The sequence below is a fragment of the Rosa chinensis genome, chromosome 4 (genome assembly GCF_002994745.2).
Source record: "Rosa chinensis cultivar Old Blush chromosome 4, RchiOBHm-V2, whole genome shotgun sequence".
Lineage (NCBI taxonomy): Eukaryota > Viridiplantae > Streptophyta > Magnoliopsida > Rosales > Rosaceae > Rosa > Rosa chinensis.
In genome coordinates this window covers 38,005,752-38,077,840 of record NC_037091.1, presented here as the reverse complement: position 1 = coordinate 38,077,840, position 72,089 = coordinate 38,005,752, and the positions used below count along the sequence as shown (strand labels likewise).

The following is a 72,089-nucleotide window of genomic DNA, read 5'->3' as shown; positions in this document are numbered from 1 at the left end:
GTCAACCGCCTGAAAAATGAACAGAGTTCTTCTGCAGCCGCCGCCGTTGAAGCGTTCAAGATGTCGGCGGAGTATAAAAAGACATTGACCGAAGCGGCGAAGTCTGGGGCCCGGGCAAATATAGACATGTTGACGCGGAAGGGCGCCATTGACTTTGTAAAGGCGTCACAGCCCGACGTGCCGGTGGTCGAGGGTGTCCCGCCGGAGACAGAAGTCGTGCCTCCCACTGCGGCAGGTACCCATTCGGGCAGCGGGGAAAGTGGCTCCCATCCGCCGGAAAGGTCCCGGCAGACTCCCCAGCAGACCCCGTCGGAGGTGTCACGTGCCGGATTTCTGGAGGCACACACCCGGGCGGATGGTACAATGGAGACTCCCAGTCCGACAGCTCGAGGGTCCGATCAGGCGAGCCGATCGGTCGTGCCGCCGCCAGTTGAAGCCGGAGAAGCCGAAGACAACCGCTGAAGCCAGCTGAGACTTCCATAGGGTTTTTTTTTTTTTACACTGTAATAATGAACTATTTTGGGTGGGGAGTCCCAGCCCTGAAATGAAATTTCAGAGTTTGACGTTTGTCATGATGTGTTTGTACCGCTAGAGTTTTGACGTAGAGATTTTTCTTTTGCCAAGCAATGAAACATTAAAGGAATTAAAATTGGTCCAAGTGCACCACGTAGCGGACGTGGTCCGCTGACGATTCCTGGCGTTGCCAGTTGCCCTCAGTGCTAGACTTGGTAACAATGGTTTGAATAATTCCTCGTTTCATTGATAGCTGACTGATCAGCGTTTACAAAAGAGGGGTAGTACCCGTTGGGTAGCTTCCCTTAGCTAAATATTGAACAAAAATTTAGCTAAGTCAAGATGCTCTTGGGTAGCGGCATGACTATTTGTAATAATACCGAAGGTGTTCGATATTCCAAGGGTGGGTCGTTGTGACGCCGTCCTTGTCCATTAAGTAGAAGGTGCCCGGGCTAACGACTTCCACAATTTTGTATGGACCTTCCCAAGTTGGGCGAAGCTTTGTTGGCGGTGGAATGACTTCCTTCATTACCCAGTCCCCCAGTTGGAGGTTCCGGGCCTTGACTCTGGCGTTGTAGAAACGCGATACCCGCTGCTTGTTTTGCAGGTTGCATAGGTGGGCCCTGTGTCGCTTTTCCTCCAGGAGGTCCTTGTCCAGGTTGATGCCGTCAGTGTTGGTCTCTGGGCGGTAGCCCTCGACTCTGGCGGTAGGTTGAGAGACCTCAATGGGCAGGACAGCCTCCGTTCCGAACATCATGCAGAAGGGAGTTTCACCTGTTGCGGAAGTTGGGGTTGTTCTGATGGCCCATAGAACTTCCGGGAGTTTCTCCGCCCATAGACCCTTTGCTTTGTCGAGTTTTTTCTTCAGCAGCCTTTTGATTATCTTGTTTGCTGCTTCGACCTGACCGTTGGTCTGGGGGTGGGCGACAGATGCAAAACTCATCTTAGTACCCAAGTTGGCGGTGAAAGAGATGAGCTCCTTGTTGTTGAATTGTGTGCCGTTGTCGGTGATTATCGTGTGTGGGACACCGTAACGGCAGTAGATGTTCTTCCAGAGGAAGTGAATTACCTTGGCGGTAGTTATTGCTGTTAGTGGTTCCGCCTCTATCCACTTGCTGTCGTAGTCGATAGCCACTATAATGTACTTGAACTGGCCCTTGGCGGTTTGAAATTTTCCCATCAGATCCAGGCCCCAAGTTGAGTGGATCCATGGGGCGACGATGACCGATAGTGGTTCCGCCGGTGCATGCGGGATGTCAGCAAATTGTTGGCACTTGTGGCATGATCTTGCTACCTGGCGGGCATCGTCGCCGAGAGTAGGCCAAAAATAGCCTTGTCGCATTGTGCGATTGGCTAAGGATCTGGCGCCCGAATGGTTTCCGCATTCTCCGCTATGAATTGCTGCCAGAACGACCTTTCCCTCCTCTGGGGTTAGGCAGCGGAGGTTGGGATGGGTGAATCCCTGGCGGTACAGCTTGCCGTTCTGGATGTTGTAGCGGGTTGCCCTCCGCTGGAGTTGTCGCGCCTTAACCTTGTCGTCCGGCAATGTGCCGTTGCGCTTGTACTCAATGACTTCGTCCATCCAGCTGGTATTGACCTCAATGTTGAAGATCTCCGCCAGGGTTTTTGTGATACTTGGCTTGTCAAGACATTCCACTCTTGTGTCCGCTGGACTCTGATGTGGCTGGGCGGTTGCTAGCCTTGCCAGTGAATCAGCCTTGGCGTTCTTTTCCCTGGGGATTTGTGTGATGTTATGAAATTTGAATTTCTTGAGGAGTGTCTTAACGTACCCCAAGTATGCCGCTAACTGTTGGTCCTTGGCCTGGAAGCTGTCATTGACCTGATTAACGACCAACTGGGAATCACTAAAGATGTTGACGCTGTCAGCCCCTGAATCGATGGCGAGGAGTAGGCCGGCAATGAGTGCTTCGTATTCCGCCATGTTGTTGGAGGCTTTGAAGTTGAATTTTAGTGCGTATTCCACATTCAGCCCCCCAGGGCCTGTGAGGATGACTCCTGCGCCGCTGGCCTTGGCGCTGGCGGAGCCGTCCACATGCAGGTTCCAATCTGATTGTAGGGGAGCTGGCTCCTTAGCGGTGACCATTTCCGTCCCGGGCTCATTCTCCGTGCTGGGACTGGGCTGGCGCTCAGTGAGCTCGGCGATGAAGTCCGCTACCGCCTGACCCTTCATGGCGGTTCTTGGCTTGTAGTCTATGTCAAATTCACTGAGCTCGATGGCCCACTTGCTGAGGCGCCCTGAATGTTCAGGGTTCTGCATTACCTGTCTCAGTGGTTGATTGGTCAGCACGTGGATTGTGTGCGCTTGAAAATACTGGCGGAGGCGCCTGGCGGCAACGATGAGTGCAAGAGCTAGCTGTTCTAAGGGTGGATACCTTGTTTCTGCCCCGTTCATGCCCCTGCCGGCGTAGAAAACTGGGAGCTCGTCCTGTCCCTCCCGCCGGACAATGGCGCAACTCACCGCTGATACCGATACCGCTAGGTATATGAACAGTGTCTCTCCTTGCACAGGGATAGAGAGTAGTGGGACTGCCGCCAGGTAATCCTTCAAGCCCTGAAACGCCGCCTGACATTCTGGGTTCCAGTTGATGACTTTCTTGTGAGTTGTTTTGAGGAGTTTGAAAAATGGGGCACACCTGTCAGTGAGCCTGGAGATGAATCGAGAGAGGGCGGTTAACTTGCCTTGGAGGCATTGGATGTGTACCTTATACTCAGGGTCTGCCAGGTCGAGTATGGCCTGCACCTTGTCCGGGTTAGCCTCGATGCCTCGTTCACTGACGATATAACCCAGAAATTTGCTGGCGGTGACGCCAAAGAAGCATTTTTCTGGGTTGAGGCGCATGCCATAGGCCAGGAGGATGGTAACTATGATCTTGAGGTTTGCCACGTGTCCGCTGGCTTTTATACTCTTGACCAACATGTCGTCCACGTAGACCTCGATTATCTTGCCCAAATGTTCAGCGAACATAGCATTCATCAGCCGCTGATAAGTTGCTCCGGCGTTCTTCAGACCGAAAGGCATAACATTGTAGCAATAGAGGCCCTTGTCGGTGGTGAAGGTGGTACACTCCTGATCGCTGGGATGCATCTTGATCTGATTGTAGCCGGAGAAAGCGTCCATCATGCTGAGGAGTTCATGCCCGGCGGTTGCGTCAACCAGCTGATCAATGCGTGGGAGAGGGAAACTGTCCTTTGGGCACGCCTTGTTGAGATTTTTGAAGTCGACACACATCCGCCACTTGCCGCTAGGCTTCTTGACCATGACCAGGTTGGAGATCCATTGGGGATAGATTACCTGGCGGATGAATCCAATGCCCTGGAGTTTGGCGACCTCTTCTCCTATGGCGCGGTATTTCTCCTCGTCGAAGGCCCTTCGCCTCTGCTTGATGGGATGGAAGGATGGCTTAATGGTTAGTTTGTGTGTGATGATTTCGGGAGAGATACCTGGCATGTCCGCATATGACCATGCGAAAACGGCGGCGTTGTCCCGCAGGAATTGAGTGAGTTCTGCGGCTACTTCTGGGTCTAGCTGAGCTCCTATGCGGACTGTCCGCTCTGGGTGCTCGTCAGAGATGCTGATGACCTTCAACGATGTTTCAGGATTGACCGGTTCCTTCCTTACGTATTTCTCCTCCTCATCCCTAGGATCCTCGAAGATATCCGGTGGCGGTGCCTGATTTCCTACCGTTAGGATTTCGTGGCGGCGGGTTGACCGCGCAATGGTGGTAGAGTAGCATTCTCGTGCCAGTTGCTGACTTCCCCTGACACAGCCTGTGCCGTTGGGTGTGGGGAACTTCATGAGAAGCATGTATCCGGCGATGATGCATTTGAGCTTGTTGAGTGCCGGCCGTCCTATGATGGCGTTATACGAACTGAAACAGTCCACAATTATAAATTCGGTATGTACCTCCGCCATACATGGACTGGAGCCGATGGTTAACCGCATGTAGTCAGAGCCCAGCGGCTGAGTGATATCGCCGGAGAAGCTAAGCAACGGCTCATGGTCTTGTAGTAGTTTCTTGTTCCGCTTAAGGTTGTTGTAACAACCGCTGAATATGACATTGACAGCAGATCCGCTATCCACCAAGATTCTTCCTACTGACCATCTGTCGAGAATGGCATCGATCAGGAATGGGTCGTCATGGGGTAGATGCACTCCTCGCTCCTCCTCCTCTGAGAAGGTGATGGGCTCCCAACCAGACTTTGGGAGTTTGGTGGATCTCTCGTAGCGGATGTTACAGACTTCCTTTGGGTGATTGGCGCGTGCGTAACGCTTTCTTGCCCTGTGAGACATGTTGGTGATTGGAGCCCCGCCGTCGATGGTGTTGATGCGGCCCAGTGGCTCAATGTTGGCAATCACAGGTGGCGGTTGGCGCACCTTGAATTGATCCATCTTGTCGTCCCGGTATAGGGTCTCAATGGTTGTTTTGAGAGCGTTGCAACTGTTGGTATTGTGACCGCTGTCCTCGTGGTACTTGCACCACATGCCGGTGTTTCTTGGCTTACCCTTTTTGGGGAATCTCGGCGAGGGTGGCGGTGGTATCTGATCCTTGCACTGATTGTAAATCTCCTCGTACGAGGCTGTGAGGACGGTGAACACTGCATACCGCTGAGAGGATTCCGTCTGCTTGCTGCGATTGTCCCCCTGGGATTGGCGGTTGCCCTTGTAGTGGTTGTCTTTCTGCCTCTTGCTTTGGTAACCGCCCTGCTGCCACTCCCTCTTCTTGTCAGCTGGCGGTGCAGTGGGGGCTTTGCTGGCGGTCTCTTGATGGCTGGAGGAGGGTTGAGATGACTTTGTTGGTGTTGCTGGTGGCGGTGGGGTTTCTCCATATGTGATAAACTCTGCCTGGGCATGAATGACCGCCTCACTCATAAGGTGATCATACGCCGCATTTGGATGATTGTAGTTGAGGTGATATAGGAATGGTCCCTTGAGGAGTCCCTGCTTGAAAGCCGCCGAAGCCATTGTTTTATCGAGATCGCGGCACTGAGATGCTGCCGCTCGCCATCTTGTGACGAATGCCTTCAATGATTCGTCCCCTCCCTGTCTGACGCCAAACAACTGGCTCGTGTTGTGATGACCGGCGGACAACAAGATGAATCGAGAGAGGAAAGCATGAGATAATGCGTGGAATGAGTCGATGGACCCTGGCGGACACTCGAAAAACCAACTCATTGCCTCACTATCCAGCGTTTCGCTGAACAAGTGGCACAGGGTGGCGTCATCAAATCCCTTGTTGTTGGTGACCTTCTTGAACGTGTCCATGTGGACGAAGGGATCGGTCTTACCGCTATAATGTGACATTTTTGGGGTCTTTGCAAACGCTGGTCTGACGGCTTGCAAAATTGTGGCGGTGAATGGGCCTGGCCTGGACGCGAAGAGTGGGTTTGGGGCTGGCGCCGGGGTGCCTGCCTCCGCCAGGATTAATCTCCGTTCTAACTGCTGCATCCTCTCCAAAATTTGGGTGGTTGCGTCGCCAGCGGGGCCCGCTCGGGCGTTCCGCGGAGCGAACACCCGCCCGGGAATGGGTAGATTACCCTCAGTCCTTGTTCTAGTCCTCGAGTGGTGGGTGCGCAGCGATGACTCCGCCTCCTGCTCCGGCAGTTGTGGGATAGGGGGTGGTCCCATTCCTACCAGCTCAGGTGGGCTTAGCGGTACCTGCATTTGCACGATGGGTCCTATACCAGCGGTAGGCCGGCTGTGTCTGGTGCTGTGTGACTGCTCACTTCGTGCAGGGTTGGCGTTTGCGTCCAGCGTTCGCCTTAGTTCGTCGAAACGTGTCATCAGCGTGGCCACTTGGTTTTGGGCCTCCGCCTTCTCCTTGCGTTCCTGCTCGCGCTCTCTGTTTGCTTTGTGGAGGTCCGCCAGCGCCAATTCATACAAGGCGGTGAGGTCCTGACCTGGGGGACGGCTGCTGCTTGGATTTGTTTCACCGCCTGGGTTGACCGGGGTGTTGAATAGTGCGCGGTTGATGCTTACCGCTGGGCGGGCGGGTTGGGGAACGGCGGACTGGTCTGCCTGCTCCCCGATATTTCCCCCGCTACCGTTAGTCATGGTAACTGTGATGGGATGACCTTCCGTTCAAGGATTCCCACAGACGGCGCCAATGTTAATGTCTAAAAGTCTAGCGGTAGCTGGACCTTAGTTAACGCTGATCCGGCAGGCGGATCGATACCTTTGTTGTGAATGGTTCCCGTTACCTGTCAAATAAAATACAATGGGCGTCAGAGGGAGACCGCGCCGGGCGGTCTTCAACTCTCCGATGCCTAAGTTAGTCAATGTATTTATGTTGACAAAGTAACAGTAGGTAAGTATTGAATGCGTAATAAATGAGGAGAGAGGAGAGGACCTTTTATAGGTGAGGAAGAGGATGATCTTCTCCTTGTTTTCGATGTGGGACTGATGGTGCTTCAGTTCCCAGTTTCAGTAGCTTCTGATGCCATCTTGACACGGCGCGTGGCGGCGCGTCGGCGGTGCTTTGGGGTTGATCCGGGGCTCAGGCGGTAACCCGGCTAACTGTCTTTACGTCAGTCACTCATATGGTGGGCGTTGGTACCCCCGGTGGTACCATGAGCGTGGCTCATTATAGCTAATTATGCTTGCAAATGGACATGCATGTACAGGGTGAAATGATGACACCCCAAACCTCAGGAGGGTAAACTGAAATTAATCCATAAAACAACTAGTTGTATCAGTTTACCTTCGGCTGTTCAGCTCTTCTCTTAGCTGTTTCTCTAAGCTCATTTTTGGTCTTTGGCTGCTTTTTGCTACCCTTGGCCTGTAGCAAGTAATGTGGTCAATGGCCACAACTATATCATTTGCAAGTTCCTCTAATAACCAAACTGTGAAAATACCTGAGTTTGAGTATGAGTTGATGATGCCTTTCCTGTGTTCAGTTTCCTCCTCTTAGCTGCCTTTTCCTTAGGTGGAAGGTGTCTATGACAGGTCTTCACATTATAACCCAGTATGCCACAGTTGCTACACTTCAAACTCTTTTGAACCCTACTAAGCTTTGGACCCTCATACTCCTTTTCAGATGCATCTTTGATCTTTTCGGTTCTTGGCCTACCAGGTTGCCTATTGTACTAAAGTGGGAGGATTTTAGGTTCATCACAAGGGATCCATAAGTGCATACCATTCACTAGCTTTACTGTGTTAGAGTAAACAGCCATGTAGGTTTTGGTGAGGTAGCAAGCATCCACATGGTCTTCTGGACTTTGTCTCATGAAGTTGTTAGCAGATATGGCATGCTTGCATGGTATGCCTGTGAGATCCCATCTCCTACATGCACATGTCCTCCTAGTTAGGTCAACCATATGCTTAGATTCTCCAAAGCTTTCTACCTTAATTTGGGGGCTGCAAGAGCCATATGGTATGCAATCTGTTGCAGATTTGACCTTGTTCTTCTCTAGGAGTTCTCTAGGTTTGGGACAAATAGGGTCCAAAACTTTGCTCATCTTGTCTCTTCTCATAGCAATCCTCTTCATCATCCTGACTTTAATATCTTCAAAGCATGAAATCACAGGCTTACTTTTAGCAGGTAAAATGAAAGCATTGAAACTTTCACACAAATTATTGAGAAGAACATCATATTTCAGGGTGGTGCCAAAATGAGCTCTACACCAGTGTTTAGGTGGTCTCAAAGGATCTACAAAATGAAATACAAGACCATAATTAAACTTAATTAGCATATTATCATCATAGACACAAGTACTAATACATGTGGCCTACAATAGATCATACCTGTTAACCAGTCATAAACTTTGGGTTCCATTTGCTTCATTAGAACCTGCTCTTTGGTGTAGTAGGCCATGGTTGTTGCTTTGGCAATTGCCCAGACTTGATCCTTGAAAACTTTCCTAGGAAACAGCTTATTGAAATTGGTCCTTAAGCGTCTAACACATAACCTATATTCTACAAGTGGCACCATAGCTTCACATGTAGGTAGCAGTCCCTTTTGTTTATCTGATATGAAAGTCCAACCATTGCCTTCTCCTGTAATATAAATCCTTCACTAATAACCTCAAAAACCAATCCCATGAATCCTTACTCTCCATCTCAACCATATCATAAGCTACCACCTAGGTTGTGTTGTTTGGATCCAATCTCACTACTGACAATAGCTGACCACCATAAGCGCTCTTCAAATGGCAAGAATCTAGCCCCAAAATAGTCTTGCATCTACCTCTGAACCTCATTTTCAAAGCTCCTAAACAAATGTACATTCTCTTAAGGACTAAATACTGTTTAGTCCTTGATCTTTTGACCATAAAACACTTCAGTCCCTGGCCTTCTAATTTCACACATTTTGTCCCTGTACTTCAAAATTTCAGACCAATAGGTCATTGCCGTCTAAAAGTCACTGCGAAATGTCTATTATGCCCTCAGTTCTTTTTTTAAAATAAATTTATTCATTTCTCTTTTTTTTATTTATTCTTTTTTCTTTATTTTATTTTATTTTATTTTTTCAAATAGAAAGAAAGAAAGGGGAAAAAAAATCCTTTTCCAAAAAAAAAAAATTTAATTAATTAAAAAAAAAGAACTGAGGGCATAATAGATATTTCGCCACGACTTTTAGACGGCAAGGACCTATTGGTTTGAAATTTTGAAGTACAGAGACTAGACGTGTGAAATTAGAAGGTTAGGGACTGAAGTATTTTATGGTCAAAAGCTCAAGGACTAAACAATATTTAGTCATTCTCTTAAACATAGGGAGCTGGAAATCATACTTGATATCAACTGTGGTGTTTGAATCAACCTTTTTCAGCTCCTGTGCATAATCTTGTACCCAGGCATATTGCTCCTTCATGCTCTTCTCAAGCAGACTCAATGCAGCGTTCTTGGTTCTATAAGCTTGTTGAAATGAGACTCTGGTTATGTGACAACAAAGAAGTACAAAAAGGAACACATTACAAACTATTAAATACAGGCAGTAGGCCAACAAAAATTTAAAAGAAAGGAGTTGCAGATATTATACATGTTGATATACCAGGATTGAGCTTGATTTGCTCAACAAACTTCTGTGTGAGGTATGGTGTTTTTACTATACTATTATCAAGAATCCTTGGACAATTATGTTCTCCATTGTAAGTCTTTATCATCAAGGTGTCCTCATGTTGCATCTTTGATGCAAACAGCTCAAAGGGACAGTTTGGAGCCTTGCAAATTTCTTTGCATTTTTATTAGTTGCTTTACATTACATTACTTTTTGTTATGTTAAAATCAACTCACAAACATTGAACTATTCCACTCATTTGTGCATATCCACCCCTAGGTTATTAGTTTTGATTAGATTTTGGTGAAAATTAAAGTCGAGCATTGCTAAGACTTGGTGCCTTAGATTAGTTTTATTTTATTTTATTTGTTTTATTTCCTTTATTTGCTTAGTGACTTTAGTTCCAACCACCCAAGGATTGTAGGTTAGCCACTAATCCCCGTGGTACGATAACTTTGGGCATTATACTTCCCTATCTTGACAATGATACGTACGCTTGCGTAAATGTGTATCAAGTCAATGGTGCCGTTGCCGGAGATTAGGGTTTAATAGCCTTAATCCCTTGGTAAATCGGTTCTAGGTCACTTTAGCATATTTTTTTTATTTCTTTGTTATTAAAAAAAAAATAGTTGTTGATCTAAATAGTTTATTATATTTTGTGTGCTTATTTTTCTATTTTCTTTGTAATTTTTGGTTACTAATCTCACTTGTGGAAACTCATAGGCATATATTTTTCTCACATTGAGCTATGGATCGATGGAGCTATGGATGGGATGACTCGAGGGGATATGAGCAAGAATGTTTCTATGGTGGATGTCATCATGAGTGGAACTCTCATGTGGTGGGTTCTATGTCCTTTTGCAATGAAACTTGTGCTTTGTGTAATTCTCCGTGGCATTCACGTTTTGAGTGCTCTATGAGATTTGAATGCCCAAATTTTATGCAAGAGCGTGAGTACATATATCAAGAGACATTTGTACCCAATGCATATTCACAAGATGAAGCTTATGAGCCTAGGAAGGAATTCGTTGAAGGACTACTAGCTCAATTGCAAGCCTCCCGAGATCTTTTACAAGCCTCTCAAGTTAGGATTTCACAAGAGACCATGGTGTCCGAAGCATATCCTCATGAGCAAGCATATGAGTCTAGGAGGCCTTCTCTTAAAGAAATGCTAGCTCAATTGCAAGCGTCCCAAGCTCTATTGCAAGCTTCTCAAGAAATGCTTATACATTCCAATGAGCAACTTGAGGTTAGTCTTGCACAAGAGTCACCATTCACCATTTATGAGCATGAATCTTTCTTTGACCAAGTGGAGCCTATTTCAAGAGAAAAAGTGTATGTCGAGCATCTTGAGCAAGAGTCCTTTATGCAAGTTCAAAATGATGATAATGATGTTGATGTACAAGAAAGTGAGCTTGGTTATGAAAGTTTCAATGCAAGTGGGGTGAGAAACTACACTTCGGAGGAATGGGTACAATATTGGAAATCTAAGCTTCCAAATGAAGGGGAGATACTTGAAGATGATTCCGAAGAGGAGGATGACTTATCTAGTGAGGAGGATACGGAGTTTGAAGTCATACACCATAATCCCTTGTTCATCGAGGAGGATGCGGAGCTTGAAGTCATACACCATAATCCCTTATTCATTGAGGTAGATATTCCTATGGAGGAAGAGAGTCCTTCAATACTTTGTGATGATGAAGAAATTGAAGAGCCAAGGACTTTCTCGCCTCCCAAATCCATGGAGATCCATCATGAGCTTCCTAAGGTGGAGAGTAGAACATTGAGCACTTATGTTTTTAATGAGAGGATTGGGATCAAGGTACTTTTACCTCCCAATCCACCATTAAGTGGTCAATGTTTCTACAATGAGGTGATGGATTGGAAAGCAAAACTTACACTCAACCCTTCTTGTCACACTCAAGAGCTTCCACCACATATTATTCCTATGAGCATCATTTATACACCACTTGAGAAGGAGAAGGCGATGATAGCTCCTAGAAGAAAAATTGAGAAGAACAAGAAGATTAAGAAGCTACACTTTTATTCACCAATTGGATTATTCATGGATAGCACTTGGTCTTGCCTCTATGACACATCGAGGAGTCCCTTAGCCCCAAACAATAGGGTGGTTATACTTGAGAAGTATCCACCTTGACAATATCATGTTCTATATGGACCGGCAATGAAGTCCTTAAACAAAGCGCTCGCTAGGGAGGCAACCCTAGCACATCATCGGTAGTATTTCTTCCTTTAGTAGTTTCTTTTTGTAGTAGTGAATAAGGCTTTCTAGTCATTTTTGGGTGGATGGGAGGTGTTCTATATGGACCGGAGTTGGAATTTGGGTGCATATAGCTTCCATTCTACATGCTATTTTGAGCTGAAATTTTCTGGAGCTATTTTTCTATATGTCTACTGTCTTGTGCCAAAATTTGAACCACTTTCAGTTACTGGAGCTCTATTTATTTAATGGTCAATGCATGAAGTTTAGAACAGAGACATCTAATGTAGAGTGACTTTGGGAAGCTACACCTTCTACATCCCAAGCAATTTGGAGCTAAAAATTTTCAGAGATGTATCTTCACATGTCCTCTATATGCAGAAGAAACAGTTTTTGATTTGAACCTTCTTAGCTTCAGATATAGTGTTCCAAGTAACAGAGGTCGGAAACAGGGCACAGCAAAAACTGTTGAACAGATCAGTGAGTTTGGAGGCCAACGATTTTTGACTCATAATTGATTTTCAAGTGAAATTTTAACTGAAGGTAGCTTCATGAGTCTAGTTTTATATCCCATTTGTCTCACCCTCTTTGCACCTCTGGAGCTTCAGATATTTCTGTTTTGGTGACTGAGGGTCAGCAGGAGTCTTCATGACAGATCGGCAATTTTGACCAGCTTTGGTTTCATCTTAGTTGGAGATAGGTGGCTCACTTTATATGGATAGAAAGCTCTCTGAGTCTACTTTCCAATCAGTCTCACTTACTTATCACTTTCTATTTTTGAGATATGGGCATTAAAAGACAGAAAGGTCATTGCTGGTAGTTTTCTGCACTCACTAGTTTTGTTCACTCGGGTTGGTTGGACTTCTTCGCACTTCATTTCATCTTTGGAGGATAATCTATGGGCAGTTTTGGGTGTATTGGAGGTGCCAAAGCCTATGAGTTTAATAGAGGACCCTTGTCCTTAATCCTTGCCTATTGTGTGACGCATTGCTCTAGGACATTCTATGTTCAAAATGGAGTCGATCTTTTCTTGAGCACTTTGAGCTATTATGGAGCATACATTGAGGAAGTCAAGGCCTTGTGCCTTGAAGTTGGTGTCTCATATTGGTCTTCTTCGAAGGTCGTGAGCAATGGAGGTGTCTACAAAGGGGGTTTCCGTAACTTTTCTCCGCATTTAGATATTCACTTTCTTAATTAGTTAATTTTTGTGCCTTCGCCCTAACTTCACTCTCATGCCTAAATTTGACATGGATTTTAGCTTTCGAACTCACTTTTCAACATTGAGGACAATGTTAGTTTTAAGTGTGGCGGTGAGGGCTCGGGCGCCTATGAAAAAAAAATTTAAAAAAAAAATTTCCATTTTTAGATTAGCTTTTGTAATTATATATAGTGGTTAATGTCTTTTTCCAACCCCAATGACGAGACATGGACTTAACTTATTATGATTGTGGATAGATTAAGCATGATCTATAGGGGCGGACCCACGTGTAGGCCTGCAGGGGTCCAGACCCCCCCAAACAAATAAACAAATTAGTTAAATAGTATTATGTTGTAGAGAAACTGAATTTGAGAGGAATTTGCTGTGTATTCTCATTGATAATAGGGGCATCTTTATATAGAGGATTACAACGCATAAAATCTCAATCATACAAGGAAAGTAATCGTACATTGATTATGAATCTAGATCCTCCTAATTTTACCCTATTATCACTAGAGCAAGTAACCTAGAGTTTGGGCCAAACACAAATTAGGGTTTACTTGAACACTCCCCCTTGTGTTGCCCAAACGTGGTGCTTCTCTCGTTGTCTTGTTAAAATCCTTGCCCAGTAACAAAAACCCGGTGGAACAAAAAAATAACCTTGGTCGAAGGGGAAAAAGAACACAAGACACCCTTCACGATCCGAGGCGAACATGTAGACATCTCCCCCTGATGTCTGCGCCTCCCCCTGATGACTACGATCATGGGAGTTCAGATAATTTCCGCGAGCCAATTCTTGCCACATGTTTCTCGAACGTGGATTTGGGCAATGATTTAGTAAACAAGTCTGTCACATTGTCCTCAGATCGAACCTGGTTCACTTTGATCTTGAGGAGCTTCTGTTGTTGCTGATTGTAGAAGAATTTAGGCGATATGTGCTTGGTGTTGTCGCCTTTGATGTAGCCTTGCTTCATTTGTTCAATGCAAGCAAAATTATCCTCATAAATGCTTGTTGGCTCATCTGTGGTAGACTTCAGACCACAATTGCTTCGAACATGCGTAACTATGGACCTAAGCCATATACATTCACAAACTGCTTCGTGAAGAGCAATAATCTCTGCATGATTCGAAGAGGTAGCGACTGAGGTCTGCTTTGTAAACCTCCAAGATATCGCGGTCTTTCCCATGGTGAAAACATAACCAGTTTGAGAGCGACCTTTGTGTGGGTCAGAGAGGTACCCAGCATCAGCAAAACCTTCCAAAACACTTATATCATTTTAGGGTGGGGAGAGGGAACGCGGTCCACCATATGTGGCGTCCCAGACACTAGATGGGTCCGAATCAATCTTCTCTCTGTAGGTATCGAAAGATATCTTTAACACCAGTCTAATGGCGCCGTGTTAGCGCAGAGCTATATCTAGCTAGCAAGTTCACAGCAAATGAGATATCCGGTCTTGTGCATTATGCTAAGTACAATAATGCGCCTATTGCACTTAGATAGGGCACTTCTGCCTCTAGCACTTCTTCGTCGTCATCTTTTGGACGGAATGGATCCTTCTTTGGATCAAGACTACGGACGACCATTGGGGTGCTTGAAGGCTTAATCTTGTCAGTGTTGAAACGCCTAAGCATCTTTTAGGTATAAGCTGATTGATGAATCAGGATACCATCTCTACGGTGCTCAAGTTCTAAACTGAGGCAAAACTGTGTTTTCCCAAGATCTTTCATCTCAAACTCGGATTTCAAGTGTTCAGCGGTTTCCTTTAACTCTTTAATGGTGCCAATTATGTTCATGTCATCGACATAAACCGCTACTATTGCAAATCCAGAACTTGTCCTTTTTATGAACACACATGGGTATAGTTCATTGTTGACATATCCCTTTCCAATCAAGTAGTCACTTAGACGGTTATACCACATCCGTCCGGATTGTTTCAATCCATATAGTGAGCGTTTCAATCTAATTGCAAAAGTGCTCCGTGGTTTGGAGCCACTTGATTTGGGTAGCTGAATTCCATCTGGAATTTTCATGTATATTTCCGTATCTAGATCCCCATATAGATACGCAGTAACCCCATCCATAAGCTGCATGTTCAATTTTTCAGAAACTACCAAACTGACAAGGTAGCGGAACGTAATGACATCCATTACGGGAGAATAGGTCTCCTCATAGTCGATTCCAGGGCGTTGTGAGAAGCCTTGCACCACAAGACGAGCTTTGTACCTTACAATCTCATTTTTCTCATTACGCTTTCTAACGAATACCCATTTGTGACCAACTGGTTTGGTGTTGGGCAGTATTGGTACAACATTGCCAAATACCTTTCTTTTCGCTAGAGAATCAAGTTCTGCCTCGATCGCATCTTTCCATTTTGGCCAGTTAGCTCTACTTTGGCATTCATCAACGGAGCGTGGTTCGATGTCATCGGTCTCAATAATCTCACGCGCCACTGAATACGCGAATACATCATCAATGATGATGGAGTTTCTTTCCCACGTCCCATGTACACTAGTGTAATTGACAGAGATCTCTACGTTCTCAGGGATAGGTTCTGACATTGAGGCGTCCCCCAACGATGTCTCTTGGACATAACCATAATCCGGAACATTCTCATAGGACGGATTTTGAGTATCGATGATCAAAGGATTTGTTTGTGCCTCATTCGCTCTTTTTCTAGGGCGAGTATCCCTCGAACCAATCGGTCTACCGCGCTTCCTTGCTGGACCTACGGCCATAGACGCCACATCATTGCCATTCTGGGCAATGACGCCATCTCCTGGTGTCACAGGAGTGGCATTATGTCCATTATTTGGGACATCAATCCTTGCAGGCACATTTGCAGCAAGTATGTGTGATCTCGTCACTTTGGCAACATCAGAAAACGCATCAGGCACATAAATGGCACACCAAAAAATGCATAAGTGCAAGACATCAGGCTTGTATCCAGTCACTAGCTGTAACGCAGAGAACGATTGGGTTGCAGTGGGTGGTAGACGAATTAGCGTCGCTGCATGCAATATTGCATGTCCCCAAGCAGAAACAGGGAGATTGGTGCGCATAATCAATGTCTGTGCTATCATCTGTAGTCGTTTGATAGCAGCTTCTGCGAGATCATTTTGGGTATGAACATGGGGAACTAGATGCTCTACATCAATCCCCAGTGACATGCAATAGTCATCGAACGTTTTTGATGTAAACTCCCCAGCATTATCAAGTCGAATCGACTTAATAGGATGATCTGGGTAGTGAGCCCGTAGACGGATAATCTGGGCGAGGAGTTTAGCATAAGCAGCATTTCGAGTGGACAACAGCGCGACATGTGACCAGCGTGTCGACGCATTAACCAATACCATAAAGTATTTAAAAGGTCCGCATGATGGTTGAATTGGTCCACAGATATCCCCTTGGATTCTTTATAAGAACGGAATGAGTATTTTAGGATCCTTTACGTAGGATGGTCTCGGTCCTAATTTTCCGAAGGAACAGGCTTTGCAAAATGAGCGAAGGGCCTTATAAGCAACCAATGAGGATTTTGGTTAGGCCTAAGCGTCCGTAGCGTTATTAGAAGCAAAATGTGTGACTACATCTCCCATCATGGCATTAGAGCCATGGAAATTGGTGTGTGTGGCGTCATGGCCACTAGGAGAGGCAACCATGGCGTCATGCTCATGGTTGGCGCCATTGATGGCGTCATCACATGGGACTTGGGCGGCCTTGTGGCGCCCCAAGACTGCTGTAGCGCCAGATGCTGCAATTGTTGCGGTCTTGCTAAGTCCAAGAATCAATTTTCAATTCTTGCTTCTTCTCACTCTGAAGAATGGATGTCCGTGTGAAGTCTTTAGTATACGGAGCATCATATCACGACCAGGGTGCCCTAGTCGGTCATGCCAAAGCCAGTATGTGTCAGAATCCAAGAGATCTTCTCTTATGACATTATTGGATTCAATTGGCCGAATTGTAGTGACACAAAGTCCACTAGATTGACACACAAGCTTCTCTAAGATGCGTTTTCTTTCGCAATCATTAGAGGTAATGCAAATGAACTCTTTTTCATTCTCGTTATGCGTTTTCGCATGGAATCTGTTGGCTCTTATATCTTTGAAGCTCAATAAGGTTCTATTTGCCTTAAGAACGCAGAGAGCTTCAGTGACTTTAATCAAGGTGCCATTTGGCAATAGGAATTAGGTCATTCCATGTCCTTGAACTAAACCTAATAGCCCAGCCATCGTAGTCATAGATGAATATGTAGGCAACATCTCCAAGAATAATTGCATATGTCGTAGAATGGTGTGCGTAGTCGCACTATCCGCAAGACATTGAAGTTCATCCATTCCTAAAAGAAAAGCTCGTAATTAAAAAGGAGTCATAAAGAAAAGAACTCAACTTTTATTAATAAGCCAAACGGAATTACATCATCGTTTCTTTGACCAAAGAAAATCTAATCCAATAAACTAGTTAATGCAAAACAATGGTAGTCGTCTAACTTCTTTTGGTAATTTCAATGCAAATGTGACTAGGTGAGTAGAGAGATGTCGCTGGAGCAAAGCTCACTTAAGTACCACTTATCTCAAAACCTTCCTAGACATCACACTTTCATTGAGTACGCCTCTATGAAGAAAGACTAGTACCATTGGCATTTACTATAATAATATGGCAATTGCCTACATCTCTTGGAAAATAAAAAAAGACTTAATCAAAATCGCCAGTTTCTGGGTCTTGATCCTTGTAGTCTTCCACCCTTAGATCAAGATCGCCATCTTGATCTTCTTGTTTCATGTAATTTGTCTCCCTTGCTTCACGATACATCTTGTATGCGTTTGCAACGTTCTGGGATGCTTTACACGCCCTTGCCCAATGTCCAGGTAGTCCACATCTGAGACAAGCATCATTATGGTCAGGTTCCCTTGATCGAGGCACTTTGGGAGCGCTATGAAAACGGTTATTGCCTTTGGTGGCGTCACCACCAAAACCGGAGGCTTGGCCTCTCTCTCTCTCTCTCTCTCTCTCTCTCTCTCTCTCTCTCTCTCTCTCTCTTCACACCGTTACCTCCACGGTTCCGTGCACGCCTATCTTGGCGGTTTCCTTCCTCTTTAGGGCGAGAATATGGACTAGAACGCCCAGGATTATTCCTACTCTTAGGGTTTCGCTCCTTGCGTCCTCCCTTGGAAGCGCGACTATAATTAGACTCCGGATTTGGCTTGGTTCCCACTGGTCTAGAGTTATAGTTATTCACAAGTATGTTGTCGTGCTTTTCAGCTACGTTCATGGCACCAATCAGCTCATGAAATCTTGTGATGCGTCTAGCATTGACATCAATCCGATAGTTCTTGGCTATCATCAATGCAGAGACGGGGAAGGTGGAGAGAGTCTTCTCGATCAACATCGTATCAGTGATTTTATGTCCACAGAATTCCATCATACACTTGATACGAAGTGCTTCTGAATTGTAGTCAAGTACAGACTTGAAATCACAGAAGCGGAGGATATGCCACCTCACTTCTAAGTCTAGAAGCAGGGAATCACGGACGTTGCCAAAACGCTGCTCGAGTTCTACCCATAGTTTTATTGGGTCTTCATCATTGAAGTACTCATTTTGGAGCGCGTCATTCATGTGCCTTGTCATAAGAATGATGGCTTTAGCTTCATTTGCCTCTCTCTTAGCTCTATTTGCTTCAAAAGCAGTAGCTTATTGAGGAGTAAGCACGTCCTGACTTGGCTCTTGGATTGTACTCAGGATCCCATCAGCCTTAAGATGTTGGCGCACATCACGGACCCACTTGTGGTATCCTGCTCCTGTTGTCTCTAGTGGAGCGAAGCTCAACTTGTTCAGGTTGCTCATCCTGAACAAGAAAATATGGTTAGTTTCGGAGCAAAGAGGGCTACCACAAAAAATTATAAAATTTCTGAGCGTAGTCACTTCCAAGAAATTAGGGATTTTCTTTGCGTAGTTGCTTCCAAGAAAATCCGATTCCAAGAGGGGTTTTGGATTAGATCGAAACAACGATGTATGTGGTCGATCATTTTTCTTCTCAACAAACTCTAAGTTTGGAGGACTGTACAAGCTCCAAGCTTGGAGTGAGCACGAACCCCCACAGTTCGGCTTTTTGGTCTCCCCTATGAAGAAGAAAGGGGGGTAGAAGAAGGGATGTTGGAAGTCCCCGAGAAAAAGAAAAGATATTGAAATTACGGAAGAAAAAGAAATTAAATAAAAAATAACTCAAATGTGGGCGTGGGCTTCCTCTCCTTTTTTTTTTTCCTTTCTCTTCTTCTTCTTTTTTTCTTTCTTCTTTCCGGCCCACCACTTTCTTTCCTTTTTCTTTCTTCTTTCCAGCCCACTTCTTTCTTTCCTTTTCTTTCCTTTTTTTTTCCAGGCAGGTGCACGTGGGTAGGCGGCTTGGCTGCTGTAAGTGGGCTAGGCAGTGGGCTGCTGCACGTGGGCTGCTCAAGGTTCCCCTTTTTTTTTCTCTGCCGGTTCGAGTCAGGTAGACCCCTATGGCCGGTTCGGTTGCATTTAGGCCTGTTCCGGTGGTGATTTTTCAGGTTTCGGAGTCTGGGGATGAGGTGCAGCTCCTGACAAAAGGTTGCAATGAAGGGTGGATGGGAAGATGGCGAACCACGCAGGAGATCTTCATATTCTTCTTGGGAAGCCGGTTTGAACACTTCCGTTGGCCGGTTCAGGTTGATTCCGACCGGTTTTAGGGGTGGCGCCGCCGGTTCTGGGTTCCTGGGATTAAGAGCTTCAAGGTAGGTGGCGGTGGTTTCTGAGATTTGAAGGTTACGAATTTAGGGTTTCAGGGTTAGGGCTTCGTGCTGATAACGTGTTGTAGAGAAACTGAATTTGAGAGGAATTTGCTGTGTATTCTCATTGATGATAGGGGCCTCTTTATATAGAGGATTACAATGCATAGAATCTCAATCATACAAGGAAAATAATCGTACATTGATTAGGAATCTAGATCCTCCTAATTTAACCCTATTACCACTAGAGCAAGTAATCTAGAGTTTGGGCCAAACACAAATTAGGGTTTACTTGAACATATTAGAGTTTGTACAAAAAAAATTTAGTTTAGGTTTTTTAACCGATTGGACCCCCTCCCCAGATTGCATATATACTATTAATGTAGTCATAAATAATATATTTTATTATAAAAGTTAGTAGTTTGTTTAAGGAAAAGACAAGATAATAATGAAATCACAAAAAATTAAAAAAGAAAAACGAACCTCTCATTAAATATTTACTAAAATGATTAAGAATTCATTTAATGACAGTCATTTATATGCAAGGGAAAAATAAATAATTTAAGGAGATTGATGTATAAGGCTGTAGATTCGCTCGGAAAGTTTAAGATATTTATATATTGATTGATATATATTTTTTTTTACATATCTCATTTATTTTTAGAGCTCTTTTACATTTTGAGATTCAGCAACTCTAAATTGAAATAATTTATAAAAATGAATTGCTTGCTATGTGTAATGTTTACAGAAAATTTTTTGTAAATTTTATTGGTAACAGTTTTGTATTTTGTATGGACCCCCCCTGATTATAAATCCTGGTTCCGCCCCTGATGATCTAGGACTTTGAATTTGTTTTGTGATTGATTGTATATGTGATCTATGATTGATTATATGTGTGCACATAGCCTATGTTAAGTTTGTTCATCATAGTTAGAGAAGCATATAGATTATTCGATTAACTTGCATGCCTTATTTGTGAGCTTTTGTGCCTATATGTATAGTATATGCATCGTTCATTCACTTTTTCTTTCATGTGTGTACAATTTCATGACATTGCGTATCTAGAACTTGCTTGAGACCTCTTGAGGCTACTTTTAGCTTATGACGGGATAGAAAGGATTGAGGCAATTAGGTCAATACCACCATGGCCAAAGAAGTATGTGCCCAAAGATATTTACCACTAGATTGCCACTTTGAGCCTATGTATATAGTTAGCCTTTTTGTTAATTCGCACCACAAATTCTTACCTAGCCTATACACTTTTATCCTACCCTTCCATGGTAGTTGGCGAAGCGATTCGAGAGAATGATTTTATGTTTGAGTGCTTCAAAAGAAAAGAAAAGTCAAAAGTGTGAGGTTATAAAAGAATAAATGTGGGGGTGAGTGATTAGTATAGAAAAGAAAGTTCTCAAAAAATAAAAAAAATTGTGAAAATAGAAAGAAAGTTCTAGGAAAAGAAAAGTAGAAAAGGAAAAAAATAAAGAAAAGAAAGTATTACTAAATTTAGTTTGTGGGTTGTACATTGGGTTTAGAGTAAGTGAGTTAGCATTCGAAAGCAAAGTCTAAGATCTCTACAAGAGAGAGTTGATTCACCGATTTCTACGGACTTTGTATTTCCTTATCCTTCATTTCTATTTGCCACTTACCCTTAACCCCATTACAACCAAATAAAAGGCCTCTTGATCTTGAATGTTGTGAGCTATCTAGTGGCGATGAGATCGAAAAGCAATCATATGGCGCCGCATGTTGTGAAATTGTTTTGAGTGAAACACATATAGCCCCTAAACACTTGAGCGGTAATATTTAGTGAACCTATACATGTGAGTTTAGTGGGTTATATCGGGTCTTCTATGTGCCTATTTGATTATGGAGGATTGATTTGACAAATGGATATCACATGCATATACTTGAGCATTTCCCTCATGTGCATCTTAATTGCCTTACAAATTCAAAAATTATATGTTGTGCTTACATCTACTTCATGGTCATCTACATAATTAGTTCTCCGAGGGCTATGGTTGGAAATGCTAATACCTTATTTTACTTATGTTTGTGAGTTAGTGGATTTTCAGATTTTGTTTCAATTAGTTTGCTTGAGGACATGCAAAGTTCAAGTGTGGGGGTGTGATTACACGCATTTATATGCATGTTATTGTGTCTAAAACATTAGAAATAAGTTAATTCTCAAGTCAATTTTTATGTAATTAATTCACTTTTATTTATTGTGTAGAAAATAAGAGGAATTGCGGAAATCAAGGGAAAATTGGAGCAAATTGAGTTTCCGACAAAATGACGAAATAGTCAATGCGGATCAACCATGGTCAATGCCAATTAACGGAACGGAATCTAATTGCCTCCGATAGTATTTGCGGAAATGAATTGAGAAGGGAGAAAAAAGAAGAAAAGAGAAGAAAAAATTAAAGGAAAAGGATAATAATAGCCTTTGCTGACGTCATGATGACGTCAGCATCAGCATAATTTCCCCTCCCCACGTGCACTCTTCATCCTTTCTTCCCTTTTCTTTTTATTTTCTTTCTTTTTCCTTTGTTCCTATCACAAGCTGCCACGTGTCATATTATCTCCCCCATGCACCACCCGAGAACCCTACATTTAATTGTATATATATATCCTCTCCTTCATCAGCTACAAGAGCCGCACCAGGCACCAGACCAAAAACAAAGGCAGCCCTTTTGGGCTGCTCTCTCTCCTCATTTTCCTCCATTTTTCCTCTTTTCTTTCTATTTTATTTTGAGATTTGAAGAACTACTCACACAAAGCTTCAAGGATCTATCAAAGGCTCAATCTCTACAAGATTCAATATTTGGGTATTTTGTCGTAGTTGTAATTCAAAGCTAGTCATGCTAGCTTTTTAGCTATTTGTGACTATCTTTGTTTTCTCCCACACTTCTCTACTCTTTGCTATTTGAATTTTAAAATCTTGATGTCTATGCTTATGGGTTTTGAGTAATTTTTTTGTTAGGGGTTAGAGTTGTGTCCCTAACCCAAATCTTGTGTAAAAGATGTTTAATTTAATGTAATGATGCAATTTTCATATGATGGATGCTTATATCTATTTTTGTTGGGTTAAAATGCATGTCTAGGAGCCTATCAACTCTAGGGTGTGTATTTTGAGCATATCTAGGACGGAGTTAGAGGCTTGACCCCCTTTAATTCCTAAGCTAGAAACCTTCAATTTTGTATTCGAGGGGTTATGTCACGCCCCGAATTTTGAATAAATAAATTCAAATCCGAAACGCGATAATTTAACAAGCACAAGAAAAACACATAGAAAATTTTTCATTTAAATTAAGCAATTAAACAAACTGAACTCACAATGTCAATACCGACTCGTTCTTTAGAGTCACGTATTACATTACAGATAGTTTACAAATCAAACTGAATGACAATTCAATAAGTAAACACACCCACCACAACTCACTACACAACGGAAGACTTAAAACTAAGAGTACCATTCGACGTCCACGCTACCCAACGTACACCTCAGCTTCGACGACGATTAATCGATATTCTAACCTGCACAAAAACCCCTACACCATAGAATAGTGCACCGGGATTGAACAAAACAAACCCAGTAAGCTTTTTAAGCCCGTATGAGTAAACTCAAATAAAGTGACTCACGTCACGCATGCTTATAATTTCTCAACTCATGAGATGAATTAAAGCAACATTATTTAATTTCACAAAACACAACCAAACATCAAGTTCATATCAAATCATATCATCTCAACGACAAATCACACTCACTTCCCCTCAACATAAAGCATTTGTCAAAATGATGACCTCACAACTCATTCACCACTCACTACAAGTCTCAAACCACAACCGCACTTACAATTAAATTAAGTAAAATCAGTAATCCCTGCATGGAAACATAGTTCAGGAGATCACATTAAAAACAACAATAGAAATCATATAAATCTCTGCATAGAGTTTAGTTCAGGAATTTATATTAAACAAACAATTCAAAAAGTGGTAATCCCTGCATATAATTTAGTTCAGGAGATTACATTAAAACAAACAATTCAAACGGCAGTAATCCCTGCACATAACTTAGTTCAGGAGATTACTTAAGATTCAACAATTAGAAGGGAAAGGAAAATCAATGAAGAAGTCAAACAACCCACAATAAAGTCAATGATCGCCCATTAACTCCAAACTAAAGTCGATAGTCGATGTTCACCCATCGACTTTTACTAAAGTAGATGATCACCCATCAACAATCTCAAACCTCAATCACTCAACATTAATTCATATCCTCTTCAAAACAATCAACACATCAATTATCACCACTTTGGTCACCACTTTGGTACTACTGTATAAACTATCGCCACTTTGGTCGCCACTTTGGTATTACAATATATTTAATTACATTCTCTAACACAACTTTTCCAATGTCACACCATCCAATATTCCAATATATATATTCCATGTAAATATATATATATATATATATATATACGTAGTCATTCACGCAGGAATGACCACTAATACCAATTATAGTTTTATAAATTATTCCTCTCGAAAATCATTTTATATCAAAACATTGTTTTAACTTACCCATGAACCGTCGTCGATCAAGTTCATATATTTTAAAACAAATAATTTGTTTCAAAAATGATTTAACAATTAAACAAGTAATTCCGAGTAATAAATAATTCCGTTCGTAAATGAACCACGTGAGATTTACTCACCTCTAAATCCAGCTGCATCTTCTCTAACAGCCAAGATAAATTATTGGACATACTGCCAATCACCTAAAGCAAGTACAACCCCGATTCAATACACGAATTAACAAAAAACCATTTAATTCTGAAACTCCCGAAACACACTAAGAATCCGAAAATGACGCCAATCGAGGCGAAACTTCATCCAAGACCACCCGAGGTCTCTGGAATACTTATACGATCAATATACCAAAACTACAAGTCACTCGGACGATCGAATCCTCACTGATTGCAAACCGAAGATAACGCGAAACCGAAACCCTAGCATGCATCAACTTTCTCCAAAATGACCTTATGATATATCAAAACGACCATATCGATGCGTAGATGAATAAACTGAAAACAGAACACAAAAATAAGGCCAAACGCGCCTCCACAAGCAGCGGGTCAGCCGGTGGTCAACGGCGGCGGTCAACGCCAGATCAACCACCTCCGATGCAAAAGTCATCAACTACAAACTTGTTCAAATTGAAGAGCTGAGCAACCTTCATACCTGGAGCTAAGTCTGGTTCGGCCTAGATCGTCCTAGATCAAGCTTGGAAGTTGGATAAATCTCGGCCGTTTGATCACGTTTCCAGATCCAACCAGAACCGTCGAAAGCTTCAAACCTTGATCTTTCGCTCCACGGGTAAAATCGTCCTACAAGGTAGGTATGAGGATGATCAGGAGGAAGAGACGATTCCAAAACCAGGATAGATTGAACAAGGGGATACCGGAATCGGTGAAATTCGGCCGGATCAGTTTTTGGGTCTGTGGTTGCTCCGATCTCCAAGTTCCGGTGGCTTCTGCCGTGATCGAGCACCAAGGGGACGACGGCGAGGGGGAGACGAAGCCGTCTGCGGTGGTCTCGTCGTTGCCTGACGTCGGACGGAGGAGATCGAACCGGGTCGGGTCACCGGGTAAGGTAGGGTCGCGCTCGGGTGATTAGAGAGAACGGAGCGTTTCTGGGGGAGGAAAATGGGAATTTCTGAAGTTTTGGGATTTCTGAATAAATCCGGAAATTTTCCTATATTTATAGAATTTTCCCAAAACTTCAATCCCTCATAACTTCTTCATACGAACTCCGATTTCCATATTCCACATATGCACGAACTCGTATTGATGCGCTCTACAACTTTTGTGAAGGAAGTTCTCACAGAATCTAAACGTATAAAAAGTCAAACTTCGTAACCCCCTAAAACGTGCACTTCGAATAATTATTCGTCCAAAAATAATTCCACTCCACTCTCGAACCACGAAATCATACAAACAAACACTTTATTAATCCCAGGAAACATTTAGAAATTAATAACAAATTTCCGAGGTCTTACAGGTTATATGCATGGTGATTTACACCCATTGCATGATTGCGCCGGCGGATCGCTTAGTAGTCTAATTCCTCGATCTCTATGCCTCTTAATGTGAATTAGTGACCCTTGAACCGGCTCTAAGTTATGTCAAGTGAGTTCCTACGACCCTTGAACCGGAGTAGGAATACCATAAAAGGGAATTTCGGTCCTTGAGCCTTGAACCGTCTTGGATACGACTACCGCCAAAATAGGAAATATGCATCTACATTAGATTAGCTTCCGACACATGAGATTTGGTGAAGGATCCTCCCCAGCACCCGACATTCCCATTTATATTGTTTACACTTTTATTAATTTCTTTGCATTTTTATTAGTTGCTTTACATTTCATTACTTTTTGTTATGTTAAAATCAACTCACAAACATTGAACTATTCCACTCATTTGTGCATATCCACCACTAGGTTCTTAGTTTTGGTGAAAATTAAAGCCGAGCATTGCTAAGGCTTGGTGCCTTAGATTAGTTTTATTTTATTTTATTTGTTTTATTTCCTTTATTTGCTTAGTGACTTTAGTTCCGACCACCCAAGGATTGTGGGTTAGCCACTAATCCCCGTGGTACGATAACTTTGGGCATTATACTTCCCTATCTTGACAATGATACATACGCGCTTGCGTAAATGTGTATCAAGTCAGTGTGCTTTCATCCTCATTGCCCTGTATAGCAGTAGACCTTTACCCCAACTAGGTTTGAAAACATCTTAAAACACAGGTGTCGGCATGTGGTGAGAAGATTTTATATAAAATCCATTTCGTATAAAATCAATGCATCAAGGGTACACATTATTTGATGGCCTAGTTTCGTAGTATCAATTATGACTTTACCTCGATAAGAGTCATTAGAGCTATCAAACATGTAACTAGCTACACACTATAGACTACATCGAGTATTAGACAATTTTCCACCAATATAGTAGACGACTAAGCACTTAGGAACCCAACTCACAACCCATCACGAGCCAACTAACATAAACCAAATCTATGGCCCAAACTACTCAAGTCCCAAAACTAGACTGAGATACAAGCCCAAGATCTGCCCTTGCTTGTAGTAAGGACACCATAGTGACCACCACTTCTACAACAAACGTCCCACCATTCTTGCATCCAACAACCCAATATCTATAGTCTTTGGCATCGATCCACTAACAAAATCAAACCACCACACCTTCTCCAATGACCCTCCATGCGCCACCATACAAGCCACTGTCACCCTAAACTCATGTGATGCCACGAACACTAGCCTTACTAATACCCACATATTGTTGTAGTGCAAAGCCACCAACTCGATTGAAGCACAGAAGCCTATGATCCATCAGCTTCCCATCTCTATCACCTATTTTATCATAAACTAATCGCACTAAGCCACAAATCATAACATCCTCGCTAGCCGCCTAAAAATAAAAAAGATTGAGAAGCCTCCTCTTCCAGTTAGAGTCTTGGAAGGAAAAGTCGTTCATTGACATGAATGAAGTGCAAGATTAGAAACCAAGGTTTCTACCCAACCCTAGCAAAGCAGGTGCTAGGTTTTGGATATTTGTCTCACCAAGTTCAAAAGAAAAGTGTGAGTCATTATGTATGATTTTATCTCTTAATATACCATTATTAACCTTCAAAAATGTTACCATTATCCATTCTCACTCCCAACTCTTATCTCCATTTATTGAATTTCTCACTTTCATGACAAGTAGATATCACAGATATGAAGGTTGAGTAAAAAAGCCTAAACTAATTTTAACTATGGAATAAATTCAAAGATTAAAATAGTAATCAGATTCATGGTAAGAAATAATTGTTTTACTCTAGTGCTTTTATATTATTGTTGAATATTACCTCTTTTATTGTGAAAGGATAAAGGGTGCTTCTATTCAGACATTCAATATGTACTTGGATCTCCTCTAATTTTTTGTAAAAATTTAATTCTCATTATTTTTTTGAAAAGTAATTTCATTGAATCAGATAACGATTACATCATTTCAAATGACATCCCTTATAAAGTTGGGAGCTAGTACAAACCACACTTGACTATCACTATTTTTGAGAGCATGAGAAGCCAATGTATGAGCAACTACATTAGCTTCCCGTCTAACATGACTAACCAAAGCCAGAATGGTCTTGCAACAATAGCCTGACTTCCTCAATCAGCACATTCATAGTAGACAAATCTTGAGAAGGAGAATTAATAGCTTGAACTAAAAGTGAGCAATCACTTTCGAATATTACCTCTTCATGCTGTAGAGACTGGGCTAGCAAAATGCCATCTCAAAGTGCCATCAGTTCGACATGAAATGGTGACGTAAGTAACGCATAAGGCAGCATCTACCCAGCTACGAAGCTACCCTCAGAGTTGCGAAGCACACATCCCATTCCTCCCCATCTGGAAACCGCTTGGTAAGCACCATCACAATTCATCGTATACCAACCTGTTGCTGGAGCCTTCCAGTGTACATATTGCCAACTTTGCCTGTGAGAATTTGCATTACATTTTTTAAGTTCTCATACCATCTAATAGTAGCAGCAAAGTCTCAGAGGCGTGTTTTCCCTTTCTGCTCAACACTTGGGCTTTCTGTTCTTCCATATCCCCCAAAGTAACATCAAAGCCTTAGTAAGCTCTTCCTTAGATAGATTCAGGATTATAGCCAAGAACCAGTCTTGAATTGAAGCAATGTCCTTGCCAAGTCAAGTTTGCACTACTCCAAACTTCACATACATATGGGCAATTAACAAATAGGTGCAAGCTGTCCTCATAAATATGGTTACATAAATTGCACCCCAAATTTCCATTGTAACCCTTAGTACTAAGACTGAGCCGTGTAGGTAGGATATTACTTACCATTCTCCATGCATGCAAAGCCACTTTGCCTGGGACTTGGGCATTCCAAATAGCCTTCCACACCACCCTCAATGGATCAATAGGTGGTTTAGGAGCAAGAACCAACCCAAGTGCCATATCCTTAAGCTTTCTTGTTAAAATGCTTGTTAGTTGTAAAGAAGCCTTAAGCTTTCTTGTTAAAATGCCAAAAATGCTTGTCTTCACAAGTAACCCAACTCAATGGTAAGCTAAGTATCAACTTGATGTCAGCTTGAGTGAAGTACCTTTGAATAACATTTAAATCCCAGGTCCTAGTAATGGGATCGATAAGCTCCTCAACAAATCTAGGAGCATCTTGACTAGGTGGAGAAGATGGGCATTAGGGATACACAGCAGGTATCCAGTTATGCTTCCATATCTCAATCCGAAAGCCATCACCAACCTGCCATCTAAGTCCACGAAGAAGAACTTGGCGTGCTTCGATTCCTGTATACTACGCTAAGAAAACGAAGGTACAACTCCCAATTCTGCATTCTCATACTCAACATTGGGAAAATAAATAGCCTTGTACAGCCGTGCTATAAGGGAGCTAGGATTTTTAATTAATCTCCAACTCTGCTTCGCTAACATAGCTAAATTAAACCAGTGTAGGTTTTTCAACCCCATACCACCATCTTGCTTGGGAACACACAAACGCTTCGAAGACCTCCAGTGAACTTTATTTTTTTCCTCTGAGTCTCCCCACCAAAATCCCGCACATAACTGATGCAAATCATCACATAACCCCCACCGACAGCTTATAGCAGTTCATCACATACATTGGAACAGATTGCCCCACTGCTTTGATTAGATTTTTTTTACTAGCACCACTTAATAACTTTGCTCTCCAACTCACCATGCACCTTCTTTGTAAGTTTCTCTTTCAAGTAACTAAAGGCAGCTGATTTGTTTCTGCCAACATTTGTCGGTAATCCCAAATATCTATCATGTTTGTCCACACGCTTTACTCCCAACATACTAGCTAGAAATTCCTGTCTATGCATATCCATTTCCCGACTGAAGGCAACTTCACTCTTTTGTAGATTAACATGCTGTCCTAAAGCAATTTCATACGTATACAAGATATTCCGAAATTGTTGGCAATATTCCTCCTCATATGTAGTCCCAAATAAAAAACTATCATCCGCAAAGAGCAGACCATGTATACCGGTGCCTGAGAATTAATTTGAATACCTTGCAGTCATTGGTTACGCACAAAATGCTCAATCAAAGAAGTCAGACCCTTCCCACACAAAATAAATAAATAGGCGACAACGAATCTCTTTATCTGATGCCCCTGGTTGGCTTCACATACCCTCGAACCTCCCCATTTAACAAAAAAGAATAACTTAATGTTCTAATGCTTGTCATTACTAACTCCACCCAATCCTCCGCAAAACCTAATTTCAGTAGCATACTTTTCACAAAACTCCACTCCAGTCTATCATAGGCCTTAATAATATCCAACTTTAAAGAAAAGTGTTCTCCTTATCCCCTTCTCTCATTATGTAAGAAATGAGCTACCTCTGTTGCAACAAGTGCATTATCTAAAATTAACCGGTCTGGTACAAAAGCACTCTGCAATAGGAAAATCACCTTTCCCAACAAGACCTTCCAACCTATTTGCCAAAACTTTGGAACAAATACGGTAAAGCACATTACAAAGAGCTATAGGGCGTAAATCTATCATATCCTTGGGCTCTTTCACTTTTGGAATCAAAGTAATATGAGTGAAATTTACCTTATAGAGAAGATTATCCGAGGCCAAAAAAGATCGGACTGCATTGCAAACATCATTTCCCACAGTACTCCAATACTTCTTAAAAAAGAAGAGGGACATTCCATCAGGGCCAGGTGACTTGGAGGGATGCATTTGGAAAGCAGCTGTTTTGATTTTGTCATCAGTATATGGAGCTAGCAACTCTTGGTTCCCTCTGTTGAGAACATCTTACAATAATATCTACTAACAACATTCTTAACTTGACTAGCCTCTGTCACCTATTGACCATTTTCATCAAATAACCCTTTAATAGTATTACCCTGTCTCTGATTTGACGCTCTCATGTGGAAGTATGCACTGTTCCTATCACCAAACTTCAACTACATTTCTTTTGATCGTTGACCCCAAATGGTCTCCTCTTGATTCAATAACTCCTGGAGACGAATACTCAAAGCTTGCTTTTCCTGATTCATAGCAGAGTCAAAAGGGGCCTCCAATGACTCATTCAAAAGTGCCCTAACTTCCCACATTTCGGTTTGCCAAAACTGAAAAGTATCACGCTGCCATGTCTTAAGACTAGCTCCAGTGTTTCGAATCTTCTGACAAACCTTGCTCATAGGGTCTCCCTCTGCTTCTCCTTGCCAACCATTCTTAAGAATCTCTTCACATGTAGCATGTTTTGCCAAAACTGCTCAAACCAGAACAATCTCTTCTTTCGATCAACCTGCGTGCTTGGAGACACATAGACCTAAACTAAAAGTGGGCTGTGATTCGAGGAACTGGGATGTAGATGCGTTGTCGTTGAGTAGCTAAACAAACGCCACATTTCATCAATCCAGAAGCTGCGATCAAGTCGTTCTTTAGTTTGATAGTCTAACCACGTAAAAGGACTACCTCTGTACCCCATACCGATCAGAGAACACTCCATCACACATTCACAGAAAGCTTGCATTTGGAGTGGTCTTCTCTCCCCTCTTCCAATCTTCTCTGAACGCTCAAGAATCTCGTTAAAATCCCCACAAATCAGCCATGGCAAAGACGACTGACTTGCAAGATGCCTCATTAGCGCCTAGGTCTCACTTTGATCCCCCGTCTATGCATACCATTTATCCCCGTCAACCTTCACTCGTTTGCCGACCTTCTTGCTCCAAACGACACATCCACATGCATGGTCGAATAGTTGTGCACGTGTAGCGAAACATCATTCATCCATAACATGGCTATCCCCCTTGAGTTATCACCCTTTGGCTCACATAGACAATTGTCGAAACCCACCTTAGCTCTCAAAGTCTCCATCTGTTGTGCATCACAAAGAGTCTTAGACAGAAATAGGATCCATGGCTTCTCCTGTCTGACGATATCGATCAGAGCCCTACGCTTGTAGTTCCATACAATTCCAGGCCAAAACCCGAAAAGCCATGCCGCCTCAGGCCGCCGTGTGTGAGCCACTAATTTGAATTCTCAGAACTGGCCTCTGCTAGGGTTTAAGGTAGGAAAAATTATCACACCTTTTAATTCTCATTATGCTCTCTGAACAAAAAAATATATCCTTCTAAGAGCAAGTCCACCGGTATGACTTTGCCCGGGCAAAGTGAGGGAATGATGATGTGTTGACCGGGCATGGAGAGAAACAACCTTCCACCGGGCTTTGTTTGACCAGCCAAACTTTGGCTTTGCATGACTGAGGTCAAAAAAAGGGGCAAGCCGATGACTATTTTCTTGCCCAAGGTCATGGAGCTGCCAGCTCGGCCAACCACAGAACGTGGGTGACATCAGGAAGCTGCGAAGAGACAGACGCGGCTAAATCCAAGGGTGGAAGACACGGACCAATCCAGAAGCGCCACGTGGCCGACCTGCAGCAGGATTTTGTCGTCCAGTCGCCGAGAGGATGCCGGAAAACTGGACTTCCGACTGGGTCATGTCGCACGGCTGTGGGAGGCCTTCGATCTCCTTCTAGCCTGAGTGATGAGGTGAGGCACCACTGTGGGGAGGACGAGCGGGCTGAGGCGAGCCCGTATGGCCCGGGTCCGCTGCCGGAGGAAGCACGACGGCGCCGGAAAACTCGGGTCGGGTCGGTCGGGACTCGATGGGTCTGAGGAGACGCGGAGGAGAGAGAAGAGAGAGTTTCAGGGGTGAAAGTGAAGAAAAGAAGAAAAATCTGTCCTTATAAAAAAGGACCAGAAATTTTTGTTATTTATAGAAAATTTTCAAATTTTCAAAAATTTATAACTAATTCATACGAACTCCGATTTTTGCATTCCACATATGCACGAACTCGTATCGATGATCTCTATAACTTTCATGAAGGAAGTTTTCCCAAATTATGTATGTATGAAAAGTCGATTTTCGAGACCCCCCTAAAATTTTTCCTAACATCTCAAAAAAATTATTTTCAATGAACAGTTAAAAAATATAATAATGAACAGTGTTGACCGGGCAAGAAAAACAACGGGCGTAAACCCATGTCCAGTGGCAGTGAATAGTAACTTGACCGGTCGAATTCTTGACTTCTCGACTTTGCCTTTTCTTGACTACGGGTGAACTTGCTCTAAGCAGTACTACTATTCTTTGACATCGATGTCGTCCTTTCATGTGTTGTACATTCGCGCCCAACACCTTTTTCCATCAATTTCCTTTTGGTTATAAGCCCCATACCACATGTAAATCTAAGAAGATTTTTTATGCTCGTACTTTATTTTTTCCCTCTTTGCCAAAAAAAAGAAGAAGATAGAGATCGAAATACTAGTGGTGATCTTAGAACGTCAGTAGAAGTGGCTGACAACAAAAGGTTAAGTTCAGAAGTTTGATGTAAAATCTTGTGAAGGGAGTCCAAATAATTAAATAAGAGGTTTGAATAGAAGTACTTTAGGAATAAAAAAAGGAATAAATAGCTTCTATGTAACACCAAAAAAAAAATAAAAAAATAAAAAGCTTGTAAACGAGGAAAAAAAGGGTTAAAAGGGTTTGCAAAAGAGGTCTGCGAATCTGGTGCCTCTCCCATTCGGAAATATCCCACCTCATCGCGAACCCAAATTCTACGCCGTCCGGAAGTAACACCATAGGTACGTCCTCCGGCCACCCCTAATTCCTAACATCATATTCTCCTCTCTCTCTCTCTCTCTCTCTCTTCAGATTACTCTAAATTTTATCATACCGGTAACTCTGAATCTTTGATAACTAAGAGAAAAGCTTCCCAAGTTATAGGATTAGGGTTTTTTTTTTTTTTTTTGTTATTTTACATTTTTGGTAATGGGCTTTGTTTATTTTGGTTGATTCTAGCCTTCTAGGGCTTTGAAGAGGAGTGTGAATGAAGGCGTTGGGTGTTTGATATAGTTTTGCACTTAATTGAATTGAAGAAAGGTGTAGTGAGATTTGAGGGTTTGGTATTTGGTGCGAACTAGGGGCATTGATGGCTGATCGAAACCTGGCTGTAGTGAAGCCAATATGGATGAAGCAAGCGGAGGAGGCTAGGGTGAAGAGTGAGGCTGAGAAAGCCGCTGCGGCAAAAGCTGCTTTTGAAGCCACATTCAAGGATGTGGACAAAAGCAAAGAGAAAGAGGTTGCGGCCGGGGCCGGATCTGATAGTGAATCGGAAGAAGCTGAGGACTTGGCCAACAAGCCAATTGGACCCGTGGACTCTACAAAGTGCACTGCGGCAGGGGCCGGCATTGCAGGCGGTACGGCCTGTGCGCCGTCTTCGTTTATGGTGGTGACGAAGGACTCTGATGGGAGGAAGGTTCCGAATGGCGGTGCGCAGATTAAGGTGAAGGTTATGCCTGGAGTGGGGGTTGGCGGTTCAGAGCAAGAAGGAATGGTGAAGGATATGGGCGATGGGACGTATACAGTAACTTATGTGGTTCCGAAACGAGGGAATTACATGGTGACAATTGAGTGTAATGGGAGACCTATCATGGGTAGCCCTTTCCCTGTGTTCTTCAGTGCAGGTAATTGCAATTTCTGAGCTTTTACATATCCATGTTACTGCATCTAGTCAGGTATTAATTGATGTGTTGCAGGCTAATTGTTAGTTGGAGTTTTTAGGTTTTCGTAGTCAATATGGGCTCTGTCTGGTTTTGCTTCTAAGACCTAAATATCATAAGAGCTTTTCAGCATTTGTCAAAAATGGTTGCAAGTGTTTTTGGAGTTATAGAAGCACTTTTTGGAGGTTTTTCAAAAACCAGTTTGTGTTTTCTTCTTACAAACTTAAAAAGTTTTGTAAAAGCTATATGTGCATCTGCTTTAGTGGAACCACTACATCACTACATAACTAAAGCTCTTATAGAGAACTGATCCCGAACGGAGCCAATTTTTGTGTGCATTCAGTGTGTATTCATTGTGAGCATATCAAATGCTCTGACTTATATGTGGCTTTGGCTCTCTTTTTAGGAAAATCCAGTAAATAACAGGCAAATACAATTTGAAATTGGAAAAGAAAAAAAATTAAAATTATGTTTATATGTGTAATTCTTTTGCAGAAAGAATATTGTTTGTTTTCTTTCTTTTTCTTATTATTAAGAAGTACTGATGATAGGGTAAACTGCACATTCACGAGTTGCTAATAATCTTCATGACGGAAATTGCTTTATTGCCATGCAGGTAGTACTAGTACTGGAGGACTACTGGGATTGGCTCCTGCATCCTCATTTCCAAATCTAGTCAACCAAACGATGCCTAACATGCCAAATTATTCAGGTTCTGTCTCAGGGGCATTTCCCGGATTACTGGGAATGATTCCCGGCATTGTTCCTGGTGCTTTAGGTGGGGCTATTTTGCCCGGAATTGGAGCATCTCTTGGGGAAGTTTGTAGAGAATACCTTAATGGTCGGTGTGCCAAAGCCGATTGTAAGTTGAATCACCCACCTCACCAGCTGCTAATGACTGCATTGGCTGCAACAACCAATATGGGAAATGTTAGTCAAGTGCCTATGGCACCTTCTGCAGCTGCAATGGCTGCTGCTCAGGCAATTGTCGCTGCCCAGGCTCTTCAAGCCCATGCAAATCAGGTGCATGCACAAGCTCAGTCAAACAAAGACTCCTCTGGTATACCTCTATAATTGTATCTGGTGATAAATACTATGTGATGTTATGTTTGCTAGTTTCTTATGTCTACTTTGGCTTCTCTTTTACTCTTGTTTAAAGATGTGCTGGCCCCCTTTGTGGTTCTTATGGTTGCTCTGGTATACCTCTATAATTGTATCTGGTGATAAATACTATGTGATGTTATGTTTGCTAGTTTCTTATGTCTAGTTTGGCTTCTCTTTTACTCTTGTTTAAAGATGTGCTGGCCCCTTTTGTGGTTCTTATGGTTGCTATATTTTTATATGTAAATATGTTGGAACTGAATATGATTCTTCTACTTAGGTTCACCTGACAAAGCTGGGAAGGCTGATGTGTTAAAGAGAACACTTCAAGTTAGCAATCTTAGCCCACTTCTCACTGTGGAACAGCTGAAACAACTTTTTAGCTTTTGTGGTACGGTTGTTGAATGTACCATCACTGATTCAAAGCATTTTGCTTATATAGAATACTCAAAACCTGAAGAAGCAACTGCTGCCCTGGCATTGAATAATATGGATGTTGGAGGCCGTCCTTTGAATGTTGAGATGGCAAAATCAGTACCTCAGAAATCTGCTATGAATTCTCAAATGACTTCTTCATCTTTGCCCATGGTGATGCAGCAAGCTGTTGCAATGCAACAGATGCAGTTCCAGCAGGCTTTGCTTATGCAGCAAACTATGACTGCTCAACAGGCAGCTAACCGAGCTGCAACCATGAAGACGGCAACAGAGTTAGCTGCAGCCAGAGCAGCAGAAATAAGTAAGAAATTAAAAGCTGATGGAGTGGAAATTGAAGAGACTGAAACAAAAGAGAAATCTAGGTATGCTACATTGATATGAAATGATGACTTCTACATTGCGTTTACATGTCTTGCTCCTCAATTAAGAAATATTTATATATTGTAGGAACCTTTCACCATCTAGAGTCTGACTTGAACCGCGTGATGCATTTTTTTCTTTTTGTTTCAAGTTTATAAACTGTGCAAGGCTGAAAATCCTACATTTGGAATTTTACATAGTATTGTTCACTCATGCTTTTAGGAAGGGATAGTTAAAAACGTTCTGCAGGAATTTGTATGTTATGATATAAAGTTAAAAACAAAATTCTTGCTGAAGTTGAAATTGTGATTGAATATGTCCTTTTGTTGGAAGGTTAAAAGATTTTTCATTTTTTATTGTTTCTAAATTTTTTGTGAAAGGTAAAAGAGCTAAAACTTATGCTAGCAGAAACATTCTATCCACAAATACTAATTAAAGATCAATGAAAATAAAATGGTAGAGAGAGATTAAAATGCCTAAGCAGCAGTGGCTTGTCCAGATTTTGGGGAAAGCTGTAGTCGTGGGCATGAATCTTGGGTTTTAGAGCAATGGTTTGCATATTCTATGACTTTCTCCTTTTTAATTTTTTTTTAACTTTCTTTGTTGAGAACTGTAGATATCAACTGTGGATATAATTTTATTACATAGATAGGGAAGCAGATAATTGTATGCGGTTGTATTGAACATGCTATTTTTCACCTTCATTGGTATATGTTAAAAGTGCTTCTTTTGTTTAATTAAGTTACTTGTTTCACTAATCAAATTACTCTTTTTGTAGGTCTCCATCACCTCGTGCAAGGTCGAAATCCAGATCGAGATCACCTATCAACTATCGCCGAAGGTGGAAGTCTCCTTCTTACTCTCCTCCACCCCGCTATACAAGAGGTCGTAGATCCAGATCCCCATTCAGGTCACGCCACCATTCAATCTATGACAATGGCCGACGGTCATATAGAGATGTTAGGAATGGCAGTGAAAGAAGTAGAAGGCGGGATTCAGATAGATCAGATGATCATCAGTCATATGCCTCAAGGAGAAATAGGAGTAGGAGTGTTTCTCCTCGAACAAGAAAATCACATCGAGTTGATTCGTTATCACCCAAACATCGACGAGAACGTTCTCCACGTAGAGCAACTCGTGCTGTGTCTAGATCACCAGGTCATCATACGGGGAGTAGGTTATCTCCAAGAGGTGATGAAGACAAATCCAAGCACAAAAAAAGTTCTAGGTCCAATTCTCCAGAGGATAAACATCTCTTAAATGACAAAAAAGATGAAACCCACTACGAAACATCAAAGCATCGAGAAAGAAGGCGATCCAGGTCAGTTTCAGCGGAAGGTAAGCATCACAGAAGGCGGTCATCTCCAAGAAGTCTGGATGAAAACAAATCCAAACACAAGAGGCGGTCTAGGTCAAAATCTGTGGAAGTAAAGCTGCGGTCAGCGGATGAAACTAGGGATCGTAAACTAAAACACCGTAGTGGAAGGCGGTCCAGGTCAAAATCTTTGGAAGGTAAGCATCTCTCTGATGAGAAAACTAATGAAATGAGAGATGAAAAATCAAAACATCGTGATAGAAGACGTTCAAGGTCAAAATCTGTGGAAGGGAGGCGTCACTCGAAGGAGGTGGATGGAGGTAGAGATAAAAAATCCAAGCGTCGTGATAGAAGGCAATCAAGGTCAAGGTCCAGATCATCATCTCCAGATCCTAAGCTTGCCAGAGGAGGGGAGTCATCTCCAAGAAGACTTGATGAACACAAATTGAAGCACAGAAGGAGGTCAAGGTCAAGATCTGCTGAAGGAAAGCAGCGCCTCAATGATAGAGCTGATAAAAGTAGAGATGAAAAAGCAAAGAGGCATAGGAGAAGAAGGTCCAGATCAGTATCACTAGAACGTGAGAGTCAGAGAGGAAGTATGTTATCCCCAAGAAGTTCAGTTGAAAATGATTTAAAGCCCAGGAGGCGGCGCTCTAGGTCAGAATCTTCTGAAGGCAAAAATCAAAGGTCTAAAAGAGATAAGAATGGTGATGATGAACTAAAGCATTATGAAGATGGCAATGAGGAATCAGGTTCGCTGATGAACTATTCAACCAAGAAAAGTAATGATCAGATGGTCACTTCAAGTAAAGAGGACTTTTCCTCAAAGGGATCGCTGGGAAATATGGAAACACAGGACAGTCGAGGTATCGGTGATCTTGACAGTGAAGGATTGAGCAGACAGGATGATCTTTGGAAAGCTGGTAATTTTAACAAATGTGATAGATACTGATTCTTAAGTTCTGATTATTGGGAGTGGCTGAATATTGATTTTTGCTTGCCTACAGGTCCAGAATATCAAAGTGATTATGAAAAGTCACCTAATGGGGATGATGTTTCCAGAGCAGGCTCTGGGAAGGATTACAACATGCTGAAGGCTCAGAATAGAAGCTCTCTGGCATCTAAGGCGGATATGTTTTCTGATGACGCTAGTGCAGAAGAGTAAAACTTGTGAAAGTATGAATGGAGACCATGGGGCTTTAGATCAAGACTATCTCTCACTGTAGGTGTTGATGAGTTTGGTTGCAATGATACAGACTCCAGCATAATACGAGGGACTATTCGAGGAGCTCAAACAGTCTGGGGAATGGGCTGCTACTTCTCATAAGACGGGCGCTTTTTCTTGGAAGATTGCTTAGTGTTTCTATTGTTGTGTGCCTCTTCATAAGTACTCTCTTTCTTTGTTTATCTTGTTGCAGGTCCTCGTGTCGGTCTCTGAGCTGATCTGGATATGGTTTATGTATTTCAAGAGTGTTCTGATATCATCTGCAATCATCCATCCAGTGTTTGTAGTGAGCTTCTTTAACAGATTGATGTATGTTGGATCATTACCTCTATTTTTGCATTCTGAATTACTCAACTATTTGTTTAATAATTATTGCTACAATTTATGTTTTTTGCTCTTGTTAAGTTGGTGCGTAGTTGTTTTTTCAACAAGATATTCTTTGTCTTTAGTATCGTTTCCAAATTTTTTTGTTGGATTGGGGTTGTCTCCGATTCTACATTTTTCTTTTTCTTTGAGAAGTCCGTCCTTGGTGTGTATTGATATGGTTGGTCAGAGGTCCATTTTCTTTTATCTATGTTTGATGGTATGGTGGGCCTATTATGTCTCAAACACATGCAGGTTACTCATGGTGATTTTGGTTGGAGCTTTCTGAGATTCAATTTGGCAGGGTGATTTTCACTGACGAAGGTATGGAGAGCTTATGCTGTGAAGCGTCTGTCCAAGTTCTGAAAGTTTTGGGATTCTTGGTTGAGATTATATTAAATGAACTGAAGTAACTTGCCTCAATGTTATAAATTGGTGTCTTACTCCTTCCGCATCTTTTCTTCTTCTTTTTTTCTCTCTTTTTTTTTTTTGTTCTTTTCCTCTTCCCCCTAGGACTGGTTCTGGTTAGGTAAAGCTACTTCTAAGTTCGAGTGATATCGGACGTTGCTGGGATGAATTGTGTCAAACTTGCACATTATTTGGGTATGAGCAGATCACCTGATTTACAATCTTGACTTAAATTCGTGGTGATTTGAAAATGTTGTTTTTTAGCAGGTAATTGATAAAACTTCAGGGTTGAGTTCCATTTCTTGATATAACATCTGGTTTATACGTTCAGATATAGTTGTATCATTGGTGTTGGAAATTTCACTAAACCAAACAAACAAATGTTGGTATGTGGCCAGCCTTTGATAGTTGGATTCAACAATGGAATGATTTGTCTGTTTGATCTGTTCCATATTATCTGTCATAGCTGCTTTTATGCTTGGAGTTCTAGCTACTATTGCTTGCTAGAAAACATAAAGTCCTATTTTAAGTTGTCTAAAAGTGGCCTTTGTTGATAGCTGAACCATTTTCAATTTTTTTTTTTGTTGGTTGCGCTTCTTTTCCTTCTCCCAATTTCTTTAGGATGAGCTCTGGATGGTCTGACTGCTGCTGCCCTTTTGGTCTCAACTGAGTATGCTCGACTGAGTATCCGTGTTTTAGCTTCGACTGTGTTCTTCTCCCTTCTATATTTGATTACTTTTTTTTTTTTCAAGAATAATTCATAGTTAGAGAGGGATCTTTAGGAGGGAACAGGTTTCAAGTTGGAAATGCATTTTGTTCTTGTTTGGCCTCTTTTGTAAGACGGTCACCAATGGAGGATTTCATACTTCCTCAGCTTCTGTACTTCCAACTTATCATGGTAAACATGTCCTTAGTGTTTGGGAAATGTGTCTACACTTCCTTTGAGATGTAGATCATTTCTGGTTGATCAAAAAGAATAGAGGGTTCAAATCAATTTTATTTTTCTTCATTGTTGTCAATCTTTGTCATGGGTGCAAGATTTGTTGTTGAGTTGCTGTAACACTGCACATCGGCTGCAAACGTAGCAACTCTCTTTGGTTAGAACCTAACTAGTGAACATAACGTTAGAACCTACAACTCTAGTGTGACCACTGCCTGCAATATCATCAAAGGGTGTCAACTATATGAGGTGACCACTGCCAGCAATATCATCGAGGAGAGTCTGAACCGTACGAGGGCTGACCACCTGGCATATCATCTAGGAAAGGCTGAACTGCATGAGAACCCAGAAAATAGTTCCCGCTACGAAGTTTCGTTACAGAATAGGGATAAAAATTACGTTTAAATTTTTTCGTTTTGCTACCGAGAAGTTCCTCCTCAGTGTGTTTGGATGTGGGAAAAAATGATGGAATTTAATTGAAAGTGAGAATTTTATAATTTTTAAAAACCAGTTCCCTCGTTTGACATTGTTAGATTGAAAATTTTAAATTTATCTGTGGAAAAAAAAACGAAGGAATTCGTTATTTAAATTCCTCACTTCAATTTTCATCAAAATAGGTGTTATTTACGAATTCTTTTGCAGTATTCAATTTTTATTTTCAAAACAAGATTTTTTTCTATTTGATTTTTTTATTTGTTTTAAATTTTCTTAATTTATTACACATTTCAAATCCTAAATAGATGAAACAAATAATAGAAATTGTAATTAATGAAATTTTAAATTGATAGAGTTAAAGATTTCATCATTACTTATAACAGATTTTATAATTTTCTCATCTAACGCACCATTAAGAGCTGATCTAAAGGAATTGGAATTCGATAAAATTTTACGGGTGCTATCTTGACACAGATGTCAATATGTGCCATTGAAAATCTTAACTATGATCTGGATAGTTCGAGTAGGTCCCTGGGATTGTGTGCCAACCCCATGGTGCGCACTGGTTGGCCCAAATTCGGCAAACTGCTGTGTGCAGTTGAGAAACTATGGGCTCGTCTGAGATCTACAGCGGCAGAGTGCAGAGGTGCGCGCCTAAGAGGTGGCGGCGCCCACAACATAGACTCTACCAGACGGTTGAGAGTTAAGTATAATGTAGCCAAGTAGCCAAAAAAGACCGCCAATATTTGAACAAACTCCCCCTGTGCCACTCTCTTTTGGTAACATGTATTCTCTGCTTGACATCTGTATTACAAATGTATATTCTCCTTGTCACTGTTTCTGAGCAAAAATAAAATTAAGTTACAATAGAAATGTATATAGGGCTTATCGTTAATTAAAAATAGCAAACAATTTTATGTGATAGCAAACAATTTTATCGTTAATTTTAAAAATAGCCTACACACAATTTTATGTGTGGGTGCAAATATCCCCAGTATGGGGTCTACAACTACTCAAAAGTCCCACATCGGGCACAAGCAAAAGGAAACATAAACTTTCCTTATTAATGGTATGTATTTATTACTCACTGCCTATACTCTTTTAACATTATTACACGCATTGACTTTGGCATCAAAGGGATGTAGACCGGCCGGTCCCAATCTACCTCTTGACGCCCGTGTATCACATTTTACATTTGTCATCCACTGGCCACTACTTCATTAGATCGATCAAGTATCTGTTTTGGATATTCACTTTAATAAAATAAGAATAGTTTTGAAACACACTTAAAATTTTCTAGATTTTAATAGGTCAGTCCCACCGTCAGGTGATACATTTGTCCTATGTAAGAATCTGTCATGATGATGAACACTCAACAAACCTAAAATGTAAGAGGCTACTTGACAGCGGTTGAATACTTAACGACCAATGTTCACTTCCTTGAACCTTCACAGTGAAAAACAAAGAAGCTGACAGAGTCCGAGGGACATCGGCTTGGAAAACGATTAGAGGGAGAGCCACTGCGGTCGGAGGGCCTAAAAAAGATACCACAGTCCCAATTGTTGCACCTACAACAATAATTTCCGAGGCAAATTTTTTTGTTATTGACGAGATTAACTAAAAGTTAATTATTGGTAAAACCAAACCAGTTAAACTTCAAAATAAGAGCAAATTATAATTCAGTAACTTGTATTACACCGATAAATAAATTTTATTCTCGTAATTTGATGAATTATTTTTGAAAAGTAAATGATTTCATTCAACTAGCGATTGGCATCGCTCAAAATGACATCCCTTATAAACTTGAGAGCATACAAAAACCAAGAATGAGATACATTTGAAGAGCTATCTGAGCAAGAGTATGAGCTACAGTATTTGCTTGACGGTTTACATGAGAGAGAGACGTGAGGATAATTTAATGAATATTTTAAATTTGTCTTATTAAACTTTTTTTTTTTAATTAACAATAATTTTCACCAAAAGTGCCGCATCACACCCCCCCCCCCCCCCCCCCCAATTATCACGAGTAGTGAACCGTTTAAATTGACAAAATTAGGGTTGCACACGGATTGGGTTGGATCGGTCTTGACTCCAAATCGTCTCTATGCCAAAGTGAGCGGTTTAGGCATTTTGGAAAACCGGTCATAAAAAAAAAAACTCAATCCGACCCAATCCAATTAAAGATGGTTTGGTTTGGTCGGTTAGGCGGTTTTCACCTATATAATATTAACATACTATTTATGAAAAAATTCATAGTAAAAATTCAATCTCAAGAATTGAAATTATGTTAAATTATCTAAATTTAAAATTCAATAATTAAAATCCAAAACATATAGTCCAAAACTAAAATCTAAATTAATTAGATTTAAAATGATTCACTTATTTAACAACTTAGCCATCAATACTAGCTTAATATGATAGTATTAAAGGTAAAAGAATGAAAGATTGAGAGATCAGAGATGTGATATGAAAGGATAAAAAAAATTGTAGCGATTATATATTAAGGTTTTAGGCCTTTGAGCCTTGAATTCAATATGATAGTATATCATTTGAGAATAAAGTTATAACTGGAGATTTAGAACTTACTTAGAACAAACCGGACAAATGAATATATATATTTACTATTTGTATATATATATAAAAAAAACTTTTTCTCTTATGTTTCAAACATATCGGTTAGTTCGGGTTCTGCGGTTTAAGTACAAGAGAAACCAAACCAACCCAGTTCATAAATGGTTTGGTTCGGTATTGAACCAATTTTCAATTTTCAAAGTTAAAAAACCTTAACCAAACCATATTTATCGGTCGGTTTTGGCCATGTTTGTACCATGTTTTGCACACCCCTAGACAAAATGGGTATAAGTTTGTATCTTTGTATTCGGGCGTAAACTATATGGTTGCTAAATCAAAATTGAGTGCGGCTATTTCCACTCTACTATTTACTTTATTCATCTTATATTCTCTTCTCACCCTACATATAGTTTTTTAATTTCAAGTTTACTTCGTTCACCCATTTGCAGTACTAAAAATACCCTTTTACAATATAGAGTTAACTCGAATTCTTTTTCTATTTGGCTTCCTCTACGTCTCTCTCAATTCTTGAGAAGGAACTTCCTCCTCGTCTCTTTCAGTCAATTAGTCTTATAAAGTCTCAATCTTTTAAGGGGTAAAGCTATGGTATGTTAACATTTCTCATACATCAACTATTTTTATCACTCTAAGGACTCATGTTATCTCTTTGATGACTAATATTACTATTTTCAGGACTCATATGGTAAACTAAGAAAATTTACCACTTTAAGGACTCATGTTACCACTTTGAGGACTAATATTACTATTTTGAGGACTCATGTGGTAACTAAGAAAATTTACCACTTTAAGGACTCATGTTACTACTTTGAGGACTAATATTACTATTTTGAGGACTCATTTTACCACTTTTAAGGCAATTGTATGCATGTCATACGTTAACACATTATAACATTATTAATACAAGATACAACAATTTGTTTAAGAACACAAGCCGTAACATTTTCTATCAAAAAAACTGTAACCCTTGATTATCAATCTTATATACCCTAAATTTGAGTTTTAACTACTACAATGAGTACACCTTGTCTTGATATATATTATTGGGACTTTTGGGACTACATTTACAAGTTCCAGTGAAGTTGGATTTTAGTTGTTTAAATAATTGAGACAAGAAGATTAGCCAAGACTATTGCAACTATATATGTGAGTTAATTGGTAATGGCTAATCATGGTAGACGTTAGATGATCTGATGTAGTTAGGGGAGTTGTGTTTGAGGCCTTATAAAATGAAGTTTAGGGTTTAACAATGAATGAAAAAATTGAGAATGAAGTTTAAATACTTGTTTTGCATGGTGTAGTAAGACAAATAATTATAATTTTTAGTAAGATATTGTCATTTATTGTAATTTTATATTAGAGTATTATAGTCTTTTAATAAATTATAAATTTGTAGGGTAAACAAAGTAATTAATAAGATGACAATAGCCGCACCCATCAAAATTTGTTCCAAAAAGAAATATTTTTTTTGGAAATAAACTTCTAGAACTTTTTCTAGTAAAAAGTTTTGGAAATATCTTGATCCCCCATCTATCAAATATCTTTTCTATAAAGAAAATGTGTCCGTACTTCTGCCAACGCATATACAATGATATCATTATAAAGTAGGTATGAAACTATTGTTGGAGATATTGATTGCTCTTGTTTTGCACATGAACAAAAGAAATGGAAGAGGGTGAGGCAGAAGGAAATGTAGGTAGGTGCCTTCCATATAGCTATACTATTATTATTATCAAGAAATCATGCTTCTTGAGACTAATATATATAATCAGAAGACTTCTATGGAACAATTTTTAGTGATTTCATATTTATCATTTGATTTGCATATGGAATTGGCATGGGTCGTTTAGAAGAATTGGCTTTTTTGGAATTTAGTTTTAATGATTTCTATTAACTATTGTAAAACATATAAACTAAGAACAAGTAGTAAGTGTTTGCCGGCCTTTTCATGAACAAAAGGGTTGTCACTAATTATTTCATGATATTGATGACGGTATTTGGTTGACAACTTGTGCAAGTTTCAATTAGTGTTCCATTTAAAAGTTAAAACTCACATCATTTTCAAGATTATTTGCTGATCATCCTTGCCGAACAAGATATTTTAGTTTAAGTTTCTAATTAATATGAAACATTTATGCAGCTGTCATTAGTCTAAGATTATCCAGGTGTTTCAATCTAGTGCTTGATGGATGTGACATTCTAAAATAGTTAATTGCCTCAGTTTTTCACCCTTTCTTTAATAATTAATTAATCAAATTCAGATAGTAATTTCAGACCCAAAAAAAAAAAAGTTCAGATAGCTACTTTCCTTTTTATATTCATAATTATTCTATACACATCTTGCCAGAAAGTTCAGATAGCAAATAAGTTAATTTTGAAAATTTAGATAAGATATTAATTTGGAAAACATGCGTAAGTAAATTGGCTAAATTTAAAAATCTAAGACAGTAAATTAACTGAAATAAAACTTTAATAGTAAATTAACTAATTTTAAAAATTTAGGGGAGCAAACTGAGATAAAACATAGGACAATAAATTAACTACATAAAACCTGGGGCATCAAATTAATTGATTTGAAAATTCAAGATTGCAAATTGACTTAAATACATTGACACTAACGTAAAACCTAAAATAACAAACCGCCAATTATATCAATAATAAATGAGTCCATAGATTAATCATCCCAAAATTAGAAAAAGAAGAAATTGAAAAAGACCCCAACATGTCACGTGAGAGGAAAGAAAAGTACGAAATGACCCTTTTGCCATTGTAACCCAATAGCTATACATAACGTAGTGCACCTCTCCTCTGTAACCCAATACCCGATCAAATCCACTCCACAGACGTCATTTTAAATCCATCCCTTTCTAAATCTTCGTCTCTTATTTATATATTTCCTCTCCAATTCCTCCATCCTCAATTTTTTTCTTGCTTTCCTTTCCCAACTTTAAAATCCTCAATACTTTTTTTTTTCCAATTTTAACCACAAAACCAATATTGATCGATAGACAAGAGATGCCAAGCTACGGCTTGACAATCCCGGGAGCCGATTCCCGCCTCTACGTCACCACCATCTCCACCGCCCGACCCGCGCCCGACCCGAAACCCAGTTCGCTGCCGGTGTTCTCGTCCCGGGCGACCCGGTTCGGGTCGATCAAGGCCAAGGCGGCGACGGTGAACGACGCGGCGGCGGCGGAGGAGGAGCGGAAGGAGCTGTCGTTTTACGAGCTGCTGGGGATACCCGAGTCCGGATCCATAACGGAGATCAAGCAGGCGTACAAGCAGCTGGCAAGGAAGTACCACCCGGACGTGTCGCCGCCGGGTCGGGTCGAGGAGTATACGGAGAAGTTTATTCGGGTTCAGGAGGCGTATGAGACGTTGTCGGATTCGAGGAGGAGGGCTATGTATGATCAGGACATGGCTAGGGGTCTTCACCTTGCCTTCTCTGCTAGAAGATACCAATATGATGAGGTAATTGGATCTTTTTTATTATTATTATTATTGTATTTGATTTTAGAATTTATCTGGGGTTTTCAGTTTTGGTTTTCAATTTTGGAAATTTCTGTAGTTTTTGAGCGGAACATTTTTTTTTTTTATTATATCAGTTTTTTTTTTGTTGGGTCTGTTTCAATCTGGGTATGTAATAGTTTTTTTTTTTTTTCCTTTCTTATTCTTAATGAAGTGGGTTTTTAAAAGATAAAATTTTTGTTCTTTTTTTTATGTTTCTGTGATGAATTGGGTTGCAGAAGAATGAAGAATGATTTTTATAGATAAAGAAACAGGGTATTGACTTGTATGGGAGAAAATAGAAATATATGAAGAATTCACTGGACTTGGTCAGTTGGTCAAACAGCAGCCAACTTCTGTAGATGCTTTATATATTCAGTCAACTTGAGCCAAATAAGGGTGTTTTGATTGAAAATTCAAATGAATGTACCAGTAGTTATATGTTATGTGAGGTCAATGTTGCCAGAGCCATCAGGAATGGAGATTTGTCTCAGTATGCATTCTAAGATTTGTTTAGCCACTCCTTTAATGAAAATATGTGTTGGATTGATTCTGGTTTCGTTTGGAATTGCTTCTTTGGATCGAGTTTTAATTGGAATTATTCATACTTTCAGGGAATGGAAGGAAAAGGTGACTGGAAGAATCGCTGGCAAAGCCAGCTATCTGAGCTGAAGAGAAGAAGCTCATACAAGGATGATCGACAAAATATGTCATGGGGAGCTAGAATGCGTCGGCAAAGAGAGGGACTGTCTGATGAAGTATAAATAGGTTCTCTTTATGTCTGATGTTTATAGTTATATCAACATATCTGCCCTAGCTTCTTAGTTATGGTTGGTTTTAGAGAGGAAACTAAAGCTGCCATCTAGTTAACCATTGCCACTGCGAAGCAAAGAAAGTACTAATAATATGCTGAACCAGATGGATGTTCAAATAGAAAAATGTAAAGTTGTTTTGCTGCTCTTGACAACCATAAATATAGGCAAGGTATGTAGTGTACATAAAGTTTTGCCAGATAAAGACTTGGTCATAACCCATTTTCTCTTTGTTACTTGAGCAAACGTTATTGCTCAATATCATTCGAGTATGTTTTGTTTGAGTATTGATTCGGTGTTCTTATGCATGTTGAACAAAATTTTAATAAATTTGTAGATGAAAAAAAAAAAAGATTTAGTAAATGACAAAATCATCTACTAATACGACTACAGTTGACAAATTGTTAATTATAAGAAAATGATTGAAAATTCTGAATATAATCATCCCTTACCAAGTTCGACTTCTTAAGGGCACGTTTATTTACTTGGAATGAAAATGAATGATTATGGGGTAAAACTATTCATACGTTTACTAACACATAAAGGAATCAGAATGAAGGAATTAGAATTAATGTAGGTCTCACCTCCTTATAAGGAATTGATTCCTGAATACTCAGGAATTATATTACGAAGGAATCAATAACAATTCATTTGTTCGTTCATTCCAGTTGTCTCCGATTCATGATTATTTTTCATTCCAAGTAAGTAAACGTGTCATAAGTGATAAATCGTAGTTTCGGCCAATTGAGCTCTTAGAAGACTAACCTTCGAAGTATTGGAAGACCAGGCTGTCCTGATTTTTTATATATATATTTTTTTTATGAAAAGGCTGTCCTGATTTTTAGTAGTGCAAGTAGTACAAGATTTGTACACATAAGGATGGGGTTTGTTATGAACTTTTGACCAAGTTGCATAGACAGTTTTTTCCTACCGAGCCGAAATTGAAATTCTTTGTGGATTTATGTTTGGTTTGGAACTTTCAATTGAAGTTAGGTTGTTACAAGTTTCTCCAATCTGACACAACCATAGTTAGTAAAATATATATTTCCCGTATAGTATAGGATATTGTTATGGATGGTTCTAGTTGGAGCTCCAAATTTATTATTTGGACCTCCTATACTTAGTATACCTCTAATTTACTTTTTAGAATACTTGAAAAGCTAAGTAGACCTCCTTATTTTTACCAAAACACCCTTGAACATGAGATACAATAATTTGTTGCTCTACTTTTTATCTCTATCTTCAACCACGAGAAGAAGAATGAATCAAAATCACATGATAATTCTCTCTTATGATTACGTCTCTCCTCCGCCAAAATTAATCAGAGGGTTGGTTCTTGATCTTGAAATGTTGCTAGAATCCTTTTGAATTTTCTAAAAAGAAGGATTTCAAGGGTTTTGGGTTGGAAGATTGAGTAATAACTATATCATAATATTCAATTAATTTAGTTTAAGAAAATTCCAAATCAGATTGTTTTGAATTTACTTTGGTATTAAATGATGGGCCATTTATATAAATTATTATTTTTACTTAATTATTTTAGGTAAATTATAAAACTATATGGCAATATAAGGAAATTTCGGAAAGAAAAAAAAACAATTTAATTGAATGTTATATTTGGGGAGGTAAAAAGAGTAATTTTTTTTTTCATTTTTCTCACTTTGTCATTATTTGTCTTTTCATATGACTTGACAAAGTTTATTAATAATTGAAAAAAATTGGAGGACCAAATATCAAATTTAGAGGTCCAACTAGAACCACCCCTATTATAACATTCGGTCAAATCCATCAAATAATTTGTTGGAGAGTTTGATAAAGTATTTTTAACTAATTAATTAATTTTACAATTTTAAATTTATAGTCATTATAAATTATGTAAAAATACGTAAAATAAATTTATTTATACTTTTAGATTCAAAAGTACGAAAAAATACATCAATACATATATTATTCGCATATTATACGGAAAACTACTAGCATATAGCATAACTATCAATAATGCTAAAAGGACCCCTCAATTCAACTTGATATTCCTATCTTAGGGTGAAAGTTTCTCTTCGGTAAATTCTTTATTGTAAACATGGGTGTTACTATTTAGGGTTGAAGAGGTCAGCTGACCCTCCTATCTTTACCTCGAAATGAGTAAATTGTAACATCTTTAAAGAGAGTAAATTATAACGTCTTCATCGAGAGAGTAACGTCTCAGGATATGAAAGTTTCTCTTGGGCACTTATTCATTTAAATTGTAACGTCTTCGTGGAGAGAGTAAATTGTAACGTCTTTATTGAGAGAATAAATTGTAACGTTTTCATTGAGAATATAAATTGTAACGTTTTCATTGAAAACAAAATTTATTTTGTGGGAGAACAATGATTTTTTTATATTTATTTTTTAAAAAAAAAAAACAAGAGAACAATGAATTTCTGAAAGATGAGGTTCAGAGTTGATTGTCGGCATTTTGCTTAATGCCGCCAATGTGAGCACAGATGATCTAGGTGGATACTGGATAAAGTCGAGTACATAGTAAATCCAAGTCCAAATCAAGCTCCATTGTGAGACACAGTTTTGTTTGCAAATCAATTTCCATCTTTGTTACTATCTAAACGAAAGATATCGATCCATCGATCCAGTCATCCCATCAATGTCTCATCAACAATATTAAACACAAATGAACGCATTATCTTTTAATATCAGTAACAATCCCAAAACATGGATGGACCTCACCCACCAAGATCTGAGGGTATTTTATAATCCTGGTCACCATCACCCATTTGCGTTTTGGACTTTTTGGTTGAACCACAAGATGAGCTTTCAAGCTGTGAAATAATACTGGAGAAACTGAAGGCATGCAGATGCAGATCCCAGCAGGTGGCTGCTAGGTGACTCATGTAATTTCAATTAAATTTGGCTTTGGTTGACTGTTAGAAGGAGGGAAAGGGTTTGTTGGGAAATTGGTAATAAACTATACTCGGACCAAGAAACCGCTGCCTGCTGCCTCCACCAAAAAGGTTTTGAGTTTTGGGTAGTTCGTTTCCTCCTTGAGATCAACGACTTGCATCGATACGATGGCTCCCACATTTGCTATGGCTTAAGCCTTAAGGCCAAAAAACGGTGGGATCTAGGACCATTTGAAGAGCCGAGTTGAGTCAACCTTAAGCTTTTCTCACGGGGCACTACTAGAAAAAAACCCCCAATGCACACAGATGAGATTCACACGAATATTCACACGGATAGATATCTGTGTGAAAAACACTACAATACACACAGATTTTTCACACAGATATCTATGTGAAAACTATATTCACACCACCGTGTGAAACATATTCTAAAAATGGGGCCGCAAAAATTCACACGGATATCCGTATAAAACTCACATGGATTTTCGTATGAAATAAGATGATACACGTGTGTTTGCGTGAATTAATTTTTTTTTTTTCACATATCTGTCAGAAATTCACACAGATATCTGTGTGAATAAAATTGACACACAAAAATCTGTGTGAATTGTATTTCAAAATAAAATAAAAATTAATTAAATACATTAAATTTAATAAATATATTTAGTTTCACACGGATATGTGTGTGATATTTTTTTATTTTTTTTTTATTTTATAAATTTCAATATTCGTTATTATCTCGTAATTGAACATTTATCTCTCTCGAATAACTTCAATTAAGGAGTTACGAAGAAGTTTGCCATGGATAGACTCTAGGTTGGTTATTTTATGATTTTTATCTTTATACTTCCTTCTTATCTTTTACAATGTTTGGTATTTAGAGATGGGAAAATGGTCCGTACGGTACCCCGTCTTTGGCTCCTTATAACTTTTGGTACCTGACAAAAAAAAAAAAATCAATACGGTACCTGAAGTTCTCTGCCCGACCGAAAATTGGTACATATGGCCTTTACCTCCGTTACTTCGTCTGCCAGCTGGCAATTTTGATCATAAAATGACCAATTTACCCTTTTTTTTTTTTTTTTTAAATAACCCTTTATTCTTGTTTTGTTTTGTTTTTTCCTCAGTTCTCCTCCATTTTTGTAATTTTCAAGCTTCTTTTCATGGAATTACAAACCAAATTGATGCGAATCCTTCTGGGTTTTTACTACTCTTTGCATCACGAATCCATTGAGGTATGTTTTGAATCTTATGGTTTAATCTTTTGTGAATTCCCAAAATGTGGAATTTTTTAGAGTTCTTGATGAATTTTCAAATTCGGGTAACGAATTGATTCGACCGAACATTGGGTATTGCTCTACTGTGTCTTACATTGATTCAAACGCATCATCTTCTCCAGACCATTGCCAAAAGAAGAAATCCAGAATTGGGGCATATTAACTTCATTTCTTGGATGCCTAAATAATGGCCTCGTTTCAGACTTTCAGTACATAAGCTATTTGGAATAGCTAGCAAACAAAACAGATAGCTGGGCCATAAGGAAGACTAAATATCTCTAGCTAACAATGCAGCTATGCTCCTTAGATCTGGAGGCAATGCAAAAGAAACAGGGGCAATGAATTTATGCTCCTTGTAATGGCCGCACTAGAGTCACACAGTCTCTCACACACTCTAGAACCTTGATTTCGTTAACGGTTAAATTCTGATAAGGGGCCGAGAGCAAACGGAGCAAGCTGACCCATCGCCATGGCCTCGTGCGCCACTGCCTTCCTCTGCAACCACGCCGCCGTATTAACTTCACCTTACTCGCCTCGAAAGACCAGAACCACCGCAAGAAGCCTCCGGAGGCGGAGGAGCTATCTCAGACCAACCACCATCATTGCCAAGCAGGACCAGAAGACGGCGTTGTAGTACCGGAAGCTCGGCGAATCGGACCTCGAAATTAGCGAAATCAGTGAGCAAAAGTCGGAGAAATCTGCCTCCACGCTGGGCTCGATCTTCCTCGCTCCAGAGATGGTACTCTTTGTGGATGAAGAAGTCGAGGTCAGGCTCACGCATCCAGAAGCGCGTGACGGCGGAGCGCACCCAAAAGTCGACGTGGGAGGTGTAGTACTGGTAGAAGATGAAAGAGAGGCGGAAGGTTTTGATCGGAGAATTGGGGAGGAGAATGAGAGAGCGATTGACGAACTCGGCGAAGCCGTGGCTCGTGAATGGGAGAGGTTCGGCGTCGTTGACTTGGAAGAGGTGGTAGGAGAAGTCGAGGAAGGGGAGACGGGACCAGAGGGATCGCCATTGGTGGGAGACGAGGGAGTTGTGGATGGCCTCTAAGGTCGGAATCAAGGAGAGGATTTGGATCATAATTTTGTCGGGAAGATCATTTAGGGTTCGATTGGGTTTGGATTTGGGGCTTGAATTTTAGTGCTGAGAGAGAGAGAGAGAGAGAGAGAGAGAGAGAGAGAGAGAGAGAGAGAGAGAGAGAGAGAGAGAGAGAGATAGAGAGAGAAGCAGACGAAGGATAATGAGAGAGAGAGGACAAATGCTTAGAGAAAAAAACAAATTGATATGTGAATGGACAAAAGTACCCCTGTAAATTTGCCAGCTGGCAAGTTCCGTAACAGAGGTAACGGCTATGTGTACCAATCTTTGGTCGGGCAGAGAACTTCAGGTACCGTATTGATATTTTTTTTTTGTCAGGTACCAAAAGTTATAAGGAGCCAAAGGCGAGGTACCGTACGGACCATTTTTTATCAACCCTAGCAGCCACTCATTTTTCTCTCCTCTCTCTGGGCCGCACGACCCTTTCTGCTCTCTCTCTCTCTCTCTCTCTCTCTCTCTCTCTCTCTCTCTCTCTCTCTCACCCGCGCACTGTCACCGCTGGAAATCATGGCGTCCGGCCACTGATTCTTAACACCGCCACCACTACTCGAACCACAGCACGAAGCCGACGACCCAAACCAAAGAATAATCGACTGGTTGTACCGAGTCTAACCTGACTGCGCAGCCACCACAGTTCTCGCCCCTTGCTCCTTCCTATTTCGGCGACTCCTTCCACTCACTGCCATCACCAATCGACTCAGATCGAGCCAATTAACGATACCCAGAAGCTTCTTCCCTCAATCGAGGTCAAGATAAGGCATGGGTATTCAATTTCCTCTGTTTACAATTTGTCCCAAGTCTGCCTAATTTTGCTGGTTTTTATAGGATCTGTCGACCTATTTCTCTTCCAATATCCTCCGATTTGGATTCGAATCATTATGGGTCTTCCACCTTAAGCCATAACTCTTTGGATCCAACAATTCGAACTCGCAGTCAAGGCAATCCTTGAAGAAATTTTAAATTTATGGTTTCTGATCAAATCTTCCTCCTTACAGTAGCAAAAATTTCTGTAAATGGTCCGCGAAGAGGGAATATTGAATTGTCACAGCTCAGATGAATGGATTGGGTAGTGTTTCTGGAGATATGGCATGCAGCAGCACAAGTTGTGATGGAACTCTTCCAGCCCGATGGATTGGTGGTATTGATATGATGGTATTGGGGATGAAAAGGACAAAAAATTGAGGGACCAAAAAATAAATATGTAAATAATTTAATAAAAGTTTAATAAATATATTTCATACACACAGATTTTTTATTTTTATCAGGAGTAATTGCTGGAGCTGTGATTTAAGTGGGACCCATCAAATACATTCACACGGATAGCAAAATCTGTGTGAAAGCAGCATTAGCAAAGCCAGCAATATGTACGGATTATTACTCCGTCGTTGTACCGTGTGTATTGGCACTTTCACACGGATTTCCGTATGGAATACTACGATTTCACACGGATTCTCATCCTTGTGTGATATGGGGTTTTTCTAGTAGTGGGGAGTCTCTTATTAATTATTACTAGCTGTTTTAATTTTGATTTTTTTCTTGTTGTCAATGTAATTGGGAGATGCCCCTACACATATACTAGCGGATTTGGTATATGGTGTGGAAGGGGGTAAAAGTCTCTTTTTGAGATTGGCTGTAAGGATATATCAGGACTTCTGGGATAAGTTGATTGTTTGTAGCCTGGATGTAAGGTCGATTTTTGTAGTTAGAGTTGGATCCCTATTGGCTCCTGGTATCTGTAACCGTCGGTTCTATATTAGGGGTATGAGTAGGTCCTCTTCTTTATTTGGATTAGTTGAGATTTTACAGTGTCATCCCCATCGTTGTAATAGCTCTAGTGGGTTCTCTTGTATGATGATGATTCACGAACATAACATACAAAATTATATCGTAAGTAATGAGAATTTAATGATACATCACAAAATAGTTGTCAAAAATATTAAGAGTTGTACAAGATTGATTGAAATTCATAAGTACTACGAGGGCACCCATGATGAAATTAGAAATGCAACGGCCCAAATGATTTAAAGTGTAAAGGTTAGGGAGGTAATTAAACTGAAATTTGCTCTTAAAGTAGAAGTCAAATAAACTATTAAAGACGATCTATGTAAGGATTGACTCAAAAATCGTTTATTTTTTTCATTACATTAAACAAATAGACCATTCATCATGGAAATGCTAACTTTTACCAAAATAGTTGCAATTGCTTAATTGAATGAATTCCCTTTGCATTGGTTTTTCACACAGCCGATTTGATGGTTGATTTAACTTTTCAGTTCTTAGATATAAAACTACATAGCCGAATATGTACAAATAAAAGAGAGTTTGGACACAAAAGTCGATACTTTTTTTTTGGACGAAAATAGGTCAGCCCTTTCATTAAATTCAGCAAGCAGTACAAGAACGAAACACCCCTATGGGGTCGACAGAAAGTAATCGTCCCTTAGAACCATAAAAACCCTATTCTAAACAAATGGCGCCCCATATAACCCCTAGTATACCCACCTTTTAGGAATTCCATGCACCATTATTCTAACAAAAACCAGAAACCTCGAAGCAGAGGATGACCATCCTCCATGCATAAATGGTAACAACTAAGGCACTGATTTTTGCGACCCAAGAACAAAAATTAAACTAAAATAGGTCCATCCTCTTTTAGTATAAAAAGATCGAGGAAGGCCCAAAATTAAAATAAAAAATAAAACCTCAGAGCCCATCTGGACCCAATGCATCCCAATCCAGACGAAGCCCAATACTTGAGTCCAACAGCCCAAATTTTCTGAAACCCTAGCAACCAGCTGCTCCACAACATAGCCGCTACCAAGTTGCATGTCGCCGTCGCCGGCAAAGACGTCGCCCCCCCTACTGACCTCCTTCAGGCCATTACCAGCATAGCCTAAATAGCCACCACGTTGAGCATCCCCATCCCCAGAAAGATCACCAACCCAGAGAGCCTAAGTAGGAACACCGTCGCCCTGGAAACCTCCATCCCCATAGCAGGCGTCACCGTGGGTCATCGCCGAAAACACTGTACCATCTCCAGGATCGAAAGGCACCCAGTCCTGATCACCTCAAACCAACTTTAGATCTATTCCGATGCCTTCGCAAGCATTGAAAAAACTAGATCCAAGATCGGTACGAACCCTATCGGAGGCGCCCAGGACAACCTGAAGATCCTCCAAGCTTTGATCGATCCCCTGAACTGGTCGGACCAATCCAACTCCGGCGGCACTTTGACGCTGCAGCGAACCCCCAGGGCCAACCAAATCGATTGTACAATCCCTATCACCGTCGGAAGTCTGACGACCCCAATCCAAAACCCAGACGCGCCTATCCAATTCAGACCAAACCAGATCCACGCGGTTAGAGCTCGAGCTCCGATCAACCATCCAAACAGCAACACTACCCTCCCAATCAGTAACCACAGGGAGCCCACCCTAAGGCAGTGCTCCGAGCAAGAAAACAAAAGCAAAAACAAGAAAGAAACGATTAGCTACCAGACGAGCAATAGCCATGAGCCCATGACCATCAAGATCTTGAAATCCTGAGAAATTTGTCGAAGGTGGAAAACCAACGATAAACCCTAGCAGAGCGCTAGGTCAGGTAATCATGTAGCAGGATTTACAAAAGTCGATACTTGGATGTACCTAAGTTTTTTCCATATTCAAATATATTGAAGAAACACAAGAAAGGCCAATTCAACAGTTTCAAGGCTAAAAATTTAAAATTTCTGACTATTTATTATATTCAATCTTTGTTGCTACAACTTAAAAAGAGTTAACAATTTTGTCACCTCAACTCGTCCAAAACATTCACAATTTCACATATAGTTTGAATTTTGCTGGAAGCAACTAGCTTAAGCAATCTCTTGAACATATATAAAGGTCTTCAATAGTAGTAACTTTTAATAGTTGGTCCCTAGCGAGGATACGGTTCTGTAATGTTTGAAACTTGATTTCTAGACACATACACAGAGCTTTTGGCAGACCTTAATGTATCTGAATCAGTGTTATAGTGTGAATAATATGGTGGTTTTGAAGGTACTGGGAGTGTAAGAGAGTGACTGTTAAGCATGGAAACAACCGAAGCCATAATTGGTCTGTCATTCACATTTTCTTGAACACATAGTAAACCAATGTGGATGCATCTGATCATTTCATTTCTTGACCCTACTGTCAACATGGGATCTATGATATTTGGAATTGCATCGCTCCTCCAATTTCTCCAAGCCTATAAAAATTATCAAAATATTTATGAAAAAGATCATGGAACTTTTTATGTTTTCCTGTTGCAAGCGAAATTGGGAAGTGGAGATTTAATGTAACAACTTGAATATATATATATATATATATATATATATGGATGGATGGATGGATACTTACATAGCTTAAAAGGTCCTCCTCATTCTCACCATGCCGAAAACTTCCAATCTTCTTACCACTAACCATCTCAAGAACCAACACACCAAAACTGAAGACATCCGACTTGACAGAAAAGCGGCCGTGAATTGCATATTCTGGTGCCATATATCCACTACACGCATGATTGTGTCCAAATTAAATAAGCAAGTATTATATATATATAATGCAAATACGAAATGTAACTTAAGAATGCCATGTTAACTTACTAGGTCCCAACAATGATCTTTGTATCCCCTTGAGTTTGATCCATGACAAATAATTTTGCCAAGCCAAAATCTGCAATTTTAGGGTTCATATCTTCACCTAGCAGAATGTTGCTAGGTTTGAGATCCCGGTGAATAATTCGAAGGCGAGAATCTTCATGGAGGTAAAGAAGACCGCGGCCAATTCCTCCTATAATTTTGTAGCGTGTTTGCCAATCTAAATGTCCATGATTGATTGGATCTAAAACCAATTTTGTTAGACACATGTAATGTGCTCTTGTGGTGTACCTTAAATTTGTGTATCATATATAAAATCTATAATAAGTAATAACTAAAAGGTATACTAAGGAGTAGAGGCTAACATACCAAAAATGAAGTGATTAAGACTTGTATTAGGTATATATTCGTAAATGAGGAGCCTTTCCTCCCCTGTCAAGCAAAAGCCTAGGAGCCTTACTACGTTCCGGTGTTGAAGTTGAGCGAGTAACATGACTTCATTTTTAAATTCCCGTTCACCCTGTTCAGAATTCTTACAGAGCCTTTTCACTGCAATATGCTGTCCGTTTAATAACATACCCTGAAAGTAAGTTTATAAAAAGAAAAATTATATTAAGGGTAAATGTTGAGAAAATATTCTTCTTATATTGTTTGGATTTATCTACCGTGGAGCATATACTTGTATCCCATACAAGCCCACCACAACAAAAATAAGTTTACTACTTTCACATTAGCAAGTACGAGAAAACAATTGCAAATTACCTATTAACAAATTAGCATGAGCATAGTTTTATTTAACACAAAACGATTGCAATTGCAGTGAAAGGTAAAGCTGTACTATTTTGTTACCTTGTAAACAGATCCAAATCCACCTTGTCCAAGCTTATTGGCATCAGAAAAGTCATTGGTCGCAGATCTTATAATTTCAAAGTCATATTGTAATGAATCCTCAAAACTAAATTTTTCTGAATTATCATCTGAAAAGGAGACAACTTGAATGAAAAATTGTTTGAAACGCAAAAGTAATGAGACAGAAGTACACATATATAACCTACTTTCAAGTTTCCCCCTTTGTTGCTTCACTCTTGAGAAAATGCATATGCCGGTGAAAAGCATAGTAACAAATGCAATCACAACCACAATGATGATGATGATAATAGTTTTTTTTGTGTTACTCCTCTTTCCTGGGAAAAATATATATACTAGTTAACAGAAAAGTTGTTGACTAAAAGAAAAAATTGTTCAAATTATTGATATATATTATATGATCGCTAGAGTGGCCTCTCGATAAGCAAACCTTAGTTTTAAGTGATGTATCCATACTTTTTTATATGTATAGAAGTCCTTAACAGAGAAGCCTTATATATACGCAGGGATACATACCTTGCTTGGATGGAACTGATGGTGGAGTTACTGGAGTTGTTGGAGTAACCGGAGTTGAAACATTTACTATTGAATCTGATGTAGCCTCGTAGAAAAGATCGGCCTCATACCTTAGAGTACAGCTCGGTTTAAGAACTCGTCCTCCTCGCTTTGCACCAATATGGCCCTGAATATCAGACATGGCCTTTTTAAGGCAATTACTGCAATTTTGATTGTCTAAATCCGGAGTGCACTGCACAAGTGCATATATCATTTCCCTTCCCGGAACTGTTGCATGTCCTGCTGCGTACTTTTTAACAGAATCCCCTGAAGCAGCTTTGTCACTTAAATATTGCAACACGGGGTTTAGCACCCGCTCGTACTCTTGGGCGTTTGACACATTATTTTGGCTTGGGACGTACACACTAGGATCGTCTTTCTCGATACCAAATATCGAGTAGTCCGAGTAACGTACCATACAATGGGGGCCCATAAGGTTGCTTCCCTTTGATACAAACATGTTTGCAACAGATTGACAGTGTTGTTCTTGAGACAGCTACTACAGGCTTTGAGTCCGAGGTCTCCTCGGCACATTGCAATTGCATTCACTTTGTTGGAGTCTTGCCCGAGAGAAGAGTTGTAAAAGCCGGAGTTAGCTTGGTTTTGGGTAGGGCTGGAAGAGAAGGAGGTGAGGAGGCTGTTGAGATTTTGTTCGTACATGCTGCCATTAGTGAAACTGCCCGTATTGGAACATGTCCAGCAGAAGTCACGTCGAGAGCAATCTTGGGCTAAGGTAGGAACAACAATGAGGTCTAAGATTAAGAAAAGAAGCAACCAGATTGAGAAACCCATTTGCCTCGATCTGTTGCTCAAGTCTAAAGGAACTCTATGCTATAAGAAGATGACATTTTGGAGCTTTAAGGACTAGTTTTCAACCCACTCTACACGACAAAAGAAGAATAAGAAGGAACCAAAGTCTCTCGACCAACGAAATTTTATCTGTAAATAAAACTAATGGGAAATCTGGTCCAGGTCCCGTATGGTTTTATGAAAAGCAACAAAATTGACCACATATTATTCTTTTCTATTTTATACTAGAAAACGCGTCCGCGCTTTGCTGCGGAGAAATCGTTGTATGTTGTTGAATTGCATTGGGACAGCCAGGCAAGAAATACATGACTAAAGCTTGGATGGATTTGAATGCTTGAAAATCCATCCAAGGACATCATTTTCCCCTATGTTTTTACTTTCCTTCTTCACTTTGTCCTTCATTTTGAGGTTAATTGTAGGGGTGGGCAAAAAACCGATTTGGACTTAAAAATCAGCCGAACCGGTCCGGTTCGTTAACCAAACCGCTTGCAAAAACACTGAAAACTGCATTTACCCAACTGAACCAAATCTTTTCGGTTTGGACCCAGTTTTGTCACTTAAACCGACCGGAGAAAACCAAACTGCCAAGATTAAAAATAGGGCAAATTTCATTTTACCTCCCTGATCTTTAGACCTTAAATCATATGTGCCCCTGCGCTTTTAATTTCATCACGGGTACCCTATACTTACCAATTTCAATCAATCTTGTCTAACCCTTGACTTTCTTGCTAACTATTATGTGATGTATTTTGAAATTATAGTCACATACAAAATAATTTTGCGTGCCCTATTAGTGAATTTTCATCATACATGGGAGCCCATTAAATCCACATTTTCAATTTACAAAATACTTAACAAAAAAATTAATGATTTGACATGATTGATTAAATTGGAGAACACATGGGTGTATATGATAAAATTTAAAGTGCAGCATCACAACTGATTTAACGTTTAAAGGTTAGGGAGGTAAAATGAAATTAACTATTAAAAATATATGTATATTCTTTTAATGTGCTGTCAAATTTTTAGTGGGTAAGGCTTATTTCGGGTGCACCTTACCACACACGATCTTAACACCTACTATAAAAGCTAACAACCCTAGAAGCTTTCTCATTTCCTCACCTCATCCCTCTCTCTAGCGGTCTCAGCCGCTTTTCTCTCACGTCTTAGACTCTCAGCCCTCTCTCACCCTTTTCTCTCGCACTCTCTTCTAGTCTTCTATCTCACGCTGTCAACATGAGGTCTACTGCGTCCACTACGTCATCCACCGCAGCCTCTCGTATCCAAAGGTACTTCTCTGTTATACTGTTATTCTTTCATAAGTTTCATGTTCATAGATCTGATCTCTTTCAGTTTTTCTTTTCGCTTCATGTTTTGGATTCATGGAAATTATTATAGATTCGACTAGATTCATGTTCATGGATCTGCTATTTCTCTTTCAATTTTGATACTTTAGATTCGATCAGTATGTAATGGTGAGATATGGGTTTGTAAGCATCTGCCTCCCTTTAGATTGCATGGGTTCATAACAAACTATTTAGATCCGAGAGGTTTTTGTTTCTGTTAGAGAAATTAGTTGCTTGCATATTTGGCTGGATTGGAATTATTATAACTGATTATTTACGTAGTGTTTCTGATGTTTGCAGAGAATTAATAACACCTTTGCCAAGAAATATATAGGCGATGGTGATGTTAACCTACAAATTCCAAATGGGAGCACTTGGCCATATCAAATGATTTATTGTTTATTATAGTCTGCAAATTTGGGCTAATAAGCTCAGAAAATAATAATCGGCAAATCTAAGCTATTAAGCTAAGAAAATACCAATTCATGAATCTCACGAGTTAGTTCATGAATTTCACTTTGGAACAAAAAAGAAAATACCTATGTTAGAAAACTGGTATAGGATTTGTTTGTTCTTTTAATACCTTTGCTAAATACAAAATTGGGCTTGAAAATGGCTTGAAATTGGGCTGAAAAAAAGCAGGTAAAACCGTAAAACGTAAAGACGTAAAACTTGGGCATTCAAATTGGTCCAAAAAAAGGCAACTTAAAAGGAAAAATGGGCCAAAACTGAAAGTTCGGCCCAATCGGAAACCGAACCGGGCCGACCCGAAAATTCGACCCAACCGAAAACTCGGCCCACTCATTTTTTGCCCAACCGACTACTTTGGGTCGGAAAAGGTTTGGGCTTCAAACCAAACCGGCCCGACATATGCCTAGCCCTAGTTAATTGGCCCTTTGTTGTCATATTCTCTCTTCGATCCGTCTACATCTAGATTCATTGGTATGTCTATAGAGATAGGCAATAATCTATTTAAAACACAGTAAAAACTTGGAATATCATAAAAACTATTATATTGTTATATGCACTCAAAGCCAAACTTAAAGTCCCAAGTACTCATTTCAGCATAGTAGTCCAAACCCAAGTTAACTTAATATACATGGTAAGATCTGCTCCAACAAAGAGGATAATCAATCTCTACATAATTCCAAGAACCAATAAAGTTCATTCTTTATAAACTGAAATAACTTTCAAAAATTGAAATTCGTACCGCTACAAATTACAAATTGTAAACAACATCAGAATAGAAAGCTCAAATATTCAACAGATCAAACCGAAGACCCATACTAATAGCTCAGAAATTAAAAGGCAAATCAGCTCAGAAAGAACTAACCGTTGAGATGATGAGGTGGGAATCCCGTTTCCTGAATCTCTCTCTATCTCTTTGTACAAAGCAAACAACACACACCCGATCTCTCTATCTTTTTATCACAGCCGATCTCTCTATCTCCCTCTGGATCGCTTTTCTCTTAGCTATAAATTTGACTTAGTAAACGTCTGGAAGTCATGGAACCTCTGGAAGGGTCAGTAGAGGCTAAAAACAGAGCAAGTAGGCGGGTGGGTTTACGATTCTCCGCTTGACGGGTTTCTAGACATTCTATGGCAACCCAAAATTGTGAGAAAAATCCAGGGGCAAAACCGTCACTCCATTTCAAGCCCTTGTGAACAGTATCTCTCCTTTAGTATATAGTAAATTTCATCCATATCCTAGCCAAGTTAATAGACCATGCTCATTGAAATGGTCTGCAGTTTCCTTCTTATGTTTGGTTCTAACTAGAAAGTGTGCCTGCGCTTTGCTGGGGATAGGGTATCTAATAATGAAAGTTGAAATGGATCACAATATGCTTTGAAGCTGCTTGACATTCACAGATTCGTCAAACCTGGATAATCAACCAGAGAATTAGACTTGTAGAAAATGTGAATCAGATATGTTATCAGAAGAGGTATGATGAACTGTAAATGTATATTTATTTTTCCAATTGAAATGTAAACTGTTGCCAAGAAATAAAAAAAAGTGAGATGTGTTTGTTGCCTAAGGCGATAATTTAACTGCTGAAATTTGCACGTTAGTGTGTGCACACACACACACACATATGAATGGATCTTCTCTGAAAAGTCCGTATGCAGAGAAAGAGGAGACTCATCAAGAAGGTTGCAAGAGAAAGATAGAATGGCATGAACTTGATGCTCCTTGTCTTGATCACTAATTTCTGAAATAATGGATATATGTTAAATCACATGTGTGGTAAATGTGAAATTAAAGCAACTTAGAAATTGCAGTGTCTGAAAGCAAGTTAAAAGTGATATGTTAGAGGTGCAGTAAACATTGAGATAAGTGAAAAAACATTCGAATATCTGATAAACGTTTGCCTTCCATCATAGTGTAAAACTCTTTAGCTCACAAAGATTATTTATTTTGTTTTGAAAATTCTGGTATTAGTTTGCCCAACAGTAACTAAAGCAAGGTAAAGAAATGCCTATCAGGGGAAGTGCTAACATGAGGAATGAAGTAGATGCCTTTGACCAGTCATACCTGCTTTCTAACATGCTTATGGTAATCTGGATTGCGAAAAACTGATCAGCTATTGCTTGAAACTGCAGCATGTTAACCCTAAACCTCAATTTGCCGCTCAGATAGATCATAGGTAGAGAACCTGAATAAATAAACAAACTTTACTATCTAATATACTCCAAATTTAGTTTATTTTTCTGCTATACTATCAGTCAGTATGAACCCAAGAATTAGGCCAGTTGCAAGAACCAGAGATCCCTCATATGCTTCTTTCCAGTACACTAAAAAACAGTGATTGCATTTTATTACAATAAGGCATGACATTCTAGCTTAAAGCTATTAGCTGACATAGATAGATATGGTGTAAACTCTTCTAAAGAAAGGATTCAAATTAAGTACTATCACTGATATAAATCAAATCATGTTTCATATCACTACTATTCTTCAATTAGGAACTGAAAGTTTACCAATTAAAAGCGAAAAAATATATTAGTATCATCATATACAATACCTTTGCAGACTAATCTCAGTAAAAACAAATAGCAAAGACCCTTTTAGCAATTATATGAGAAGTCAACCCATCCAATAACAAAGAACAAATGAATGAACAACAAAATCTATTATCACACGGAACAAAGTTTTCAACATCAATTGATTAATCTATGTAGAAAGACGAAGGTAGATAATTTTGTAATAGAAATCAATTGATTGTATGAAAGGGAAATTTTACCCAGTCTTCGGTGATGTTGATTGTGATGGATAAGCCTGATATTGCGTAACAGTAGATGGTGACTTTGATGGAGGCTTCTCGAATTGGAAAGCAGCTGGAGATGTCGGTTTTATACACAGGGATTCAGAGCAAAAGTTTAATCCGAGGGTGAATCCCTTTTCAACACTGTACGTTTCTACTGTATGTCTCTACTCCAAATTATTGAAAGGGAATACTCATTATCATCCTGCAAACTAAAATATTTTTTTAGGATCTTAAGGTTGAAAATCAAAAACGAAAGCCTGCAAAAAGAGTTTCAATAAAATTCTAGTCTAAACTTTTCTACTATGTTACAGAGAATGTCCAAACTTAAAGTCTCAAACTTTCAATCACAGAGCTTGATACTTGATTCTAGTCTGTGATTTTATATAATCAATAAAATCAGTAAACCAAATATGTTTGATTAAGGACCTCAAAGATTGTAGAACCTACTATTATGCTAGACCTATTCAACAAAAACAGAACAGGAAACTATCATTCAAAAACAAAACAATGAGCTACTGAGGACTGAGGAGTGACACAACCAATGCAACCAAAAGAACAGTAACCATTCAAGCAATTGCAGCAAAACTCTCAATTTCAAGCTACATATCTCATTTTGATTAAACCTTTTAATCTAAAGGCCCCCTAATCTTGTGACTATCAGATATGCAATGCAATACCACATTAGAAAAGATAATGTAATTGTAAATAAGAAGGCTCACCTATTTAAAAACCATTATATTCAATAATTGAAACATCTGGTCTTGCATTTTCTTTGCTGTCAGAATCCATCGATATGCCCGGGCATCCACCCTGTTTAAAACCAACTGTCATGCCTAAATCTCAAAACCAATATATGATTAAGGTTACATTGTTGGAAACTAAAGAGCAACTATTATATTTTTAGGATTACATCTCAGACAAAGACACACCAACATTGACCACTTGCAGAATGTATACAATTGTCACTGTTCAGTCAAAAGTGGAAATGAGTAATTCTCCCAACTCAAGAAATCAAAACGCACAAAACTCAAAACATCCGAGACTACAAAACTCTATATACCAACATTAGTAAAAGAGAAAGAAAAAAAATTACGCGTATAGGGGTGCAAAATGAAAATGAAACTACTCAATTCTATAAACACTCCATAATGCTTCAAAGAATATGAACGTTCCTATCTTTACACACTGAACCTAATCATAATACTCTCTGACCATTTAGTTTTATTTGCTGAAATTAACAAAACCCAAAAACATTTTTGATGGAAACAAATAAACAGGTTTTTGTTTTCAAATATATTTCAGTTTCAAATTGGATAATAGAAAGCGAAAGTTCTCTCTCGATTGATGTTGATAGTGCAGCAGTTGAAGTCAACTTTGACCGATGCTTCCCGAAAGAAGTAGAGACTTGGTTCTTTGGATTATATATTGAGGGTACATGGCAAAATTGTAAATTTCCAGAAAAGATGGATAAAGCTGTAATCAAAATCAGCTTGTCGGTAAAGACGAACTGATCCGAAAAATTGAAGCTTATTCTGAATGGTATGAATTATCAATACCTGAGAGGATCAGAACCTTGAATAGTTATAACAATGAGATGAAAGGAACTGAAATCTCAGCAGCCATACATCTTCTGTCTTTGTCCAGTTGCCTCTGGTCAACTGCAATAAAGGTGATAATCAAGTTCCAAACTATTGTAAGAAACATACAGAGAAGTCATCCAAAAGAACAATAGAATTCATTATATGCTACTAAAAGATGATAAGCAAACAATATTTCCTATTATACTGACTAGATAAGAGTTCTCCTATTTGCAATGATACAAATGAAAGACTTAAAGAAGTAGTGTTTCACCTCTTTCGTAAACTTCGTTCGAAAAGATGGGTTTGTTCTGAAATGTTGGATCTCTTTCTTCTTGATCTGCATGAAAACTCTGAATCGAACTGAGGGGCTTCAGTCGAACAGAGATGAAGGCCACTGCATATATAGTAGCTTCAAGTATCATTTACAATCAGCAATCTTCATGCATTTGGTGCCATAAGAATGTTACTAATCATTCAGTTTTAGCAAAAACTATGAAGAAGTACCGAAATTAAAGTAAATGAGAAATAGACCCAGACACCATGAACTATAACATGTACATTACAATGTCTGCATCTCCAAATTTAGCCAACATATACGTATGGCTCTAACTTCACAATTTTCTCCAAGATCTGAACCAATAAGGTGGTTTGGTGCCACTCACTCTTATTTTTCAAAATTAGGATTTCAGGACCATATAGGTAAAATTATACATTAGGTATAGTAAACCCGTTGATTGTTAAATAAAAACTCAGAATGGAATATGAGTTACTGGGTACTTGAGAAGTAGAGAGCAAAAACTGGAAAACTACACCCAAGACTCTAATAGCTAGAATTGAAATCTGATTCTCTTTGAAGCTGGTTAATTGCTTATAGATTTCCAATTTTAAGTAGCTAGAAATTTTCTGCTTCTTAAAATTATATATTCATCCCATCCAGTTGTGAACAAAAGAGAAGTATATAATCCCATTTCATATTTGTGCAAAAATCTACAATGTACAAACTTTTAGACGAATACATGAAGCTCAAATCTTTTCCAAAGAGGGACAATTAAGAGGCAAAAGCTCTGGAGTACTACAACTTCCCAGGTACAACTCCCCTAATTTCTGTAAAAATTTAATCTTCACCCTACCCTTTTCTATTAAAAAACAAAAAAAAACAAAAAACTGTGCTAATCTTCTTTCACCGCTTCTTCTCACAATCTCTCTCTGTTGCTCATGCCTAACTCGTCAGAAACACTCACGAAGAAGAATTAAACCAATATCACTTTCACAGTCAACAATTGGATGCAATTGACTGAGACATCTCACAATGATATTCATAGAATTTACAAAAAAAAAAAAACAACAGATATAAATTGAAAGAGCGCGACTAAGGACGAACATAATAGGAACTGTTGTAGAAACAAAACAATTGACCAAGACTGATTGTAAAATCCTTGCATATATATTCAATCAACTTAGCATACCGCATCCACAAAAATCAAAAGCAAGCCACAGCTCTTCTTTTGGTGAAAGATCCCTCCCAAACCTGATCCAAATCTTGCTATGGATCTCTACTTCGCTCTCAATGTTTCTGTCTCTCCCTCTCGATCAACTGAAACATGACCTCTTCCAAAACAAACCCAAACCTCTATTATTTTTTCGCCCTCAGAGTTGCTCTCTCCCTCTCGATCACTGTCGCTCTTAGAGTTTTTGTCTCAGAGTTGTTGTATCTCTCTCCCGATCAAATAAAATTAAGAACGACGAAGCATTTTAAAGCTTAACCAAAATAGTATCCATGTTCATAATCAGATTCCGAATTCACATATTTCAAACAAAAAAGGATAAATCATAAAATGAATTGATTTCATACAAACAGATAGTTCAATTCTAAAACAAATAGAAATTGTTTTGGTATTAATCTTGGCGGCTGACCTTGATACTCTGGACAAACCCCGGCTCTTATAATTATATCGCATTGTTGAGATCACCACTCTCAGAATAAAAACACCATCGCATTGTTCAAATCTTACAATAGCTACCTAGACTGTATACCACAGTAACAATCAATGACTGGCAACCTCAAAAACAAAACAAAAAAGATATATTGTAAACTTATCCTATCCTACCCTACCCATTCAGGCCATAAAACCTAGAAGCCAAAATCTTAAAAAGATGAAAACTTTCAGATCGAGATTACCTTTTAAATGCTGCAGATGCTATTGGAGTATCAAATCGAAAGAACAGATACAAAAAGAGCCTCTTCGCCCAACACAGACCGATTAACAAACCTGGATTTGCCCAAATCTCCAGTCTAATCATGAGAAGAAGAAATCGTTTAAATCCCTCTACCGCTCTCGAATGTTTCGTCTTTGAGATGGTCAGTGTTGTATGACTTGTATCTCTCTCCCGATGGCCCTCATCCGTAAAACTATGGCAAAATTGTAGTTGGGGCAAGTAGGAAGGGCAAAACCGTCATTCCATTTCGGGCCTGAGTGAACACTAACTCATCTTTGGTATATAGTAAACTAGTGTAACCAATGATGTGCTAAGGATAATTTGGACGCTCATATGTACTCACACTGAAGTTTCCACCCATCAGTTCCAGTAGTCACTTTATAGAAAGGAAAGTGGCCATAAAACCAAACCAAATGCTCCGAAGGCCACTACACCAGGACCCAGAATTTTGGAAGATATCACCACTATCTGTCAATCACGTTGGTGTCTGTCTCCCACTTTTGTTGTAGTGCTTGCACGTTAAACTGAGCCCGTAGACATGCAGAATGTTAAAAACGAAGTTTGTATGAGTAGAATACCCTTTACAGAAGTTTAATGATTTCAGTGGAGTTTTTTGGATACTTCTATATGTGAGCCCTCGAAAATTTTGTTTAATTTTTGGAAGGTAATTTTTTGCCAATAAGATTTTTCCGCAAGGTGACTCAAGTGAAGGAAATGACTTTGGAGATTGTTTTAATGTCGAGACCCACCTATTGGGCCTTATGATTTAAGTTTGGGCCGAGATTCTTTCATTTGGGCCTAGAAGGTTACAGGAGTTTAGTAAAGCGATCGTTTGTTGAAGTTTCGAAGATGATAAATTGAGTTGTAATAAATTTTTGGATTTTTGGATTTTTACGAGATCGAGTTTTGGGCCTAGGACGAAGTTGAGAATTAACTTAGGAAGTCTCCGACAAAAAAAAAAAAAAAATGAAAGAAAAGTTACGAGCCCAAAACCGAAAGCAATTAGCTATAAGAGTTTCGTAATTCGTTGCAAGGGCAAAATGGGTATTTCACAGACATAAGCATAAATAGGAATTGGAAACCCCAAAAACCTAAGGGCATGTTTACTTACTTGGAATGGAAAATAATCATGAATCGGAGACAAGTGGAATGGGAGAAGAAAGGAATCGGTATTGATTCCGGAGGAATGATTCCTAAACCCATCTCCCCCCTTTGTAATCGAATTCCTAAGTATTTAGGAATCGATTCCTGATAAGGAGGTGAGACCTACATCCATTCTGATTCCTTCATGTGTTAGTAAACGCAGGAATTCTTTTACCCGGAATAATTCCGTTTCTTTTATGTGTTAGTAAACACAGAAATGTTTTTACCCCGTAATCATTCCTTTTCTTTACAAGTAAGTAAACGTGCCCTAAACTCACTCATTTTTTCCCTCAGCTGCGTCCTCCTCTCTCTCTCTCTCTCTTCTTCTTCCCTCTACAACCACCGGAGAACACCATCTCCAGCCACCTCTTCTTGACACCGCTTGCACCCTTCGAACCAGCACCTAAATCTGATCAGAGCCCAGCCATTCCGCCACCTATCGAAAGCTCCTAACCACCACATGCATGCCCGGAAAGCTCCACCGCCACTGCCCTCCTCGTTCGTCGATTTCCAACCATCCCTCACCACATCGACACCACCATTAGACTCAGCAAGCCCTAGAGAGCAAAAACCTGAACCGTGGCCTCAAACTCTGATGCCAGAAAACGCTGTGCGAGCTCGCCGGAAACCATAGCTCTACATGTCGTCATTTTTCAAATCCTAGCCATGTCTGAGTTACATGACCACCATGGATGAAGTCAGCACCTCCAAGAGCATAACCCTCTAACTCCGACCTCTAATTCCGGCAAGAGCCGCAGTACGAGCTGCCGCCGTGCATCACTGCCGAGCTCCCAGACCTTCTTAACTAGGTAATTTCGTCCTCTCCCTTTGGAAAATGCCTTGAGTCAGTGTGAATCGAAAACCTTAATTCACTGCTCTCTGATTTGGAATATGAGGTTTGTGGAATCTGCCAAAAATTGAAGCTTTGGAGAAGAACTGAGCTACTGGGTCAGTTTTGATTAAAATCGAATAAGGTGAGAATCACAGACTCTGTTGAATACGAAATTGGATGTGGGTTGTCCGTTAACTAGTGTTTTGCTTGCTAGGAATATGAGTAGTTGACAGTGGTGAAATGCAGCTATGATGAGTTCGCTTCTAATTTGGAGAAGAAAGAAACTGTTGGTTCAGTTGAAGTGATACCAGGGATTTGTAAGGATTCTCGAACTCTGTTTTGGTTATGAAAATTGGTTGAGGGTTGATTTTAATTATGTTATGCTGCTAGGAATTTGAAAAGCTAGTGGTGATAGAGTAGCTGATTCCAAGCAGCCCAAAATGGATTCATCCTTCTTGGAAAAGGAGAACGGTAAGGGTTTGGCCATCGGTTCTGCCACATAATTTTTGTGTTTGATGGAGTTGTAACTTTGTGGATTACTTAAGATGAAATTGGTTGAATGTATGGACAGAGTTGGTCTTCTCAATTAAGATGATGTATTTGGCTTTGGAAATGTCATTTTGCTAATGAGCTTAATTTGGTGGTAATTGAGAATTAAAACTCGATGTGTTGAATGAAGTCGAAGCGATTAAGTAATCACAATTGTTTGAGAAATTGATTATGAAAATGGTAGATTTTATTTGATTGAGCTAAATTAGGATATTGGATTAACGTTCATGAAATAAGGGTAAAAATCAGAGTATTCTAGTGTCGCCATATCCCCAAGTTATCGTAAGAATGTGATCATTCGGGAATGGTAATTACTATTTACTTGCTTAAGGTTTAGAGACTAAGTAAAAATGTCAATTTGGTTGACCCGAATTACATTAAGGAACGAAGTACGATCACCATATCCCGAATGAGCTTACTACGTTAAGTGAATTGTTCGGGAATGGAAATTGTGATTTATTTTTCTAAAAGTAAAAAGGTGAAAGAAATGAAGTCAAAGTGCTAAGTATAATCACCATATCCCAAATGGTTCAAATGCAATATCATTCGGATTATTTGGGAATGGATAGTAGATTTTTATGTTAAAGGATAATTCGATGGACTTTAAGGAAATTAAGTGAATGCCTTAGGTGCTCAATTGATTAAGTTAATGACGTCAAGTTACTTATTGGTTTAATTTTATTATAAAGGACTCGAGCATGTGCACTTGGATTTGGACAAATGATCGAAAGTCGGGAACGAACCCGAATGTGGACGAGCACTCCAATTCCAGGTAGGGTGAGCTGTCTCTTCCTTGTTAGAGGCTTTTCGATATATGTGGAATGCTCAAGTATAATACTATGTTGCCTGCAAGTACGTTTTTGTTGTTTATTAGTCGATGCCTTGTGATATCCGTGTTTCCATAACTGATAATTGTTTACTGCGAAAACCGAGGCTAGACTTGCATTTTGAGATACTATACCCATCATATGTTTGTACTTGTGACCTGAAAGTGAATGGGACCTAGATGCGTAGATTCCTAGGGATCCCATGGTGTCGATAACCGTGAACCTCCGGAGGGGGCTGTGCTCCTATGTTTGTCGAGGAAGGGTGAGTACCGACAGTGAACCAGTCATAGGAGACTTAGGGTCAGAAAATGGACGCTTTCGCTACTTGTAGCCATAAGGACTATAGAGTAGTTGGCCGGTTCTCTAAGGATAACGAACCGGGTCAGTCACC

General features: G+C 39.9%; 2 protein-coding genes, 1 long non-coding RNA gene and 1 pseudogene across 21 annotated transcripts; 2 read left to right on the top strand and 2 right to left on the bottom strand.

Moving 5' to 3' along the window:
- The first annotated feature begins 33,247 nt into the window (after positions 1 to 33,247).
- Positions 33,248 to 40,541, top strand: LOC112196048 (serine/arginine repetitive matrix protein 2). Of its 9 annotated transcripts, XR_005810484.1 has the most exons (10): positions 33,248 to 33,407; positions 33,625 to 34,289; positions 34,942 to 35,385; positions 35,707 to 36,223; positions 37,000 to 38,459; positions 38,544 to 39,070; positions 39,380 to 39,448; positions 39,638 to 39,727; positions 39,800 to 39,918; positions 40,154 to 40,541. XR_005810484.1 is itself a non-coding variant. In XM_040519253.1 (6 exons), exons 2-6 carry the CDS (start codon positions 33,755 to 33,757, stop codon positions 38,699 to 38,701), a joined length of 3,114 nt encoding a protein of 1,037 aa, XP_040375187.1. In that variant the 5' UTR covers positions 33,248 to 33,407; positions 33,625 to 33,754; the 3' UTR covers positions 38,702 to 39,165. The 9 variants fall into 9 exon arrangements, 1 of the variants encoding a protein (XP_040375187.1); XR_005810482.1 differs by lacking the exon at positions 39,800 to 39,918; XR_005810481.1 differs by lacking the exon at positions 39,800 to 39,918 and having other exon boundaries at positions 39,638 to 39,799.
- Positions 40,542 to 46,312: 5,771 nt separating this feature from the next.
- Positions 46,313 to 48,079, top strand: LOC112201034 (chaperone protein dnaJ 20, chloroplastic). Its single transcript, XM_024342041.2, has 2 exons — positions 46,313 to 46,967; positions 47,618 to 48,079. The coding sequence occupies exons 1-2, from the start codon at positions 46,512 to 46,514 to the stop codon at positions 47,765 to 47,767; spliced, it is 606 nt and encodes a 201-aa protein (XP_024197809.1). The 5' UTR covers positions 46,313 to 46,511; the 3' UTR covers positions 47,768 to 48,079.
- Positions 48,080 to 56,799: 8,720 nt separating this feature from the next.
- Positions 56,800 to 60,038, bottom strand: LOC112196801 (annotated as a pseudogene).
- Positions 60,039 to 62,320: 2,282 nt separating this feature from the next.
- On the bottom strand, positions 62,321 to 68,856 carry LOC112196802. Of its 11 annotated transcripts, none has more exons than XR_005809867.1 (8): positions 68,310 to 68,856; positions 67,597 to 68,156; positions 66,402 to 66,524; positions 66,107 to 66,208; positions 65,270 to 65,360; positions 64,527 to 64,752; positions 63,818 to 63,938; positions 62,321 to 63,494 (listed from the first exon to the last, which is right to left on the bottom strand). It is a non-coding gene; the product is annotated as an uncharacterized LOC112196802 (long non-coding RNA). The 11 variants fall into 11 exon arrangements; XR_005809870.1 differs by having other exon boundaries at positions 66,402 to 66,480; XR_005809866.1 differs by having other exon boundaries at positions 66,402 to 66,539; positions 68,045 to 68,156; positions 68,310 to 68,851.
- Between the last annotated feature and the right edge of the window lie 3,233 nt (positions 68,857 to 72,089).

Excerpts from the sequence above, each read along its gene's own strand:
- LOC112196048 (XM_040519253.1), top strand. The coding sequence starts at position 33,755 with ATGGCTGATCGAAACCTGGCTGTAGTGAAGCCAATATGGATGAAGCAA. Across the intron at positions 34,290-34,941 it reads CCCTGTGTTCTTCAGTGCAG|GTAGTACTAGTACTGGAGGA; the intron begins GTAATTGCAATT and ends ATTGCCATGCAG. Across the intron at positions 35,386-35,706 it reads GTCAAACAAAGACTCCTCTG|GTTCACCTGACAAAGCTGGG; the intron begins GTATACCTCTAT and ends TCTTCTACTTAG.
- LOC112201034 (XM_024342041.2), top strand. The coding sequence starts at position 46,512 with ATGCCAAGCTACGGCTTGACAATCCCGGGAGCCGATTCCCGCCTCTAC. Across the intron at positions 46,968-47,617 it reads GAAGATACCAATATGATGAG|GGAATGGAAGGAAAAGGTGA; the intron begins GTAATTGGATCT and ends TCATACTTTCAG.